This window comes from Drosophila ananassae (assembly GCF_017639315.1).
Source record: "Drosophila ananassae strain 14024-0371.13 chromosome Y unlocalized genomic scaffold, ASM1763931v2 tig00000119, whole genome shotgun sequence".
NCBI classification, from domain to species: domain Eukaryota; kingdom Metazoa; phylum Arthropoda; class Insecta; order Diptera; family Drosophilidae; genus Drosophila; species Drosophila ananassae.
Window position 1 is genome coordinate 1 of NW_025319073.1, and position 72,089 is coordinate 72,089.

General features: G+C 42.6%; 2 protein-coding genes across 2 annotated transcripts; both read left to right on the forward strand.

Moving 5' to 3' along the window:
- The first annotated feature begins 13,471 nt into the window (after positions 1 to 13,471).
- Positions 13,472 to 16,980, forward strand: LOC123258226. Its single transcript, XM_044718102.1, has 2 exons — positions 13,472 to 13,680; positions 16,560 to 16,980. The coding sequence occupies exons 1-2, from the start codon at positions 13,472 to 13,474 to the stop codon at positions 16,978 to 16,980; spliced, it is 630 nt and encodes a 209-aa protein (XP_044574037.1).
- A 40-nt stretch (positions 16,981 to 17,020) lies between these two features.
- Positions 17,021 to 18,053, forward strand: LOC123258227. The gene is made up of 2 exons (XM_044718103.1): positions 17,021 to 17,786; positions 17,881 to 18,053. Exons 1-2 carry the CDS (start codon positions 17,021 to 17,023, stop codon positions 18,051 to 18,053), a joined length of 939 nt encoding a protein of 312 aa, XP_044574038.1.
- The last annotated feature ends 54,036 nt before the right edge of the window (positions 18,054 to 72,089 follow it).

The following is a 72,089-nucleotide window of genomic DNA, read 5'->3' on the forward strand; positions in this document are numbered from 1 at the left end:
ATACGAAAATAGCTTAAGGACCCCCTGTGGGTAAGTCCGGCGGCGGTACGCGCATCGAATCGAGCAAGGAGTCAGGGGAAAAGGATCAAGGATCCGCGGCAAAGCTGAGGCCCAAGGGTAAAAGAGTCGGGTGGAGTTATTCCCGGACACGACAGGTATCCTGGTGTAGTGGCGGCAACGACAGATCAGCCTGGCGTACGCCTTGTCTGCTCCTGACCGTTCGATCCAGGTGTGATCCTGTAACGCGAGGGATAGCCAACCCGGGAACTCAAGCCCACTAGTGAAACCAGGCAGGGACACCCCGGGAAGTCAAGAGAATCCTGAGCCAGGCGCTGGAGCGTATGCACAGCGATCCACCTGGAGTCAAAGGAGACGCGACGCCCACACCTCTGGCCTACCATAGATCCTGCGGGGCGTAGGCACGCAGGTGTTTGGAGGCGAGTGGCGAACGCGACCGGGGGCGTGTCCTGTAGGGTAGGAAGGCCCTTCGGGCCCTGATCCGGCCGCTAAGCAGCGAGGAGCATATCCTGCCCGGCGTATGCCTGGGAGGTGAGCCACTCGGTCTGTTAACACGGATTGGGTGCCGGCCACGGCGAAAGGGCAAATCCAGGCAAGCCAAAGGTTCCGAGTCCACGGCACCCCAAGCGGAGGTACAGCAACGGCAGAGGCGACGACGAGGGAGCAGCGGCAACAGGAGAGCAGCGACGACGAGGGAGCAGCGGCAGCAGCATAGCCGCGACGACGAGGGAGCAGCGGCAACCATAGAGCAGCGACGACGAGGGAGCAGCAGCGACGGACAGGCAGCGGCGGCGGAAGACGACAAGCAGCAACACAGGCCCCGCAACCAGAGTCCGTGAGTCCAAACGAAGGGAACCGAGAGCCGTTTCGGCGCCAGGCACCAAGACCGCACGACCTGCCGGGCGCAAGCTTTGGGAGGGCGTGCGTATTGGCACCAACCCGGAGCGGGGATCGGGGATCGACGGGAGGACGAGCGGTCGGTCGGAGCCAGACAGCCGGTGAGATTCTCTTTATTGCTTTGTAAATTAATTACAATAAAGGGGATTTATTTGAAAAGAAGCAATACCGTGTTATTTCTGGGCTCGGGCAATCACGTCGAATCAATAAATTCGGTGGAACGTACCCTCAACCTCTGTGAGCTAGCCGCGGCGTTTGAGCGAGCAAAACATAGCAAAACAGTTCGTTACACCTGGCGCCCAAACTACGTGATTGCTTTAGAGTCTAGGAGTAACACTGCTTCAAGCTGGGGAGGAAAAACTGGATCTACGCGCTTCGCAAAGAAGAGTTGTGCGAAGTGTGCAGAGAGCTCGGTCTCGCAGCGGATGGAACCGTGGAGAGCATGAGGGCACTGGTGGCAAGGTGGGCCGAAGAAAGAAAGGAGGATGAAGTGATGGTGGTCGCGCGGGGATTCGAGGAGAAGTTCGCGCAGAGGACCACGCCGAGGCAGAGAGCGGTGAGCGAATCGGAAAAGCTCATCCAAAGTCTGGCAGTGCCGGAAATGAAGAGCATGAGGAGCATGGAGCCACAAGCGCGGAAGCCAGTCCCGGTACAGGTGGACTATGCGAAGGTGGCGAGACAAGTCCGAGAGTGGTCGTTCCGATTCGACGGAACAGGGGATCCTCTCGAGTTCGTGGACCGAGTAGCATGGTCTGCCAAAACATACGGGATGGATATAAACACAATCCCGCGAGCGATGCCCGAACTACTCCAGGGCAGAGCGCAAAAATGGTTCCTAATGAACGACGAGAAGTGGCTCACATGGAAGGAGTTCAGAAGGAGCTTCGAGGCCTTTTTCCTGCCAAAAGGATACTTCGAGAAATTGGCAGACCAGGTAAAGCAGAGGAAGCAACAGCGAGGAGAGCCTTTCAAAGAGTACATGGTGGACCTTCAGGCGCTGATGAAGCCGTTAGGAAAGTCCACAAAGGAGGTCATCGATAGGCTCGTGGAGAACTGCATGCCACGCATGAAGATGTTCATGAGACCCTACGCATGTGCATCACTTGAGGAGGTCATGGGTCTAGCCGAAGAATTCGAAGAGCTGGCTTTGGAGGAGGAGGTCTTCAATAGACAGTCCCCAGCGGTAGACAGAAGATGGCCAAAGGAGGAGTTGCACCATAAACCACCGGAGCAACAGAGCCATCCAGGACAGGGATGGGGGCAGAGATGGCAGCCGGAGGAGCATCGCCAAATGCCACAGCAACAGCAGCCGAGCCAGCAATGGGCAGGCCCAAGGCAACAACAGCCGAACCAACAATGGGCAGCAAACCAAATCCAAAGGCAGCCGAATATGCAGCGGGCAGCGACGCCTAGACAGGGACACGTAGAAAACCCAGCACTGGCGTGCAACAGATGCGGAGGCATGGGCCATTGGGCCAGCGGGTGCAGAAACCGCAGAATTTTGTTCTGCAGGATGTGCGGCGCAGTGGGGTTGAGAAGCACGGAATGCTGCCAGAGAGCGGGAAACGTGCAGCGATCCCAGCCATAGAGAGGAAGGCGGAGATCGCGAGGTGCTGCCTCTCAGAGATAGTTGGAGGATTAACCGGAGACGATCAGCAATTGGCGGCGGTCATCAAGGACGGAGAAGCAGAAGTGAGGGCCATGGTGGGCACCGGGGCAACGGCTAGCTTCATTTCAGAAAAGCTAGCAGAGGACCCGGGAATCGCCGGAAAACGGAAAGCGACATGGAGACTAGTAAAGTTGGCCAACGGGAGCCACATAGAAACTCAAAGGGTACTCCTAACAACTGTAAGCTTTGGCAACAAGAAAAAGGATATGAATATGATAGTGTTGCCAGGCATGGGAGACAGCGCGGTGCTTGGATGGGATTTCCTCGCAGAATTCGGCACAACAATCAACTGCGCAGGCCACCAAGTCACGATCCCGAAGAGAGAGAGGTGGAGCGGATGCCTGGAGGATAGGCTGTCCATAGCGATAGCGGGACCCTCGGAGGAATGGGATCGCGAGCGGGACAAAAGGTTCATCGAAGAAGAGCTGGCGGCGTTCAGGAATCAGAAGGGTTGTTCAAACATAACCCAGCATAAAATCACGATGAAGGACGACATCCCAATTAAACAAAGATACTACCCAAAGAACCCCAAAATACAGGGGGAAATCAATGAAAAGGTGGAAGAACTGCTGGAGAAGGGATGCATCGAACCGTCAAACAGCGCCTACAGCTCACCCATTGTCATGGTGAAGAAGAAGACAGGCCAGTGGAGGATGTGCGTAGACTTTCGGCAGATAAACGCAAAGTCAGTGAAGGATGCGTACCCCATGCCCAGAATAAACTTCATTTTGGAGCAATTGAGGGAGGCAAAATTTTTCAGCAGCCTCGACCTGAAGGACGGCTATTGGCAAATCCCACTGGAGGAAGAGAGCCGGAAATACACGGCCTTTACGGTACCAGGAAAAGGTCTGTACCAGTGGAAGGGTATGCCGTTCTGGCTACAATCGGCTTCGGCAACTTTTCAAAGGGCTCTAGACCAGGTCATAGGCCCGGACATGGCTCCCCACGCATTCGCGTACCAGGACGATATAATAGTGATCGGGCGCACGAGGGAGGAGCACATGGCAAATTTGAGGGAAGTTTTCCGAAGACTGAAGGCGGCGAACCTAAGGATAAACACAGAGAAGTGCCATTTCTTCAGGGAAGAGCTTTTGTAACTAGGCCACCGGATAACGAGTCACTGAATTGGTATGGATCCGGGAAAAGTCGCAGCGATCACGGAATTGGAACCACCAACGAACGTGAAAGGGGTACGGCAGTTCATAGGAATGGCGTCGTGGTATCGACGGTTCGTTCCCGATTTCGCGGGGGTCGCAAAACCATTGAACGATCTCCTGCGAAAGGGAACAAAGTGGGAGTGGACGTCGAGACAGCAAGAAGCGTTCGAAAAGTTAAAGTCGCGGTTAGCAGAGGACCTGGTGCTGGCATGCCCCGACTTCACGAAGAAGTTTGTACTGCAAACGGACGCCAGCGATTACGGCGTAGGCGCAGTGCTGACGCAGGACACGGATGAGGGCGAGCGAGTGGTCGCTTACGCCAGCCGAACGCTAATAGGTGCGGAGAAGAACTACTCGGCAACAGAGAAAGAGTGTCTTGCAATAATCTGGGCAATTCGGCAAATTCGGCCAATTTGGTTTGGCTCGCTGAAGAAGAAACTAAAAGAAAACCCACAGAAGTATCCGGAATACGTCGAGGAGGCAGGCCTGATTTACCGACATGTTCCACACAGAGCCGGAAGCGAGGAAGTGGCATCGTGGAAATTATGTGTGCCAATGTACATGAGGCAACAGGTGCTGAAGGAGAACCACGACGCACCAACAGCAGGACATTTAGGCGGAAGGAAAACAATTGCGAAGGTAGCAGCAAGGTACTTCTGGCCAGGGATGCAGAGGGTTGTGAGGAAATACGTCAGGAAATGCGAGACATGCCTGCGCTATAAACCGAGCCAGATGCAGGCCGCGGGGAAGATGTTAACACAGGTCCCAGAGGAGCCGTGGGCGACGGTATGTGCAGACTTCGTGGGACCGTTGCCGAGGTCCAAGCATGGGAACACCATGCTACTAGTGATGATCGATCGGTTCTCAAAATGGACAGAAATGGTCCCAATGCGGAAAGCCACAACAGAGACGCTGCAGAAGGCAGTTCGTGAAAGGATCATCGCCAGGTACGGGGTGCCAAAGGTAATGGTGACGGACAATGGTGTTCAATTCACCAGCCGGAGCTTCAAAAAATTCCTCGAGGAGCTCGGAGTTCGCCACCAGTTCACTGCGCCATACACGCCTCAGGAAAACCCGACGGAAAGGGCAAACCGGACGGTGAAGACGATGATCGCCCAGTTTGCAGGAAAAGACCAAAGGTCGTGGGACGAGCACTGGCCAGAATTGATGCTGGCGGTGAACTCGAGCGTGTCGGACTCCACGGGATACTCTCCGTGTTTCATCACCCAAGGCAGAGAGCCAAGAATGCCGAAAGCAATTTTCGACCAGGGGGCATTGGGGACAGGAGAAGCCCAAGCCACTCCCTCAGAAAATGCGGAAAAATTAAAAGAAGTGTTCGAGCTGGTGCGGAGAAACATGGAGCGCGCGGCGCAGGAGCAAGCTCGGCACTACAATCTGAGGAGGCGGGAGTGGAGCCCGAAGATCGGCGACATAGTGTGGGCGAAAGAACACCATCTATCTAAAGCGGCCGAAGGTTTTGCGGCGATGCTAGCGCCGAGATACGACGGGCCATATGCAGTAACAAATTTCATTTCGCCGGTGATCGCCGTGCTACGTCACGGGATCACAAAGAAAGAGAGGAGAGCCCACATAAGCGAGCTAAAAGCCCAGGCGGAGGAATCGGCACCGAAGGCGTAGGATAGAAGTAAAAGGAGAGGGTACGATCACCAATAGGGAAAAAAACCGCAAAACACATATACAACCACGGATCTTTGGCGGTCCATAAATGCACCGGTAAATCATAGTTGATGAGTGTCACCAACCTAGTTAGCTACGGGATTGTTAATAACTGTCAGACGAATGCGTCCCGAAAGAGCAGTCCATAAATGATGCACCAAAAGAACCGCAAGAACGGATCTGTACCAGGCGGCGGGCCTATAAAAGGCAGCAGCGGACACGGGCCGGCCTTTTTCTACTAGTATAACATGGAAGCTAAGCAGTCATCCCAGCCGTCACCCCACGCCTCGCCAGTCGTCTCGTCGGATGAGAGCGACCTGGAGATCCTGGACTTGCCAGGTTGGGACGTCCGGCGGCTCCAGTCAACGAGGAGGGTCCTCCGGGTGATGGCCCGGGGGTCCAATGGAGTCACGGCGATCCCGGTGGGAAAGGCCAGGACGGAGGAGGAGGACCACCGGCCGAGCCAGAACCTACAGGCGATGAGAAGGAGACGGAGGAGGAGCCAGGACCGGCGGAAGGCGGGCGCTACCCTGGCGCTGGCAAGGGCCAGGACTAGGCTGGCGGAGGAGATGGCCCGTGAGGCGACCCACCGGTGGAGAACGGAAGCAGCGGCAGGGCGTGCCGCAATGCTCCAAGGAGCGGCGCGCCGGAGGTGCCGGCAGAACAGGGCCACCCGGCGGGGCCATTGGGCCAGGAAGGAGGCGCAGGACGCGCGGATAAGGAGGATGACGGGGCCACGGGAGTGGCCAAGCCGGAAGTGGCAGCCGGCGAGGCCACCCACCCCGCACCCGCAGGAGCGGAAGGAGGAGAAGACAGAGGAGGAGCCGTGGACGAGAGGTCCATGGGTGTGGCCAGCCCCGAAGGTGAGGCCGGGGCTGGAGAGGCAAGTCTCCTGCCCGGAGAAGAGGCCGCCGAGGCCGGTGCTCCAAAGGGCCGAGTCGACAGGAGATGGAGGAGTAGTGCCCGAGCAGAACTGGCCGCCGGAGCTAAAGAGGAAGGTGGAGGAAGAGGCCCAAAGGAGGAAGGAAAAGCCGGGCAGGTGGAGCACAGTCTGGCAGATCGGGCCAGAAAGTTTCCGGGTGCGCGGCGGCCAGAACTGGATACGCGTCACCCGGAAGCTATAGAATAATAGAAAAAAAAACAGAAAAATAAGGAATAATTAAATATAGATCGCAAAACGAAACACTCAAGGAAAAAATGGGGGGAAGGGGAAGTCTAAAGGACAAAAAAAAAAAAAAAAAAATACATACATATTTAAAAAAAAAATGAAAAGAAAAAAAATTCAAAAAAAAAAAACAAAAAAAAATATATATATTTAAAAAAAATATAAAATAAGAAAAATATTTAAAAAAAAAAAAAAGGAAAATGAAAAGAAAAAATATTAGAAAAAATGAAAATGAAATGAAAAAACATTAGAAATGAAAAAAAAAGAAACAAGGGAAAATAGATATATATATTAAAGATATATAAAAGATGAAAAAAATATTTAAAAAAAAAAATATATAAAATATATAAGAGTACATATATATAACTATATATACAAAAAAAAGGAAAAAAAGCGGTACTCGCAACAAAATAGGGAAATGGAAGGGGAACGACCCTAAAGTCACCCGAAGAAGGGGGAAGTGGATAAGGGTATCCACACACAAAAATATCCACACGCAAAAGGAGAAAAAAAAAAAATCAAAAAACAAAAAATTTTGCAAAACAACAACAAACATGAAGCTGGAACCACAAACATGCAAGTCAGCACTGCAGCGTCGGACGGGCCAGCGCTGCGGTGTTTAGAGATACGGAAGAAGAGAAAGGTATCAAGGGAGAAATGCGTCGAGCACAGACGGCATGCGGGGGCAGCAGACACAGACGGCATGCGGGGGCAGCAGCGGGGGCAGAAGGAACCAGCACGGCGTCGCGCACGGAAGAGGGCGAAAGAGGAGTCACCGTGGAACGTAACGGTGCCGGCCGGGCCTCCGCGGCCGCGCTCGAAGGTCATAGGAAACAGCGGGGACGGCGGGGGACGAAGCGGCCGGCGACCGCGCAGCTTTGTTTACAAAATGCACAAAAACACAGAAATGCATTTGAATGTCCAGGGGGGGATCGCGGGGTATCGGGACGAAGTCCGATGACCGGCACAAAATAATGCGGATCGGAGGCCCGAACGGGGCAATCGGGGGGGAACAATAAAGAAAGCCCGCCGATAGAAAGACGGCGGGCTTGGAGAAAGCTACCGGAGAAAGTGAAGGAGCGGAGGATTAACGGCAGGAAGTGGATTCGCAAGGATTAACGGGCGCCTCTGGCACTATATAAGGAGGGCCCCTGAAGCGAATCGAGTCCGAGTCTTCTAGGGAAGCTGGGAGAGTGAGTGAAAGACCCCCCGTGGGTAAGTCTGCCATTCAAGTTGGAAAGCATCCTTGAAGGACCCCCCGTGGGTAAGTCCGACAGTCTTCAGTGCGGGCTATTAAAGCGAGTGAGCAAGGATATACGAAAATAGCTTAAGGACCCCCTGTGGGTAAGTCCGGCGGCGGTACGCGCATCGAATCGAGCAAGGAGTCAGGGGAAAAGGATCAAGGATCCGCGGCAAAGCTGAGGCCCAAGGGTAAAAGAGTCGGGTGGAGTTATTCCCGGACACGACAGGTATCCTGGTGTAGTGGCGGCAACGACGGATCAGCCTAGCGTACGCCTTGTCTGCTCCTGACCGTTCGATCCAGGTGTGCAGGGACACCCCGGGAAGTCAAGAGAATCCTGATCCAGGCGCTGGAGCGTATGCACAGCGATCCACCTGGAGTCAAAGGAGACGCGACGCCCACACCTCTGGCCTACCATAGATCCTGCGGGGCGTAGGCACGCAGGTGTTTGGAGGCGAGTGGCGAACGCGACCGGGGGCGTGTCCTGTAGGGTAGGAAGGCCCTTCGTGCCCTGATCCGGCCGCTAAGCAGCGAGGACCATATCCTGCCCGGCGTATGCCTGGGAGGTGAGCCACTCGGTCTGTTAACACGGATTGGGTGCCGGCCACGGCGAAAGGGCAAATCCAGGCAAGCCAAAGGTTCCGAGTCCACGGCACCCCAAGCGGAGGTACAGCAACGGTAGAGGCGACGACGAGGGAGCAGCGGCAACAGGAGAGCAGCAACGACGAGGGAGCAGCGGCAGCAGCATAGCCGCGACGACGAGGGAGCAGCGGCAACCGTAGAGCAGCGACGACGAGGGAGCAGCAGCGACGGACAGGCAGCGGCGGCGGAAGACGACAAGCAGCAACACAGGCCCCGCAACCAGAGTCCGTGAGTCCAAACGAAGGGAACCGAGAGCCGTTTCGGCGCCAGGCACCAAGACCGCACGACCTGCCGGGCGCAAGCTTTGGGAGGGCGTGCGTATTGGCACCAACCCGGAGCGGGGATCGGGGATCGACGGGAGGACGAGCGGTCGGTCGGAGCCAGACAGCCGGTGAGATTCTCTTTATTGCTTTGTAAATTAATTACAATAAAGGGGATTTATTTGAAAAGAAGCAATACCGTGTTATTTCTGGGCTCGGGCAATCACGTCGAATCAATAAATTCGGTGGAACGTACCCTCAACCTCTGTGAGCTAGCCGCGGCGTTTGAGCGAGCAAAACATAGCAAAACAGTTCGTTACACCTGGCGCCCAAACTACGTGATTGCTTTAGAGTCTAGGAGTAACACTGCTTCAAGCTGGGGAGGAAAAACTGGATCTACGCGCTTCGCAAAGAAGAGTTGTGCGAAGTGTGCAGAGAGCTCGGTCTCGCAGCGGATGGAACCGTGGAGAGCATGAGGGCACTGGTGGCAAGGTGGGCCGAAGAAAGAAAGGAGGATGAAGTGATGGTGGTCGCGCGGGGATTCGAGGAGAAGTTCGCGCAGAGGACCACGCCGAGGCAGAGAGCGGTGAGCGAATCGGAAAAGCTCATCCAAAGTCTGGCAGTGCCGGAAATGAAGAGCATGAGGAGCATGGAGCCACAAGCGCGGAAGCCAGTCCCGGTACAGGTGGACTATGCGAAGGTGGCGAGACAAGTCCGAGAGTGGTCGTTCCGATTCGACGGAACAGGGGATCCTCTCGAGTTCGTGGACCGAGTAGCATGGTCTGCCAAAACATACGGGATGGATATAAACACAATCCCGCGAGCGATGCCCGAACTACTCCAGGGCAGAGCGCAAAAATGGTTCCTAATGAACGACGAGAAGTGGCTCACATGGAAGGAGTTCAGAAGGAGCTTCGAGGCCTTTTTCCTGCCAAAAGGATACTTCGAGAAATTGGCAGACCAGGTAAAGCAGAGGAAGCAACAGCGAGGAGAGCCTTTCAAAGAGTACATGGTGGACCTTCAGGCGCTGATGAAGCCGTTAGGAAAGTCCACAAAGGAGGTCATCGATAGGCTCGTGGAGAACTGCATGCCACGCATGAAGATGTTCATGAGACCCTACGCATGTGCATCACTTGAGGAGGTCATGGGTCTAGCCGAAGAATTCGAAGAGCTGGCTTTGGAGGAGGAGGTCTTCAATAGACAGTCCCCAGCGGTAGACAGAAGATGGCCAAAGGAGGAGTTGCACCATAAACCACCGGAGCAACAGAGCCATCCAGGACAGGGATGGGGGCAGAGATGGCAGCCGGAGGAGCATCGCCAAATGCCACAGCAACAGCAGCCGAGCCAGCAATGGGCAGGCCCAAGGCAACAACAGCCGAACCAACAATGGGCAGCAAACCAAATCCAAAGGCAGCCGAATATGTAGCGGGCAGCGACGCCTAGACAGGGACACGTAGAAAACCCAGCACAGGCGTGCAACAGATGCGGAGGCATGGGCCATTGGGCCAGCGGGTGCAGAAACCCCAGAATTTTGTTCTGCAGGATGTGCGGCGCAGTGGGGGTGAGAAGCACGGAATGCTGCCAGAGAGCGGGAAACGTGCAGCGATCCCAGCCATAGAGAGGAAGGCGGAGATCGCGAGGTGCTGCCTCTCAGAGATAGTTGGAGGATTAACCGGAGACGATCAGCAATTGGCGGCGGTCATCAAGGTCGGAGGAGCAGAAGTGAGGGCCATGGTGGACACCGGGGCAACGGCTAGCTTCATTTCAGAAAAGCTAGCAGAGGACCCGGGAATCGCCGGAGAACGGAAAGCGACAAGGAGACTAGTTAAGTTGGCCAACGGGAGCCACATAGAAACTCAAAGGTTACTCCTAACAACTGTAAGCTTTGGCAACAAGAAAAAGGATATGAATATGATAGTGTTGCCAGGCATGGGAGACAGCGCGGTGCTTGGATGGGATTTCCTCGCAGAATTCGGCACAACAATCAACTGCGCAGGCCACCAAGTCACGATCCCGAAGAGAGAGAGGTGGAGCGGATGCCTGGAGGATAGGCTGTCCATAGCGATAGCGGGACCCTCGGAGGAATGGGATCGCGAGCGGGACAAAAGGTTCATCGAAGAAGAGCTGGCGGCGTTCAGGAATCAGAAGGGTTGTTCAAACATAACCCAGCATAAAATCACGATGAAGGACGACATCCCAATTAAACAAAGATACTACCCAAAGAACCCCAAAATACAGGGGGAAATCAATGAAAAGGTGGAAGAACTGCTGGAGAAGGGATGCATCGAACCGTCAAACAGCGCCTACAGCTCACCCATTGTCATGGTGAAGAAGAAGACGGGCCAGTGGAGGATGTGCGTAGACTTTCGGCAGATAAACGCAAAGTCAGTGAAGGATGCGTACCCCATGCCCAGAATAAACTTCATTTTGGAGCAATTGAGGGAGGCAAAATTTTTCAGCGGCCTCGACCTGAAGGACGGCTATTGGCAAATCCCACTGGAGGAAGAGAGCCGGAAATACACGGCCTTTACGGTACCAGGGAAAGGTCTGTACCAGTGGAAGGTGATGCTGTTCGGGCTACACTCGGCTTCGGCAACTTTTCAAAGGGCTCTAGACCAGGTCATAGGCCCGGACATGGCTCCCCACGCATTCGCGTACCAGGACGATATAATAGTGATCGGGCGCACGAGGGCACATGGCAAATTTAAGGGAAGTTTTCCGAAGACTGAAGGCGGCGAACCTAAGGATAAACACAGAGAAGTGCCATTTCTTCAGGGAAGAGCTTTTGTACCTAGGCCACCGGATAACGAGTCACGGAATTGGTATGGATCCGGGAAAAGTCGCAGCGATCACGGAATTGGAACCACCAACGAACGTGAAAGGGGTACGGCAGTTCATAGGAACGGCGTCGTGGTATCGACGGTTCGTTCCCGATTTCGCGGGGGTCGCAAAACCCTTGAACGATCTCCTGCGAAAGGGAACAAAGTGGGAGTGGACGTCGAGACAGCAAGAAGCGTTCGAAAAGTTAAAGTCGCGGTTAATGGCGCTGAAGTGGTTAAACAACATAGAGAGCCTACTTGGAAGGATCGCGAGATGGGTTTTCGAGCTGCAGCAATACGATTACGTAATCAGCTATAGGAAAGGCAAGTTGAACGTAGTCGCGGATGCACTTTCCCGCCAGCCGATCGTGGAGAAGCTGAGGAGTGCCACAGCAACGGAAGACGCGGAATGCGTTTGGGTTGGCTCGCTGAAGAAGAAACTAAAAGAAAACCCACAGAAGTATCCGGAATACGTCGAGGAGGCAGGCCTGATTTACCGACATGTTCCACACAGAGCCGGAAGCGAGGAAGTGGCATCGTGGAAATTATGTGTGCCAATGTACATGAGGCAACAGGTGCTGAAGGAGAACCACGACGCACCAACAGCAGGACATTTAGGCGGAAGGAAAACAATTGCGAAGGTAGCAGCAAGGTACTTCTGGCCAGGGATGCAGAGGGACGTGAGGAAATACGTCAGGAAATGCGAGACATGCCTGCGCTATAAACCGAGCCAGATGCAGGCCGCGGGGAAGATGTTAACACAGGTCCCAGAGGAGCCGTGGGCGACGGTATGTGCAGACTTCGTGGGACCGTTGCCGAGGTCCAAGCATGGGAACACCATGCTACTAGTGATGATCGATCGGTTCTCAAAATGGACAGAAATGGTCCCAATGCGGAAAGCCACAACAGAGACGCTGCAGAAGGCAGTTCGGGAAAGGATCATCGCCAGGTACGGGGTGCCAAAGGTAATGGTGACGGACAATGGTGTTCAATTCACCAGCCGGAGCTTCAAAAAATTCCTCGAGGAGCTCGGAGTTCGCCACCAGTTCACTGCACCATACACGCCTCAGGAAAACCCGACGGAAAGGGCAAACCGGACGGTGAAGACGATGATCGCCCAGTTTGCAGGAAAAGACCAAAGGACGTGGGACGAGCACTGGCCAGAATTGATGCTGGCGGTGAACTCGAGCGTGTCGGACTCCACGGGATACTCTCCGTGTTTCATCACCCAAGGCAGAGAGCCAAGAATGCCGAAAGCAATTTTCGACCAGGGGGCATTGGGGACAGGAGAAGCCCAAGCCACTCCCTCAGAAAATGCGGAAAAATTAAAAGAAGTGTTCGAGCTGGTGCGGAGAAACATGGAGCGCGCGGCGCAGGAGCAAGCTCGGCACTACAATCTGAGGAGGCGGGAGTGGAGCCCGAAGATCGGCGACATAGTGTGGGCGAAAGAACACCATCTATCTAAAGCGGCCGAAGGTTTTGCGGCGAAGCTAGCGCCGAGATACGACGGGCCATATGCAGTAACAAATTTCATTTCGCCGGTGATCGCCGTGCTACGTCACGGGATCACAAAGAAAGAGAGGAGAGCCCACATAAGCGAGCTAAAAGCCCAGGCGGAGGAATCGGCACCGAAGGCGTAGGATAGAAGTAAAAGGAGAGGGTACGATCACCAATAGGGAAAAAAACCGCAAAACACATATACAACCACGGATCTTTGGCGGTCCATAAATGCACCGGTAAATCATAGTTGATGAGTGTCACCAACCTAGTTAGCTACGGGATTGTTAATAACTGTCAGACGAATGCGTCCCGAAAGAGCAGTCCATAAATGATGCACCAAAAGAACCGCAAGAACGGATCTGTACCAGGCGGCGGGCATATAAAAGGCAGCAGCGGACACGGGCCGGCCTTTTTCTACTAGTATAACATGGAAGCTAAGCAGTCATCCCAGCCGTCACCCCACGCCTCGCCAGTCGTCTCGTCGGATGAGAGCGACCTGGAGATCCTGGACTTGCCAGGTTGGGACGTCCGGCGGCTCCAGTCAACGAGGAGGGTCCTCCGGGTGATGGCCCGGGGGGCCAATGGAGTCACGGCGATCCCGGTGGGAAAGGCCAGGACGGAGGAAAAGCCGGGCAGGTGGAGCACAGTCTGGCAGATCGGGCCAGAAAGTTTCCGGGTGCGCGGCGGCCAGAACGGGATACGCGTCACCCGGAAGCTATAGAATAATAGAAAAAAAAACAGAAAAATAAGGAATAATAAAATATAGATCGCAAAACGAAACACTCAAGGAAAAAATGGGGGGAAGGGAAAGTCTAAAGAACAAAAAAAAAAAAAAAAAATACATACATATTTAAAAAAAAAATGAAAAGAAAAAAAATTCAAAAAAAAAAAAAAAATATATATATATATTTAAAAAAAATATAAAATAAGAAAAATATTTAAAAAAAAAAAAGGAAAATGAAATGAAAAAATATTAGAAAAAATGAAAATGAAATGAAAAAACATTAGAAATGAAAAAAAAAAGAAACAAGGGAAAATAGATATATATATTAACAATATATATAAGATGAAAAAAATATTAAAAAAAAAAAAATATATAAAATATATAAGAGTACATATATATAACTATATATACAAAAAAAAGGAAAAAAAGCGGTACTCGCAACAAAAAATAGGGAAATGGAAGGGGAACGACCCTAAAGTCACCCGAAGAAGGGGGGAAGTGGATAAGGGTATCCACACACAAAAATATCCACACGCAAAAGGAGACAAAAAAAAATCAAAAAACAAAAAATTTTGCAAAAGAACAACAAACATGAAGCTGGAACCACAAAGCTTCTGTCGTTTCCGAAGAAGGGGGGAAGTGTGAGGAGATTAGATCTCCCACACACCAAGACAGGTGGCAAGAGGGGCAACAGCGGGGGGTGGACATGCAAGTCGGCACTGCAGCGTCGGACGGGCCAGCGCTGCGGTGTTTAGAGATACGGAAGAAGAGAAAGGTATCAAGGGAGAAATGCGTCGAGCACAGACGGCATGCGGGGGCAGCAGACACAGACGGCATGCGGGGGCAGCAGCGGGGGCAAGAGGAACCAGCACGGCGTCGCGCACGGAAGAGGGCGAAAGAGGAGTCACCGTGGAACGTAACGGTGCCGGCCGGGCCTCCGCGGCCGCGCTCGAAGGTCATAGGAAACAGCGGGGACGGCGGGGGACGAAGCGGCCGGCGACCGCGCAGCTGTGTTTACAAAATGCACAAAAACACAGAAATGCATTTGAATGTCCAGGGGGGGATCGCGGGGTATCGGGACGAAGTCCGATGACCGGCACAAAATAATGCGGATCGGAAGCCCGAACGGGGCAATCGGGGGGGAACAATAAAGAAAGCCCGCCGATAGAAAGACGGCGGGCTTGGAGAAAGCTAACGGAGAAAGTGAAGGAGCGGAGGATTAACGGCAGGAAGTGGATTCGCAAGGATTAACGGGCGCCTCTGGCACTATATAAGGAGGGCCCCTGGAGCGAATCGAGTCCGAGTCTTCTAGGGAAGCTGGGAGAGTGAGTGAAAGACCCCCAGTGGGTAAGTCTGCCATTCAAGTTGGGAAGATCCTTGAAGAGTTAGGAGTACAGGCTGAAGGACCCCCCGTGGGTAAGTCCGACAGTCTTCAGTGCGGGCTATTAAAGCGAGTGAGCAAGGATATACGAAAATAGCTTAAGGACCCCCTGTGGGTAAGTCCGGCGGCGGTACGCGCATCGAATCGAGCAAGGAGTCAGGGGAAAAGGATCAAGGATCCGCGGCAAAGCTGAGGCCCAAGGGTAAAAGAGTCGGGTGGAGTTATTCCCGGACACGACAGGTATCCTGGTGTAGTGGCGGCAACGACAGATCAGCCTGGCGTACGCCTTGTCTGCTCCTGACCGTTCGATCCAGGTGTGATCCTGTAACGCGAGGGATAGCCAACCCGGGAACTCAAGCCCACTAGTGAAACCAGGCAGGGACACCCCGGGAAGTCAAGAGAATCCTGAGCCAGGCGCTGGAGCGTATGCACAGCGATCCACCTGGAGTCAAAGGAGACGCGACGCCCACACCTCTGGCCTACCATAGATCCTGCGGGGCGTAGGCACGCAGGTGTTTGGAGGCGAGTGGCGAACGCGACCGGGGGCGTGTCCTGTAGGGTAGGAAGGCCCTTCGGGCCCTGATCCGGCCGCTAAGCAGCGAGGAGCATATCCTGCCCGGCGTATGCCTGGGAGGTGAGCCACTCGGTCTGTTAACACGGATTGGGTGCCGGCCACGGCGAAAGGGCAAATCCAGGCAAGCCAAAGGTTCCGAGTCCACGGCACCCCAAGCGGAGGTACAGCAACGGCAGAGGCGACGACGAGGGAGCAGCGGCAACAGGAGAGCAGCGACGACGAGGGAGCAGCGGCAGCAGCATAGCCGCGACGACGAGGGAGCAGCGGCAACCATAGAGCAGCGACGACGAGGGAGCAGCAGCGACGGACAGGCAGCGGCGGCGGAAGACGACAAGCAGCAACACAGGCCCCGCAACCAGAGTCCGTGAGTCCAAACGAAGGGAATCGAGAGCCGTTTCGGCCCCAGGCACCAAGACCGCACGACCTGCCGGGCGCAAGCTTTGGGAGGGCGTGCGTATTGGCACCAACCCGGAGCGGGGATCGGGAATCGACGGGAGGACGAGCGGTCGGTCGGCTGAGCCAGACAGCCGGTGAGATTCTCTTTATTGCTTTGTAAATTAATTACAATAAAGGGGATTTATTTGAAAAGAAGCAATACCGTGTTATTTCTGGGCTCGGGCAATCACGTCGAATCAATAAATTCGGTGGAACGTACCCTCAACCTCTGTGAGCTAGCCGCGGCGTTTGTTGCGAGCAAAACATAGCAAAACAGTTCGTTACAACTTACTGAAACGAACACTATATACCGCTACACTAACTCATGAAGAACTTGAAACCATAGTCATCGATATTGAAGCTATTTTAAATTCTCGTCCGTTGACATCCGTCTCTTCCAGCCCGAGGGATCTTACGGCATTAACGCCAGGGCACTTCCTGATTGGAGAACCTCTAACGGCATCACCTGATATTCACCAATCAAGGCGACGCACAGGGTTACTCACTCGGTTGAAGCGGATCGAACAACTACGAAAGGAATTCTGGACACGTTGGAGCCACGAGTACTTACATGAGCTACAGAATCGATCGAAGTGGCCAAGAAGTTGCAAAACAGTAAAGATTGGTGATCTGGTTATAATAAAGGAAGACAACATCGCTCCGTTGAACTGGCCCCTGGGACGCATCGTAGCAGTCCATCCTGGTAAAGACGGCGAGATCCGAGTGGCAGAAATACGGACAACATTCGGCAATATAACTCGTGCCATACATCGACTGGCGGTGCTACCAATCAACGATAAGAAGGAAGAACCCGACCTCTAAAATAAAAAAAAAAAAAAAAAAAAAAATGCTTGACTTAACAATGGTACTCATCTGGGTGATACCCGGACTGACTCTGCCCACACCCCCTCCACCTGAAAGGAAGGCTAATAACCCGGTTGTCATCACACCAATCAACAACGTAACCAGGACCATCATAGAAGCCACTGATAGGATATCAATCAAATCTGCCGAATGGACACTCATCACATTTTTTGATCTCAGTCAGCTGGCCCGAGAGATCAAGACGGTCAAACGAGGCATCCAATCTATAAAACAATGGTGCCCAACGGCTTACGAGGTCTGTCCCACGATCATACAAACATTGCAACAGGAAGTGGCAGAAATCCAAGATGCTGATCAGTTAATGCATCATCAACGGCAAAAACGCGGAGCACTGAACATCGTTGGAAATATCGCGAATGGGCTGTTCGGAGTACTCGATGATCAGTACGCCAAACGGATGGAAGAAATTATTGGTAAACTAAGAACCCAAGAAAGCATCACGCATAAAATAGTAGAGAACCAGACGTCAGTTCTGGATACCACCATCAACATTATGCGGAGTACGACGATCGAAACGCAGAAGAGGATGCAGGACCTAGAAGCCATCCTGGCCAGAATCAAGGTGAGAAGCCATGCGGCTGATCGGTATCTGCCACATGCAGTTTCAGAGTTCGTCGTCGTGGCAAGTCACATTCGTCGAGTTCAGGATGCTGTCCCTGCATTGGTGTCGGTAGAACAAGTGAAACAGGTGATCACAAAAATACAAACACACCTTCCACCGGGAAGACGATTACCCATCACAAGTGAGACAGCACGAGACTTACATATATCGACTGGCGACCACAAGGGTACAAGAAACCGAGGACTTACTAATGTTCCATACGAGTGTTCCATTAGTCGAAGAAGACGAATTCACAGTATATCGGATGGAGTCAATTCCACAAATAACGAGAGAAGGCCTGGTGATAACCAAGACGGAAACAAAATATCTAGCAGTCGATGATCATCGGAAACTTTGCGATCAATCAAGAACACCTCAGTCAGTGTATCAGCGGGACGAACGGAAATAAGGTATGCGAGTTTAAGCAAACACTATTGGGCCCGGACGCCCATCAACTCCCTTGTACGATGGCGGCACTATCAAGACATCGGGCAAGGGAATGTAAGCCAGAACCAATCAAGGGGACCAGTTATTGGGTTCAATTAACAGAGCAGAATGCATGGATCTTTGGGACAACGAAGACAATAACAATGACCTATGTATGCTCGGACGAAAAAGATCAAATCATCATCGACGGCGTAGGCAAGCTGACAATCAGGCAAGATTGTGTGATCCAAAGCCCGACCATTACATTGTTGGGGCGGGCGCAGTTTAACTCATCAGGAACAATAAGGATGTCAGGAAGTTACGTTCACGAGTGGCCATCACATGAAAAAATAAGGACAACAGAAGGACAGTTGGAAGCAACATTAGATCAGCTAGACCAACTACATGCAGAGGTGCAGGGGTTAAAAAAAGGGACAAAGCAAGCACAGGAAGAGGTGGACAACGAGGCAGACTAGAATCTGGTTCATCAATATTCCGGAGTAATAATGTCAGGAGTAGCAATCCTCATAGCCGCATGGGCAGGGTACACGCGGTGTGCCCGGAAGGACACCTCAGCAACCCATCACCGGAGGACGACAATAACCCAAGGAGAAGAATTCCAGCTGGTCGAACAACGACCCGGGCTGGCCATGTTGGCAAGAGATGGACACCACAAGAGATTTGAAGTGTACGATCCAGAGACTCCACAGTAAAAGGCAAGCAAGACATACATAGTTATAGGAAGGGTTTATTAAATTAAGGTAATCTTAAGAAGCTTCTCCATCACTGGTACCCATCGAGGAAGCACCACTATCAGTAGAAAGGTTGTCATCACTGCTCCAAGCGGAACGACGAGAGAGGCGCCGTCGGGAAATACGGCCAAACGGTCGAAACTGGACAATAATGAGATCGCGATCCTCCATTCCCAGAGAGGCGGGGGTACCGCGGCGAGGAAGAATGCGGCCATAGTACCAGAAGTGAAGATCAGAGCAGCGTAAGCGGAGGCTGCGACAATATTCATCCATGAACTCCTGGATGTTGGAGTCCCGCTCATGACAGGTCCATTTCATACGGCCATAATAAGGACCAATAACTCGAAAGAAGAGCAACGACATGATCAACGAAGATACGAAGAGTGGTGCAAAAAACGAACCAGCTGCCCCTATTATTGAATACTTCAATGGGGGGGGAGAATGTTCAATCAAGATGCATCAGCAGGTCACAATGCATCAGCAGGTCAGAATGTATGTTGGCACCTAGTGTCATCAAGATGCATCAGCAGATCAGCATATACAAGCATCAGACCTACTAGCCTATTAATATTGTAACTCTAAGCATAAGCCAATACCCAACTCGGCACTAGTCGATGGCTTCGGAAGCAGAGTCAGCGTGATCAGCGGGAAGAATGACCGACTGACCGAGACAAGCCGAAACTAGCCAGTGAAGCCGAAATGCGTGTGGAAAACAGTACGTGAACAAACAACCCCTGAGTCAGCAGACTCAGAGGTGGGTGACCCTGGCATTAACCTTAGTATTAGCACGGATTAACCTTAGTATTAGCCAGAACCTTGACCTTTCTTAGATTTAATGATGTATAATTTAGCATCTTATATAAGAGGTATTCTTCTGAAATAAAGACAGTTCCGAAATCAGAGTCAATCGTCTCGTTACTCAGTGTTGAAACTCCGGCACTTAAACTCAGCCTACATCACGTGATCCTGTGTAAAACGATTCACAAGTAGGACCCGCGGCATACCAGTCTACTCCGAGTGTTGCTCCCGTGAAACGGACCGCCAGTAGACCCCGCGTTCTCTAACTACTCCGAGTGTTGCTCCCGTGAAACGGACCACGAGGAGATCTCGCGGCATACCAGTCTAGCTCGAGAGTTGCTACCGTAAAACCGGACCACCAGCCGACCCCGCACTATCTAACCTACTTCGAGAGTTGCTCCCGTGAAACGGACCGCCAGTAGGATCGGCCGATAAGGGATCAGCCGAATCACCATCCCAACGGTGCTTGAGGAAAACCCTACCGAGGACTTCAAGCACGCAACCGCAATTCCAGCCTGATCACAGCAAGCGTCTGGCCAACCCGAGCAGTCCCTTGCAGAAACCAGGTAAATTTAGTCAGACTATTTACGTTCCTTGACTACGACTCCGGGACCTACCGCTACTCCCGCGAGTTCAAGTTTGACGTAGTTGCCGCATAACGCTCTACGGACGAACAGCTGTTTTGCCCAAATATGTATGATACATTTTTTCTGCGAAGTTGGTTTAAGGGTGCTGCCAACTGCGAATAATTTGGAATAAAATTGCAATAATAGTTTACTTTACCCATACACGCTTCCAATTGTTGCAAATTCTCAGGAGGCTTTAGTTGTTTTACAGCTTCTAGTCCTGAAGTATCTGGAAGAACACCGTTTGCGGATATTCTTCTTCCCAAATGTTCAATTTCAACCTTGAGGAAAAAGCATTTCTTCATTTTGCCTAATACCGTTGTCCTGAAGAATACTAAGAACTTGATCGAGTCTTTTCAAATTTTCTGCCCTAGTCGGTGTTGAGATGATGATGTCATCAAGATAGTTCCCGCAACCTTCTATTCCTTTTAGGAGTTGTTCTAGGTATCTTTGAAAGATTGCCGGAGCGCTGGCTATTCCATATGGAAAACGTTGATATTGAAAAAGGCCCAGCGGTGTGTTCACGACCATAATCTGTTTGGACGCTTCATCCAATTCCATTAGTAGATAGGCCTCTTTAAGGACTATTTTGATGAACTGCTTGCCATAACGGATGATGTGAAATAGAGCCTCTTTTGTGGGCAACGGGTACTGCTCGACGTCAATTTGTGCGTTGACTGCTTGTTTAAAGTCACCACAAATTCGAATCGCTCTACCTGGCTTAGGTACGAGAACAATTGGGGATGCCCAGTTGCTAAACTTCACCGGTTTCCAAATTCCTGCTTGGACTAATCTGTCTGCCTCTGCCTTAAATTTTTCTATTTGTGCAAAAGGAATTCGGCGGCTTTTATAAAACTTCGGTGTTGCTGTCGATTTTAAAACTACACTGGCTTTGAAGTCTTTTATCTCTCCCATTGCGGGCTAAAAAACGTTTTTATATTTGTTGTGTATGTCAGTCACATTGACACTGTGCACCTCGTTAATGTTCGATACTGGCATTATATCAAAACCGAATGTTTTGAATAAATCCAAACCAAAAAGATTGTTCGAATTTTCCACGTTTGCCACTATTAATATAATTTCTCTTTCTATTTCACCACATTTCGCAACCGTATGCAGCTCCCCAAGCAATGGTATTGGTGTGCGCCCAAATGAGTGCAACACTCGTGAGCGTATGTGTTTGAGTTTATTACTGATGCGGGTGCTCCTGAGTCCATTTAAAATGAAACCCCTTTGTTTAAGATTTCCAGATCAATGACTTTTTTGTTTCTTTCATGTTTGATTAAGCCTGTTACACTGTACACTGCTTCAATCATTTCTATATCATTTGCTTCGTTTTTATCTTGCTTTTTAACTTGGTCTTGATTTCGCCAATTACTTTTGTCTTGATTTGACATACATACGACGGTAATATGTCCCTTTCTACCACACTTGTAGCATACGGCATCGCGAAACTTGCACATTTCTCTTGGATGAGAATGACCACAGCCAGAGCACGATTTTAATGCGTTTTTGTTTGATTTCCTTACTGGCGTTTCTTTTTGATAACTATTAATTGCATTAAGGGGTACCTTTTTTTCTATATTGCCTTTTAGCGTTGCTACGGTTTTTGTTGTTGTCTCGTAAGTTTCTGCTATTATGAGCACATCTTCAAGTCTTTTGAAAAGCAGATGCGCGAACTGCATTATATGGCGTATGTACTATGATTTGATCGCGAATCATTTCATCTACATAGTTTGACAAACAACCTTCTGCGTTGCGCACAAATTCACGAGCATTCACGAGCGAGCCCGCGCATGTCGGCTACCCACTCTCTATGTGTTTGTGAATGTTTACTCTCTCTTTTGAAGAACTCGTAATGAGAGCAACAATATGACGTTTGGTTGTGAAATGCTCCGTGAGCTTGTCTGTGAGTTGCTTGTATGTAAATGTGTTCAAATTGCTACTTCCCAAAAGATTTTTTAGAAGTTCAAATATTGATACACCACACCACGAAAGGAAGTAAGCTTTTTGTTTCAGATCTGCACTGACCGAATATATATTGAAATGTTGTGATAATTGTTCCAGATATGACTCCCAGCTTTGTAAATCTTTGTCAAATATGTGAAACGGAGGGAATATAGATTCACCCGCGCGTACCGAATCACTCACGCTTGCTGCGGCATTTTTGCTTAGTATATCTTGCATCCAGTTCCGTTGCTGCTCCAATATAGCTGTCGTAAATTCCTGCTGTTGAGCCAGGATTGCTTGTAATAAGTTAGTATCTGTCGGCATCTTGATGAAAATCAACAATTGCGTGATACGCTTTTCTTTTATCGTCGTCGTTAAGATGTTATGTCCATAAGGTAGAGGTCTGTGCTTTCATTCTGAAGTGTGGCTGCGAACTGCCTTTATTAAAGTGTGTATATCTATTTTCGAATTTACAGAGATGCCCATAATGTTGGTGATTACAATGTCTGGTAACGTTAGTATAAGAGGAGAGAGTGTAGGTTTTATTGTAGGTATACATATATGACAGATCGAATGTATCGTGAATGGCGATTCTACTTTGCGGACACATTTCAACCCCTCGTATGGACGGATGAAATTTTTTGCCGCGCCCGCATCTATTAAAAGTCTCATATCTACCCCCGCTACTCTTCATCTGATGACAGATAGCAGGGATTTTCCCCTAAAAAATTAATTGCGTATTCATGGATAGCATCGTCACTGACTTCTTGTGTCGCGCTTAAAGCTGCGGCGGTGTAATCTTCGGTTTCGTTTGGGCCCTAAGTAATGTGATTTACCCTCTGCCTTTTGGGCGGGCCGGATCGATCGGATCTTGCGCCTTTGGAACTTGCTTCCTGTTTCTATCTTCCAGGCTCTTCGCGAACGATGCTGCGAAGGTGTACCTCTCGTGGTTTGATTCCACTTCTTGAGCCAATGCCAGCGCAGTTGGCATGTCCTTCGGCTTTGCCGAGAAAAGGACATCGGAGAGGCTGCGCTTGAGGCCCGAAATAAAAATGCGGAGCGCATCATCCCGGAACTTTTCGCATAAAATTCTTGCCGCTTATGCTTCGTACGACATAGTTGCCTTATTAGTAAGCAAGGTGAGTTTTTTATCGACCTCGTCATAGTATTGCAGAAGCGTGAGGCTTCCCTGTCTTAGGGTACCCATTTCCTGCTCGTCGACGTGAATCTGTCGTTTGTCACTATATGTGAAATCGAGGCGGTCTATAATCGCATCAAAATTCAATATTGTGCCGAACGAGGATAGCACTGCATCGGCAGGGCCCCTAATCTTACTCCTAATTATGACTACCGCCTGATAATGGCGTGAGCTATTAACATAATTCCTAAAAATGTAATATGCGGCTACCGCCGCTTGCCGCCAAGAGACGTATGTTTCTTGTGCCCCCGTAAATTCGGGCAGGCATGTAACGGCATCTAAAGGATCATTGCATTGAACATTGTCTTTGATATCAATGGGCTCATAAACCTTGATTTTTGGAGCCTTTGCTTGTGAGGGTGCGATTTGCACCTCTGCCACCTGGGTGGCCAACTGCTCTATGGCTTGGCGCAATTCCTGCTCTTTGTTGACCCTTTCCGCTAAGGCATGGTTAACCGTGGCCTGAATTACAACTTTAAGCTGCTCTGGGTCCATAATTCCTACTGTGGGGTTAGTACGCGGGGGCCCTTCGCTATCAGATTCTGAGTCACTGGCGTATGGTTTATTCTCCCTGTACCTCTGGAATGGAGAGCTCATATGTGGCCAAGTTAAATCGCACTGGTAGAGGAATGCTTGCTCAAGCTATTCTGCCTATGAAGGCAGTTGGCATGGCAAGGGGTGTGCGGGGCCGGAGCCGCCGCTCTAGCAACAAAGTAAATGAGCTCGTCAAATCGAGCCGGTGCCCTGCCAAGCAGCGACAGGGTCAAGGGTATGCGGGGACTGAGCCTCCGCTATGAGAAACAAAGAAATGAATAGCAAGAATTTGCCACACAAATTCATATGCAGCCGGATCGGGTTTCCAGCAGTGGCCGAGTGGGGGTAATAAAAAAAAAAGGTATTGCGAGGCAAATACTAAAAATTAGGGTCTAAGCAAAGAGAATTATATAAATAAATTCACAATTTATGAATTTCCAAACGGCAGAATTAATCGCCGATATTAGGTGAAAAATAATTTTAAATATATTCACGACTAATTCGTTAGCGGCGGCCTAGTGCTTTAGAGGTATTTAATATCCGTTCTTATTTTTGACAGTAAAATGCAAACAATACACAGACAGCATAAAACAAATACTATTATCGCACATATGATTCACCATTAAATTGTCAATCAAATAATGAGTTAATTAATTTTTATTTAATATAAAGTTAACACAAAAATATTAAAGTGGAGCTGCATAAATTATTCCGGCAGCGATTTATTTCATTTAGTTTGAAGCTAAACTAATGCAGATATAGGAAAGCATATAGTTGGAGGTGCTCACTTACCTGTTTCCCCAATTTGTTACAGTGGGTACTTTTAGATGTTGGGCGCCAATTAATATGATGTGGTCAAGTGATAAACCGCCGTCGACAATTTCCTTTATTTCTCTTTATTTCATAAATGCAAAAACAGAACTGAACTTAAGAACTAACAAAAGTGAGACTCATAGCGGCCACTCCAATGGGCAGTGCTTGCCGGCTATGCACGAGCTTCCGGCCAGACGCTGGGACAGCAATTTGGCCGGAGCGAGCTTTCGGACGATCGGTCATTGCAGTCGCCCGGTTGACTTAGTTAACTACTGCCCCCTTCAGATTAAGGCCGCCCTCGGCCGACCCTATTTGGACAATCACTTCCTTTAGTTGGGCCGCGGATCTCTTGGCCTGGGTGACTCGCCAATAAGTGAGGCCGATACAAATCAATGCGCAGCAAACTGCTCCCGCGACTAGCGCTATCTGGTGCGAGCGGTAGTTGTTGACATCTTCCCCAAATCTCTTGATATGCTCCAGGTTACGTTCACTCAAGCGGTGAAGGTATGGGAGGCTGAGAATATTGTGCTCCAGAGAAATGTTCCGGGAAGGCGAGCTGGCTACTCCTGGTGCCCTCTTCTGGGAAATATCATGATTGATATATCGGGTTTCATTAACTGTGGCACTCTCGATGAAGGTGATAAGGTGTGTTCCTTGCAAGTAGATGTAAGTGCCATTGTCCACACTCACGCGAGCCGGGCGATCGTTTATGATGAGGATTCCCTCGTCCACATATGTGATGGGATGCAGATCGCTATGCTGGATGTCGTAGTGCGCAATCCCACCCGCGTGAAGTTCCTGGGCGCAAGATCTTCTCAGCGCCAGTTGGCAAAATGTGACTCCCGATGACATGGAGCAGTTTTTTACCGTGTGGATCTCTCCATCGCAGTCCGCTATGACCTTGTCCTCCAGTTTGAGCATTGTGTCGTGATGTGACACGGGAAAAATTGTAATTTTGACTTAATAATGAAATGAATAATGTTAGCGGATTGTAAAACTTTAACGGACGCAACGGACAATATATCTTTGATGGGGGTATCTGTGGGCTCCTCTATCCACATAGTTTCCAGGTCTGCATGATCTAGTATGCGAGGGCTAACTATATTGATTTTGGCGAGCGCTATTGCAAGCAATAAATTTTGCAGCTCCATTGTAATCATCCTATTCCGAGATAATAACATCTCGTATAGGTGTCCCGAATCAATTTGGGATTCTTTAGTCGACCTCAGAATTTGATTGACTGTGCTAGTAATGTTATTTATCAGTTCCTGTACTTTACTGTTAATATTGACCTGTCTATTGTTTGCATTAATGAGCTGGAATTCGGTAAGTCGGATTTTTTCAAAATCCTCCCCGTCTGGCGTTCCCTCCACTACATTTAACGCCGCTCCCAAAAAGTCTAAACTCCTAGCTACTCTATGGTGGAATCTCAGTGACTCGAGTAGGTTACGCAGGTGAGCAACATCTACGCTCAAAAGCTTCTGCATGTGTGACTGGGGAAACATGTGAATCATGTTATTAGTCTCTTCCACCACGCGCCTGTATCCTGAGAGATTGCCGTGTGTCCTACGAATTCTTCCCATACTAATATTCGACCATCAATGTATTTGGCCTGCGAGTAGTCCGTGACGTGTGCCGATGTTAGGGTCAAAAGGAATAACAGAGGTATAGGAGTGAACCTGGAATTTTTGAATTCATTATAGTGTTTTGCAAAATTTAAGAAGCCCACCACCAAGCATATAAATCAAAGCGAAGAATAGCCTAAGTAAACACAATGATAACGACAAATAAAAAATAAGAAAACTTATGCCAAGTGGCTAGGAATAAAAATGTGAAAAAGGTGGTAAAAAATTATCAGACGAATCAAGTCAACATGACCATGCCTCGTCTACCTAAGGTTGTCCTTGTGGACCACCCTCCCCTTAATGCGGACTGTGGTCCCCATGGCCGCTTCTACAACTTTCTCTTCACACAATGGAGAGAGTTTGTTGCCTAGTCGCCTGTTGGATTTTACTAGGACTTTTTCGCCAACTTCGAACACCCTGTTTTGTCGGGAAGCATTTTCCCTGTTCCTGAGCTTACCTTGAGCGATCCTAATCTTATCCTGAATCTCATACAGTGGTTCTTCCGATTGTGTTTGTATCACGTCGGCCGGCCTCTTGTCGATGACCGAATGGATAGATTTATTGTACCTGGCTGTGGCCAGTAAGATTAGCTCGACGGTGTCACTGATGCCTTTATCAATTTTAAGGCATCTGGCGAGCTGTGGTACTGGTACTGTGGAGGGGCGGTGCGTTTGAAACGTTAACGCCGAAATGGTTTTCCAGCATGGTCAAAATGGTGTGCGATTTTAACGATGGTTCGTTGTCGCAATATATGTCCTTGGTTTTAGGGAAAACATTCATCAGCAGCAGTAATGCCGGTTTAAGGTCCTCTATGGTTCTAGAGGGAATTGATTGGACCATGGCAAATTTCGAGAATTTGTCAATGCACGTAAGGAAATGTTTTTTGACCGCGGAGAAAATGTCTATGTGTAGCATTTCTCCTACATGAGAAGGGAATGGTGTCTCTGTTTTTGGGGTGTCTGTCATACTTTGCCTTAGCGCATGTCCTACAATTAGCGACTATTTCGCTTGCTAGTTTAGCCATTTTCGGGAAGTAGTACTCGGAGAGCACCTGCTTCACGTTTTCTTGTGCAGACCTGTGAGCTCTGTTATGCTCGACAGTGAGAATCTCCCGCCTCTCGTCAATCGCAAAAATATCCGTTAGTCGGTTTTTGCAGTGCCAAAATTTGGTGGCAGGAAATTGCCGAACCAATTTGTCCTGTACCATTGCTATCGTGTGCAAATCGCAATGGATGGCGTTTACGCCTTTAGGAACTATTACGTCCGCGAGCTTCTCCAGCAATGACTCCTCGCGAGAGAAGTCAATGTTATGCCGTCTCTTGTTTCCAAAGAGAACGAAGCTGCGTTTCGACGAACAGCGGGCTTCCTCCAGAGTTATCTGATTTTGGAAGCAATTTAGAGGCTTTTCCGTTAATGGGATAGTGTGGGTTAGCGACAGCTCACTGTGAATTGTGTCCGCGCTTGAAAATGCCTCTTCCTCTTCTACAACCTTTCAGCGGTTGGTGGTCAGTGTAGACATTTATGTCTTTGACCCCATACAGGTAGTGACGCAGCTTTCCTAGTCCCCAAACTATGGCTAACAGCTCCCTTTTGTTGGTAGCGTAGTTAACCTCTCTGTCATTTAAGGTTCTGGAGATCATAGTGATGGGTCGTCCCTTTTGGGAAAGCACTGCGCCAATGCCATATGCCGAGGCATCTGTCGTTAGATCAAATGTCATTTTATAATCGGGATAGCTGAGGATGACATCCTCTGAAGCCAGAATGTTACGCAACTTATGGAAAGCATGTCGTTGCTGCAAGCTAAATTGCACCAGGATATTCTTGGATCTGTGCCTGTCAGATATGGGCCTAGCTAATGATGCGAAATCTTTGATGAAGCATCGGTAATAACTGGCCAGGCCAAGGAACGATCTCACCTCGAATACATTTTTGGGTTCGGGGAATTCCTGTATGGCCTTGGTTTTTTCTGGGTCTGTTGTGGTACCTTTATTAGTGACAATAAAGCCCAAGAAACTAACGTTCATTTTAAAGAATCGCGATTTTTCTGCTGACACCCTCATGTTGGCGTCGAGCAGGCTCTTAAGAACCCAATCCACATGCCGTATGTGGGCGTTTTCGTTCTCTGAAAAAACGATGACATCATCAACATAGACATAGCAAAATTTGCCAATCTGCTCTAGCAGTATGTCGTCGATGGTTCGTTGGAAGATGCTGGCAGCATTCTTCAAACCAAACGGAAGCCGGCGAAACTCGTATTTTCCTCCGTTAACGGAAAAGGAAGTCTTTTCGCGGTCACGCTCTGTTAGAGTGATCTGGTGGTAGCCTGACTTCAGATCAAGTGTCGGGAAGTATTTGGCTTTGCCTAAATTCCCTAGTATCATAGAGATATTTGGCATGGGATAGCGATTGGGTATCATCCTCTCTTTCAATTTGCGAAAGTCCAACACGAGTCGCATTTTGCGGTTGCCCGCTTCGTCAGTGCCCTTTTTGTCTACTACCCATATTGGGTTATTGTAGGAGGACTTTGACTTTTGTATTATGCCATTTTTTTAGCAACTCTTGGATTTCGCTGTTGACAAAATCTGCAGCCCCCATTGGGTATGGGTAAAGCTTGGCATAAATGGGCTCCTCGCTTACCGTCCTGATGCTACCACCGACGTGTTGTAAGGCAGGGCCTCGTTGGGGTTTGCGAAGGCTTTCTTTCGTTTGCCTAGCATTTTAATAAAGGCCTATTTAACTAGAGGCGGCGCGTCCGAGCAATCAATGTTGGTAAAATTGACGTCGGGGCACGATTGGAACTCTAACTTTTCTTCTTTGGAGCCCCATTTGAGGTGGCCGGAAGCTAGACAAAGCGATGCCCCGGCCTGTTTTAACAGGTCAAGACCAATTATGGCATCAAAGGAGGACAAATCTGCAAATATGAAGAACGTGGCCTTCAAGTTAAATAGGGAAACATAACACTTTTTAGGGATAGTGGTGATTTGGCCGGAGCGAGCTTTCGGACGATCGGTCATTGCAGTCGCCCGGTTGACTTAGTTAACTACTGCCCCCTTCAGATTAAGGCCGCCCTCGGCCGACCCTATTTGGACAATCACTTCCTTTAGTTGGGCCGCGGATCTCTTGGCCTGGGTGACTCGCCAATAAGTGAGGCCGATACAAATCAATGCGCAGCAAACTGCTCCCGCGACTAGCGCTATCTGGTGCGAGCGGTAGTTGTTGACATCTTCCCCAAATCTCTTGATATGCTCCAGGTTACGTTCACTCAAGCGGTGAAGGTATGGGAGGCTGAGAATATTGTGCTCCAGAGAAATGTTCCGGGAAGGCGAGCTGGCTACTCCTGGTGCCCTCTTCTGGGAAATATCATGATTGATATATCGGGTTTCATTAACTGTGGCACTCTCGATGAAGGTGATAAGGTGTGTTCCTTGCAAGTAGATGTAAGTGCCATTGTCCACACTCACGCGAGCCGGGCGATCGTTTATGATGAGGATTCCCTCGTCCACATATGTGATGGGATGCAGATCGCTATGCTGGATGTCGTAGTGCGCAATCCCACCCGCGTGAAGTTCCTGGGCGCAAGATCTTCTCAGCGCCAGTTGGCAAAATGTGACTCCCGATGACATGGAGCAGTTTTTTACCGTGTGGATCTCTCCATCGCAGTCCGCTATGACCTTGTCCTCCAGTTTGAGCATTGTGTCGTGATGTGACACGGGAAAAATTGTAATTTTGACTTAATAATGAAATGAATAATGTTAGCGGATTGTAAAACTTTAACGGACGCAACGGACAATATATCTTTGATGGGGGTATCTGTGGGCTCCTCTATCCACATAGTTTCCAGGTCTGCATGATCTAGTATGCGAGGGCTAACTATATTGATTTTGGCGAGCGCTATTGCAAGCAATAAATTTTGCAGCTCCATTGTAATCATCCTATTCCGAGATAATAACATCTCGTATAGGTGTCCCGAATCAATTTGGGATTCTTTAGTCGACCTCAGAATTTGATTGACTGTGCTAGTAATGTTATTTATCAGTTCCTGTACTTTACTGTTAATATTGACCTGTCCATTGTTTGCATTAATGAGCTGGCAAAATCCTCCGCGTCTGGCGTTCCCTCCACTACCTTTAACGCCGCTCCCAAAAAGTCTAAACTCCTAGCTACTCTATGGTGGAATCTCAGTGACTCGAGTAGGTTACGCAGGTGAGCAACATCTACGCTCAAAAGTTTCTGCATGTGGGACTGGGGAAACATGTGAATCATGTTATTAGTCTCTTCCACCACGCGCCTGTATCCTGAGAGATTGCCGTGTGTCCTACGAATTCTTCCCATACTAATATTCGACCATCAATGTATTTGGCCTGCGAGTAGTCCGTGACGTGTGCCGATGTTAGGGTCAAAAGGAATAACAGAGGTATAGGAGTGAACCTGGAATTTTCGAATTCATTGTAGTGTTTTGCAAAATTTAAGAAGCCCACCACCAAGCATATAAATCAAAGCGAAGAATAGCCTAAGTAAACACAATGATAACGACAAATAAAAAATAAGAAAACTTATGCCAAGTGGCTAGGAATAAAAATGTGAAAAAGGTGGTAAAAAATTATCAGACGAATCAAGTCAACATGACCATGCCTCGTCTACCTAAGGTTGTCCTTGTGGACCACCCTCCCCTTAATGCGGACTGTGGTCCCCATGGCCGCTTCTACAACTTTCTCTTCACACAATGGAGAGAGTTTGTTGCCTAGTCGCCTGTTGGATTTTACTAGGACTTTTTCGCCAACTTCCAACACCCTGTTTTGTCGGGAAGCATTTTCCCTGTTCCTGAGCTTACCTTGAGCGATCCTAATCTTATCCTGAATCTCATACAGTGGTTCTTCCGATTGTGTTTGTATCACGTCGGCCGGCCTCTTGTCGATGACCGAATGGATAGATTTATTGCACCTGGCTGTGGCCAGTAAGATTAGCTCGACGGTGTCACTGATGCCTTTATCAATTTTAAGGCATCTGGCGAGCTCCACCAGAGAGCTGTGGAAGCGCTCCACTTGTCCGTTTGAGGTACTGTGGAGGGGCGGTGCGTTTGAAACGTTAACGCCGAAATGGTTTTCCAGCATGGTCAAAATGGTGTGCGATTTTAACGATGGTTCGTTGTCGCAATATATGACCTTGGTTTTAGGGAAAACATTCATCAGCAGCAGTAATGCCGGTTTAAGGTCCTCTATGGTTCTAGAGGGAATTGATTGGACCATGGAAAATTTCGAGAATTTGTCAATGCACGTAAGGAAATGTTTTTTGACCGCGGAGAAAATGTCTATGTGTAGCATTTCTCCTACATGAGATGGGAGTGGTGTCTCTGTTTTTGGGGTGTCTGTCATACTTTGCCTTAGCGCATGTCCTACAATTAGCGACTATTTCGCTTGCTAGTTTAGCCATTTTCGGGAAGTAGTACTCGGAGAGTACCTGCTTTACGGTTTCTTGGGCAGACCTGTGAGCTCTGTTATGCTCGACAGTGAGAATCTCCCGCCTCTCGCCAATCGCAAAAATATCCGTTAGTCGGTTTTTGCAGTGCCAAAATTTGGTGGCAGGAAATTGCCGAACCAATTTGTCCTGTACCATTGCTAACGTGTGCAAATCGCAATGGATGGCGTTTACGCCTTTAGGAACTATTACGTCCGCGAGCTTCTCCAGCAATGACTCCTCGCAAGAGAAGTCAATGTTATGCCGTCTCTTGTTTCCAAAGAGAACGAAGCTGCGTTTCGACGAACAGCGGGCTTCCTCCAGAGTTATCTGGTTTTGGAAGCAATTTAGAGGCTTTTCCGTTAATGGGATAGTGTGGGTTAGCGACAGCTCACTGTGAATTGTGTCCACGCTTGAAAATGCCTCTTCCTCTTCTACAACCTTTCAATTTTCGTATTCGGATTAGAATCCGACACCGCGTAGGTCAGCGGTTGGTGGTCAGTGTAGACATTTATGTCTTTGACCCCATAAAGGTAGTGACGCAGCTTTCCTAGTCCCCAAACTATGGCTAACAGCACCCTTTCGTTGGTAGCGTAGTTAACCTCTCTGTCCTTTAAGGTTCTGGAGATCATAGTGATGGGTCGTCCCTTTTGGGAAAGCACTGCGCCAATGCCATATGCCGAGGCATCTGTCGTTAGATCAAATGTCATTTTATAATCGGGATAGCTGAGGATGACATCCTCTGAAGCCAGAATGTTACGCAACTTATGGAAAGCATGTCGTTGCTGCAAGCTAAATTGCACCAGGATATTCTTGGATCTGTGCCTGTCAGATATGGGCCTAGCTAATGATGCGAAATCTTTTATGAAGCATCGGTAATAACTGGCCAGGCCAAGGAACGATCTCACCTCGAATACATTTTTGGGTTCGGGGAATTCCTGTATGGCCTTGGTTTTTTCTGGGTCTGTTGTGGTACCTTTATTAGTGACAATAAAGCCCAAGAAACTAACGTTCATTTTAAAGAATCGCGATTTTTCTGCTGACACCCTCATGTTGGCGTCGAGCAGGCTCTTAAGAACCCAATCCACATGCCGTATGTGGGCGTTTTCGTCCTCTGAAAAAACGATGACATCATCAACATAGACATAGCAAAATTTGCCAATCTGCTCTAGCAGTATGTCGTCGATGGTTCTTTGGAAGATTCTGGCAGCATTCTTCAAGCCAAACGGAAGCCGGCGAAACTCGTATTTTCCTCCGTTAACGGAAAAGGAAGTCTTTTCGCGGTCACGCTCTGTCAGAGTGATCTGGTGGTAGCCTGACTTCAGATCAAGTGTCGGGAAGTATTTGGCTTTGCCTAAATTCCCTAGTATCATAGAGATATTTGGCATGGGATAGCGATCGGGTATCGTCCTCTCGTTCAATTTGCGAAAGTCCAACACGAGTCGCATTTTGCGGTTGCCCGCTTCGTCAGTGCCCTTTTTGTCTACTACCCATATTGGGTTATTGTAGGAGGACTTTGACTTTTGTATTATGCCATTTTTTAGCAACTCTTGGATTTCGCTGTTGACAAAATCTGCAGCCCCCATTGGGTATGGGTAAAGCTTGGCATAAATGGGCTCCTCGCTTACCGTCCTGATGCTACCACCGACGTGTTGTAAGGCAGGGCCTCGTTGGGGTTTGCGAAGGCTTTCTTTCGTTTGCCTAGCATTTTAATAAAGGCCTATTTAACTAGAGGCGGCGCGTCCGAGCAATCAATGTTGGTAAAATTGACGTCGGGGCACGATTGGAACTCTAACTTTTCTTCTTTGGAGCCCCATTTGAGGTGGCCGGAAGCTAGACAAAGCGATGCCCCTGCCTGTTTTAACAGGTCAAGACCAATTATGGCATCAAAGGAGAACAAATCTGGAAATATGAAGAACGTGGCCTTCAAGTTAAATAGGGAAACATAACACTTTTTAGGGATAGTGGTGACACCATGGATCGAATGTATCGTGAATGGCGATTATACTGGGCGGACACCTTTCAATCCCTCGTAAGGACGGATGCAATTTTTTGCCGCGCCCGTATCTATTAAAAGTCTCATATCTACCCCCGCTACTCTTCGTCTGATGACAGGTAGCAGGGATTTTCCCCTAAAAAATTAATTGCGTCCGAATCATATTCATGGATAGCATCGTCACTGACTTCTTGTACCGCGCTTGAAGCTGCGGCGGTGTAATCTTCGGTTTCGTTCGGGCCCTGAGTAATGTGGTTTACCTTCTGCCTTTTGGGCGGGCCGGATCGATCGGATCCCTTTGATGACTTCTAGCCGGCTGGCCGTAGAATATCAATTAGGAAGATTATGTTGGAGGGATGACTGTCCCTCTTTATCTGCTGGACTAGAGACTCAGTCAGATTTGTAATAAGTGTTTTACGACGGATCGTCGGAGTTTCAATGCAGGAGCGATGGCTCTTTATTTCATAAATGCAAAAACAGAACTGAACTTAAGAACTAACAAAAGTGATACTCATAGCAGCCACTCCAATGGGCAGTGCTTGCCGGCTATGCACGAGCTTCCGGGCAGACGCTGGGACAGCAATTTGGCCGGAGCGAGCTTTCGGACGATCGGTCATTGCAGTCGCCCGGTTGACTTAGTTAACTACTGCCCCCTTCAGATTAAGGCCGCCCTCGGCCGACCCTATTTGGACAATCACTTCCTTTAGTTGGGCCGCGGATCTCTTGGCCTGGGTGACTCGCCAATAAGTGAGGCCGATACAAATCAATGCGCAGCAAACTGCTCCCGCGACTAGCGCTATCTGGTGCGAGCGGTAGTTGTTGACATCTTCCCCAAATCTCTTGATATGCTCCAGGTTACGTTCACTCAAGCGGTGAAGGTATGGGAGGATGAGAATATTGTGCTCCAGAGAAATGTTCCGGGAAGGCGAGCTGGCTACTCCTGGTGCCCTCTTCTGGGAAATATCACGATTGATATATCGGGTTTCATTAACTGTGGCACTCTCGATGAAGGTGATAAGGTGTGTTCCTTGCAAGTAGATGTAAGTGCCATTGTCCACACTCACGCGAGCCGGGCGATCGTTTATGATGAAGATTCCCTCGTCCACATATGTGATGGGATACAGATCGCTATGCTGGATGTCGTAGTGCGCAATCCCACCCGCGTGAAGTTCCTGGGCGCAAGATCTTCTCAGCGCCAGTTGGCAAAATGTGACTCCCGATGACATGGAGCAGTTTTTTACCGTGTGGATCTCTCCATCGCAGTCCGCTATGACCTTGTCCTCCAGTCTGAGCATTGTGTCGTGATGTGACACGGGAAAAATTGTAATTTTGACGCAAGCTGACTTAATTTTAGGAAACTTAATAATGAAATGAATAATGTTAGCGGATTGTAAAACTTTAACGGACGCAACGGACAATATATCTTTGATGGGGGTATCTGTAGGCTCCTCTATCCACATAGTTTCCAGGTCTGCATGATCTAGTATGCGAGGGCTAACTATATTGATTTTGGCGAGCGCTATTGCAAGCAATAAATTTTGCAGCTCCATTGTAATCATCCTATTCCGAGATAATAACATCTCGTATAGGTGTCCCGAATCAATTTGGGATTCTTTAGTCGACCTCAGAATTTGATTGACTGTGCTAGTAATTTTATTTATCAGTTCCTGTACTTTACTGTTAATATTGACCTGTCTATTGTTTGCATTAATGAGCTGGAATTCGGTAAGTCGGATTTTTTCAAAATCCTCCCCGTCTGGCGTTCCCTCCACTACATTTAACGCCGCTCCCAAAAAGTCTAAACTCCTAGCTACTCTATGGTGGAATCTCAGTGACTCGAGTAGGTTACGCAGGTGAGCAACATCTACGCTCAAAAGCTTCTGCATGTGTGACTGGGGAAACATGTGAATCATGTTATTAGTCTCTTCCACCACGCGCCTGTATCCTGAGAGATTGCCGTGTGTCCTACGAATTCTTCCCATACTAATATTCGACCATCAATGTATTTGGCCTGCGAGTAGTCCGTGACGTGTGCCGATGGTCAAAAGGAATAACAGAGGTATAGGAGTGAACCTGGAATTTTTGAATTCATTGTAGTGTTTTGCAAAATTTAAGAAGCCCACCACCAAGCATATAAATCAAAGCGAAGAATAGCCTAAGTAAACACAATGATAACGACAAATAAAAAATAAGAAAACTTATGCCAAGTGGCTAGGAATAAAAATGTGAAAAAGGTGGTAAAAAATTATCAGACGAATCAAGTCAACATGACCATGCCTCGTCTACCTAAGGTTGTCCTTGTGGACCACCCTCCCCTTAATGCGGACTGTGGTCCCCATGGCCGCTTCTACAACTTTCTCTTCACACAATGGAGAGAGTTTGTTGCCTAGTCGCCTGTTGGATTTTACTAGGACTTTTTCGCCAACTTCGAACACCCTGTTTTGTCGGGAAGCATTTTCCCTGTTCCTGAGCGTACCTTGAGCGATCCTAATATTATCCTGAATCTCATACAGTGGTTCTTCCGATTGTGTTTGTATCACGTCGGCCGGCCTCTTGTCGATGACCGAATGGATAGATTTATTGTACCTGGCTGTGGCCAGTAAGATTAGCTCGACGGTGTCACTGATGCCTTTATCAATTTTAAGGCATCTGGCGAGCTCCACCAGAGTGCTGTGGAAGCGCTCCACTTGTCCGTTTGAGGTACTGTGGAGGGGCGGTGCGTTTGAAACGTTAACGCCGAAATGGTTTTCCAGCATGGTCAAAATGGTGTGCGATTTTAACGATGGTTCGTTGTCGCAATATATGTCCTTGGTTTTAGGGAAAACATTCATCAGCAGCAGTAATGCCGGTTTAAGGTCCTCTATGGTTCTAGAGGGAATTGATTGGACCATGGCAAATTTCGAGAATTTGTCAATGCACGTAAGGAAATGTTTTTTGACCGCGGAGAAAATGTCTATGTGTAGCATTTCTCCTACATGAGATGGGAGTGGTGTCTCTGTTTTTGGGGTGTCTGTCATACTTTGCCTTAGCGCATGTCCTACAATTAGCGACTATTTCGCTTGCTAGTTTAGCCATTTTCGGGAAGTAGTACTCGGAGAGTACCTGCTTCACGTTTTCTTGGGCAGACCTGTGAGCTCTGTTATGCTCGACAGTGAGAATCTCCCGCCTCTCGTCAATCGCAAAAATATCCGTTAGTCGGTTTTTGCAGTGCCAAAATTTGGTGGCAGGAAATTGCCGAACCAATTTGTCCTGTACCATTGCTAACGTGTGCAAATCGCAATGGATGGCGTTTACGCCTTTAGGAACTATTACGTCCGCGAGTTTCTCCAGCAATGACTCCTCGCAAGAGAAGTCAATGTTATGCCGTCTCTTGTTTCCAAAGAGAACGAAGCAGCGTTTCGACGAACAGCGGGCTTCCTCCAGAGTTATTTGGTTTTGAAAGCAATTTAGAGGCGTTTCCGTTAATGGGATAGCGTGGGTTAGCGACAGCTCACTGTGAATTGTGGCCGCGCTTGAAAATGCCTCTTCCTCTTCTACAACGTTGAGTTGTTGCCTCGAAAGGGCATCTGCAACGAGGTTGTCTTTGCCACGCATTTAATGAACCTTGGCACCATACTCGTCGATGCGTTCTTTCCACCTTTCAATTTTCGTATTCGGATTAGAATCCGACACCGCGTAGGTCAGCGGTTGGTAGTCAGTGTAGACATTTATGTCTTTGACCCCATACAGGTAGTGACGCAGCTTTCCTAGTCCCCAAACTATGGCTAACAGCTCCCTTTCGTTGGTAGCGTAGTTAACCTCTCTGTCCTTTAAGGTTCTGGAGATCATAGTGATGGGTCGTCCCTTTTGGGAAAGCACTGCGCCAATGCCATATGCCGAGGCATCTGTCGTTAGATCAAATGTCATTTTATAATCGGGATAGCTGAGGATGACATCCTCTGAAGCCAGAATGTTACGCAACTTATGGAAAGCATGTCGTTGCTGCTCGCTAAATTGCACCTGGATATTCTTGGATCTGTGCCTACTGACACTTCCATGCTCCCCTTTAAGTATTTCAGATATGGGCCTAGCTAATGATGCGAAATCTTTGATGAAGCATCGGTAATAACTGGCCAGGCCAAGGAACGATCTCACCTCGAATACATTTTTGGGTTCGGGGAATTCCTGTATGGCCTTGGTTTTTTCTGGGTCTGTTGTGGTACCTTTATTAGTGACAATAAAGCCCAAGAAACTAACGTTCATTTTAAAGAATCGCGATTTTTCTGCTGACACCCTCATGTTGGCGTCGAGCAGGCTCTTAAGAACCCAATCCACATGCCGTATGTGGGCGTTTTCGTCCTCTGAAAAAACGATGACATCATCAACATAGACATAGCAAAATTTGCCAATCTGCTCTAGCAGTATGTCGTCGATGGTTCTTTGGAAGATTCTGGCAGCATTCTTCAAGCCAAACGGAAGCCGGCGAAACTCGTATTTTCCTCCGTTAACGGAAAAGGAAGTCTTTTCGCGGTCACGCTCTGTCAGAGTGATCTGGTGGTAGCCTGACTTCAGATCAAGTGTCGGGAAGTATTTGGCTTTGCCTAAATTCCCTAGTATCATAGAGATATTTGGCATGGGATAGCGATCGGGTATCGTCCTCTCGTTCAATTTGCGAAAGTCCAACACGAGTCGCATTTTGCGGTTGCCCGCTTCGTCAGTGCCCTTTTTGTCTACTACCCATATTGGGTTATTGTAGGAGGACTTTGACTTTTGTATTATGCCATTTTATTAGCAACTCTTGGATTTCGCTGTTGACAAAATCTGCAGCCCCCATTGGGTATGGGTAAAGCTTGGCATAAATGGGCTCCTCGCTTACCGTCCTGATGCTACCACCGACGTGTTGTAAGGCAGGGCCTCGTTGGGGTTTGCAAAGGCTTTCTTTCGTTCGCCAAGCATTTTAATAAAGGACTATTTAACTAGAGGCGGCGCGTCCGAGCAATCAATGTTGGTAAAATTGACGTCGGGGCACGATTGGAACTCTAACTTTTCTTCTTCGGAGCCCCATTTGAGGTGGCCGGAAGCTAGACAAAGCGATGCCCCTGCCTGTTTTAACAGGTCAAGACCAATTATGGCATCAAAGGAGGACAAATCTGGAAATATGAAGAACGTGGCCTTCAAGTTAAATAGGGAAACATAGCACTTTTTAGTGATAGTGGTGACACCATGGATCGAATGTATCGTGAATGGCGATTCTACTGGGCGGACACCTTTCAATCCCTCGTATGGACGGATGCAATTTTTTGCCGCGCCCGTATCTATTAAAAGTCTCATATCTACCCCCGCTACTCTTCGTCTGATGACAGGTAGCAGGGATTTTCCCCTAAAAAATTAATTGCGTCCGAATCATATTCATGTATAGCATCGCATTGACTTCTTGTGCCGCGCTTGAAGCTGCGGCGGTGTAATCTTCGGTTTCGTTCGGGCCCTGAGTAATGTGGTTTACCTTCTGCCTTTTGGGCGGGCCGGATCGATCGGATCCGGCCGGCTTCCTATTTTGGTAGGCCGGCGCTTGAGATGGCTTGAGCAACCTAGACATTGAAGGGTCAACATGCATGGGCTCTGGCGTGTTTCCGCGACGCCTGTCACTGCTCGGAGCGGAGTGCACCTGAGCCTTGTGTCTTTTTGCGGGCTTTTACCCGCACTCACTTGGGAGTGCCCTTGATAGGACGTTTGTTGGCGATATTGCGCCTTTGGAACTTGCTTCTTGTCCCTATCTTCCAGGCTCTTCGCGAACGATGCTGCGAAGCTTAACCTCTCGTGGTTTGATTCCACTTCTTGAGCCAATGCCAGCGCAGTTGGCATGTCCTTCGGCTTTGCCGAGAAAAGGACATCGGAGAGGCTGCGCTTGTGGCCCAAAATAAAAATGCGGAGCGCATCATCCCGGAACTTTTCGCATAAAATTCTTGCCGCCGATGCTTCGTACGCCATAGTTGCCATATTAGTAAGCAAGGTGAGTTTTTTCTCGACCTCGTCATAGTATTGCAGAAGCGTGAGGCTTCCCTGTCTGAGGGTACCCATTTCCTGCTCGATGACGTGAATCTGTCGTTTGTCACTATATGTGAAATCGAGGCGGTCTATAATCGCATCAAAATTCAATATTGTGCCGAACGAGGATAGCACTGCATCGGCAGGGTTCCTAATCTTACTCCTAATTATGACTACCGCCTGATAATGACGTGAGCTATTAACATAATTCCTAAAAATGTAATATGCGGCTACCGCCGCTTGCCGCCATATGTTTCTTGTGCCCCCGTAAAGTCGGGTAGGCATTTAACGGCATCTAAAGGCTCATTGCATTGAACATTGTCTTTGATATCAATGGGCTCATAAACCTTGATTTTTGGAGCCTTTGCTTGTGAGGGTGCAATTTGCACCGCTGCCACCTGGGCGGCCAACTGCTCTATGGCTTGGCGCAATTCTTGCTTTTTTTGACCCTTTCCGCCAAGGCATGGTTAACCGCGGCCTGAATTACAACTTTAAGCTGCTCTGGGTCCATAATTCCTACTGTGGGGTTAGTACGCGGGGGCCCTTCGCTATCAGATTCTGAGTCACTGGCGTATGGTTTATTCTCCCTGTACCTCTGGAATGGAGAGCTCATATGTGGCCAAGTTAAATCGCACTGGTAGAGGAATGCTTGCTCAAGCTATTCTGCCTATGAAGGCAGTTGGCATGGCAAGGGGTGTGCGGGGTCGGAGCAGCCGCTCTAGCAACAAAGTAAATGAGCTCGTCAAATCGAGCCGGTGCCCTGCCAAGCAGCGACAGGGTCAAGGGTATGCGGGGACAGAGTCTCCGCTATGAGAAACAAAGAAATGAATAGCAAGAATTTGCCACATAAATGCATATGCAGCCGGATCGGGTTTCCAGCAGTGGCCGAGTGGGGGTAATAAAAAAAAAAGGTATTGCAAGGCAAATACTAAAAATTAGGGTCTAAGCAAAGAGACACAACGAATTATAGAAATAAATTCACAATTTATGAATTTGCAAACGACAGAATTAATCGCCGATATTAGGTGAAAAATAATTTTAAATAAATTCACGTCTAATTCGTTAGCGGCGGCCTAGTGCTTTAGAGGTATTTAATACTCGTACTTATTTTTGACAGTAAAATGCAAACAATACACATACAGCATAAAACAAATACTATTATCGCACATATGATTCACCATTAAATTGTCAATCAAATAATGAGTTAATTAATTTTTATTTAATATAAAGTTAACACAAAAATATTAAAGTGGAGCTGCAGAAATTATTCCGGCAGCGATTTATTTCATTTAGTTTGAAGCTAAACTAATGCCCTTTGATGACTTCTAGCCCGCTGGCCGTAGAATATCAATTAGGAAGATTAGGTTGGAGGGATGACTGACGGATGATTTATGTATTATTCATTATATCAAATATAAAATATATATAAAATTATATAAAATATCATAAAGCTGAAAATAAATTAAAAAGAAAAACAAATTATTTAAGATTTTTACAAATAAAGATATTGGGACGTCCAAATTTCTAGTACAGCCAGAACTGAAAATATTTGTTTAATGAAATAATGTTTATTCATCATTATTATCATAATAAAATGGGAATAATTGAATGAACACAGCAGTGGACTTACCATTTCACAATAATAAACCAATGCGACGGACTATGAACAACCTAATGTGACCGTTTCGATTTGGGTTAAATTATAATAAAAACGCTGCACAAAACGCACACTAATTTCGCGGGATATTTTTTTTGCTGCCAATGTAAAAGCACAAATTTCTTATATAAATAATATTTTTTATTAAATATTGAGCTGTGTTTAAACTTTGTTCTTCAATAAAATTGAAATAGAACATAAATTGGTAAACTTAAATAATACACGTTGAAATGTTCATGAAATAATTTTTTCCAAGTTATAAGTCCCACGCACAAAGTCCCAAGTGAGATGAAAATTTTCTAAGTCCAGTTTTTTGAGAGAAAAGTCTATGTTGAGAGAAAAAATTTTCTCCTCAACTCGTGGTGGGTGAGAACATGCTACGAAAGATGCCTGCCGGAATGTACCGAAACGCTGCTAGCACCGAAAAGTCCGACTAGATTTTGATTGTGCATGTCACCGAACTGTAATGAACAACGTTGAGCTGGTGGTCTTGCAACCTAATCCCGCACGCGTTGAACTACAGCTATATCTCATTGGCGAATGTCGTGTTATTTAGAGGATTCAGATTACGGGCGCTCATTTGTATCTCTAATAATTAAAATTTATCGCGTGCGAATAGGGAACGAGCCTAAATCGGCCGGAAAAGAGCATGAAAATCAGATAGCCCCATCTTGCAACGGGCCGGGCCCTTCGTCACTTGGTTCAGGTGGTGGGTTCAGGAAAGCTGGTGACCCCCTTTTCAAAGAAGCCTTACCCGGCAGCCGCTTCGCTTTCTTTGCCGACACGGCCTGGCATCGTATGCTGACGTCGTAACGCAGATTTGGTGAAAAGCGAACGCCCCTATTCGCCTCGAGAATTTAATTAGAATTTCACAAGAAAAAATTGATTGCGTTAAGCAGTGAAATAAAATGAAACTACTCGTACATTTGGATTAATCTAGCTTCAAGCTAGCTCCGCTGCCAGGAAGTGCGTTCAGGATTTTTGTCTTCCCACAGAACCTGCGGGTAACAATCACACATTACGGTTATAACCTATTTTGAATATATATTTTAATTTTTATTTAATAAGTGACGTTATATGGGGGGTATTTGGAGAAGGTCCCATTTGAAATGAATCAACAAAAGATTGGATTTAACATATTGAACTATTAAAAAAAAAATACATAATAAAAAACAATCTTACCACTCGTTACTCCTTTATGGGCTTTTAATTTTGTCTAGGCTCTGTTATATTGGATTAAAGTTGAAGTGGGAGTTGATCACGTGATGAGTCATTAAAAGGGGGCCCATAAAGTGTTGAAGTGATAACTTTACAGGCATTAGCAATTTAAAGTTTTTAAATATTAGTTAGTATTTTATTTATTTATAATAGTATTTTAAAGTAAGGAGGGTCCCAACCTTCATTCTTTTGGCGATCAGATAACCCTCTAGTGCCCAAATTTTCTTTTCCAAGAAAAAAATTATTTTTGGATTCAGTATGTATCAAAATTAAATGTTTGTTTTAAAAAAAAATTTATGATAGATAAATTTTTTGTTGGGATGATAGGCCAACAAAAAATTAGGTAATCAATTCTTTTGTTGCACACATTTGTTCGTCCACAGATAAGCGTTGGCGCAGCGGAACTTATTGATACTTGTCATTGAAATGAGTCGCGAGCGGTCGTATTTTGTATAAAGGATCGTGGTCGGCAGAATCCTTGGAGGGCAACTTACTGTTGTCATTAAAATGAAAATTTCTACATTTTTTGTGGAAAACGAAGTATTGGATCCTTTTGGACAGCATACAAATTTGTTTGCTAAGTGATATGTTCAATAATAGTATAATAAAAAAAAAGATAGGAAAGCTAACTTCGGGCCGAGCCGAACCCTTGATATACCCTTGCAGTTGTGCCATTTTCGATCGTTCAGTTATATGGCAGCTATAGGATATAGTCGCCCGATCCTGGCCGTTCCGACTTATGTACTTCCTGCAAGGAAAAGAAGGATGTGTGCAAAGTTTCAAGGATAGCTTTAAAACTGAGAGACTAGTTTCCGTAGAAAGCGACAGACAGACGGACATACTTATATCGAATCAGGGGGGGATCCTGATCAAGAATATATATAATTTATAGGGTCGGAGATGTCTCCTTTACTGCGTTGCACACTTTTGACCAAAATTATAATACCCTCTGCAAGGGGATAAAAATTGAAAACACTTGAATGGCGTATACAGATTTTGAAGTTCTCCGAGGTCAGGCTCATTAAAGTATAATGCAGATATTTCCATGAATAGGTTCATTTGGTACCACAACATCTTTTTGAAAAGCGGTGCTTTTGGATCCATAGTCCAAACAGATCCACATTCAGCTATTGTGCTATCTTTAACATGAGCAGTATTATGATCAGCAGGCGCTTTACGTTTGCGTTTCTATGCTTGAGGTGAATTGGACGCAATCGAACTTGAGGGTGACAACCATTTTGCAAAAGGAGTAGGACTTCCGCTTGAAGTTACACAAATCTCTTTACCCAACATAGACCAATGTCATGGTATCAATGCCAAAATCAATAGAATTTAATAATTTTTTAATCTCCACGTCGGAAAGAGCTGATAACTTATTAACATTATTCAATTAATTCATTATTCAAGCAGTTATTCGTACTTAAATATGTCATAAGTTACTTCCCTTTCTAAATCCCTTTATAAATTTTTTTTCCCGAATTGTCCCAAGACCGCCTCTAGACGGGATATTTTATAAATGCAATAAAAAGCTAACGAAAGCTTATTTTTAGTGTGGGTTTCGTATTTTGCGTCCTTGAGACTATCAACAACACGGTACAATTTTTTATTCCACCGGCAAACTATTTATAATATTTAAAAAAAATATTTACATTTTGCACTTTTTACAAAATAATTACTTCATTCGAGTTTCACAAATTTTCTGCTTCAAATGAATACAGCAGCTTGCGCAAGCTCTAGTATGTATTCCAAAGGCAACAAACTTAATTTTTGGACTTTCCCAAATTAGAAACAATGCAAATTATATGTTTTAATTCCCGATTTAAAATAAAAATTAGGATTTTTATTTTAAAAATTTTATTATTAAATTCAGGAATGAGTTATAAAGATATCCTATTGGATTGATCGTTGATTATAAACTGATTTTACAAATTCAATTTTCTTATAACTATAGCTTTTATCGGTGACAGCGACGCTGGCAGCATAGATGGACTTTGGTTGAATAGTTTTGATTGGTCAGAGCTTTATGCTGACATGTAGGTTCCCAGGATGGGCACTTGTTTATGAATTTGGAGCAAAAGGGGTTTGATGTTTACGTCTACTGTCGTCGATAAAGGCGTGTGAATGGTTTATGTCTATGTTTATGTCTGGATGCCAATGATAATGCTATGGGAAAGGGTTTGTGTCTAGCCTATTTGAATTATTCCCACAGTAGGCTCTGGAATGTTGTTTATATACGATTTGATAGGTATGGCAGGGTATACTGGTTTTATGGGGGATTCGTTATCTAGGGTATTTGCAGATACATTAAGTGTATCTGTGGATACACTACTCGCCCCTCCTTTAGAAATTTCAACATCCTTGTTGAATTCGACAACAATTTCCTTGTGGTTGGCTAAACGCTTATAAGTGAATATTACATAAATTGTTATGCTTACAACTATAAGTATTAGGCTTATAAATACAATCCATTTGTAGACAATATCTTGTTTTTGTTGATTGATTAATGATTCTTTAAGTTTTAAAATTGGTGTTGGTTCATGTAGAGTTACATTGGTACTTGACAATATTATTTTATATTCATTTATATTCTTTGAAGTAGTGAATTTGATATTTCTTATTTCAAGTGTACATTGGCTTAATTGTATAATATTATTTCCTTCAATTGTTTTATTAAATAATTCACAATTTTGGTTAATTTGCGTTTTACTTAAATTATATGTTATTATAATATTTGGTTCAATGTATTTTATAAATTCTTTTTCTGAAATAAAAGTGTGTTGACAAATTGCTAATTGATTTGTAAGGATCTTTGAAATACATTGGTCAGTTACTAAATATTTTTGATCCATTACATCCACTAAAGGATTTGCAGAATTTTCCAAATAATAAACACTTTTATTATTATTCATAAAATATTCAAATTTATCATTTATGTCAATTTGGCGGCCTAAATTATCTGGATATTTAATTATTCTGTATTTTTGAGTTTCATTAAAAGATGTTGGTATATGGGCTAAAATAAAAGTATTTTTGGTTTGACTGCATATCCAAGCTGAAGTCTTTATTGATAATAATTTTTCTTCATTAATGTCATCTAACTCTTCATGTTTTAATATTTTAGGATTAAATATTCCAATTCTTGTTAACTGAATCCCCATTTGTAAATCTTCAATGTATTCTAGAAAAATGTGTAAAGAGTATCTAAAAAGGTGCAAGGCTTCATTTTCCTCTTCTTCCCGTATTAATTTATTTATGTCTTCTGTATGTTTATTTATTATACCAATGATTTCATTGAATTCTGAATTTTCTATCATATTTTCTTTTATATTATTTAATTTTACTTCGAATTCTTTTTTATCTTCTTCTGTTAGTGTACCAAACAAATATTTGTGAGCTGATCCTACAATATTTACTAATCCCCGTTTTTGTCTATTTGATGGGATAATCCCTTTTATTTCATGTTTTAATTGTTTAAGTGCTAATGCTATATCTGGAATTGTTTTATATAAATTTTCATATTTTATAAATTCTTGGTATGTATTTAATATTTTTGTTTGATTTATTTCTATCATGTGGTGTTCGTAATTAAGAGGTATTTTTATAGTTCCTGTATTCAATAGTAAATAGCCATTTTTTGAAGTAATTGGGACAATACTAATTTGTTGAGCCGTTATTAATGGTAACGTTGTCCATGGTACTATTATTATCACTTTCAATATCAGAGTCAGAATTTTCAACATTTCTGGAATAACGAGAAAAATTGCGTTTTTTAAGTTTTTTAAATTTACTTTTGTGTTTTATTACTTTGTGACCCCTATTTATTTCCTGCCAGTGTTTTTCATCTTTTTGTATAATTTTTCCTGTTTTCTTAAATGGATTAACAAGTTTCGGCTTACGTTTCATATCTTTTTCAACTTTTGCATAATTTAAATCTACCTCATACTCTTCCCGTTTTTCATTAATTTTATCAATTTTTGATTCTTTTATTTTTTGGACATTTTTATTAGGTTTCATACCGAAAATAAATATTTCAGCAGGTGTTCTACCTGTAGTGTCATGTGTTATTTCATGATTATAAACATATGTAGCTTTTTCGATATTCATGAGCTTGTCTTCAGCATCATTAAGTGTATTTATGATTCGTAATTTTTCATTAATTGTTTTGTGAACTCTTTCTATATCAGCTATACCATTCTTGCTACTAGTAATTTCGATCTCAATATTTTCTTTTTCTAACCAATTTTGTAATGATTTGCATACTAATCCGGGATCTTGATCCATTTTTATTATTTTTGGTTTACCTAACATATTAAATATTTTAAGTAATGCTTTTTTACTTTCGATCCAATCTGTGGTATGAGTTTCTATAATTGAAACAAATTTTGAATAGATATCAATACAAGTTAAAAATTTTCTTTGATCAATAAAATAATAGTCAATTACATATTTTTCACGGATATTTTTACTTTCAGGGGTTTTTTCAAATGTTAATGCTACTTTTCTATGTTCTGCCTTGCATAAATTACAAATATCGCATTTATTAATTATATTTTGGATTAATTTTTGTGCATCTGGAAAATAGTATTTAGCTTTAAAATCTTCATATGTTTTTTTAATACCTTGATGAATAGTTTTCTCATGAATATTAATTACTTTCTCGTGAAAATCTGCGTAGGTAGATATATTAGGAAGTATTACTGATGTTTTCATTAATTTTGTTCCCAAATTTGGTTTAATTATTTCCATGAAAGCCCTTTGAAATATTGCGAAATCTTCGTCATTATTTATGTACATTACAAAATTGTGTCCACATACAAATTTAAGAATAATATCTTTTGCTGTACGTTCCGTCATGTTACTATATTTTATTGTATTAATTGTTTTATTAAAATACCGGACTAATTCATTACTATCTTCATTTCCCTTTTCATATATTAATTGGTGACTGAAAACATTAATTGGACGCTCTGTAATCTGAATACAATTGCCATTATCTTCTTGGGCGCTATGTATAGTAGCTCCTGTGCTTTGTAAATCATCTTCGTTTTGAAATGTTTCTTCTAGTTGTTCATTATTTGATTCTTTTTTAGGTAGCCTAGATAAGGCGTCTGCTACATAATTTTCCTTTCCTTTAATGTAATTCATACCACAATCATATTGACTAAGATATATTTTCCATTTTTGCAATTTCATATTAGGTTCTTTAATATTGTGTAACCAAACTAGTGGTTTATGATCGGATGTAATTTTAAATTTTCTTCCAAATAGATAGGGTCGGAAGTACTTAGTTGCCCAGACTACGGCTAATAACTCTTTTTCGATAGTTGAATAATTTATTTCATGATCATTTAATGTTCTACTTGCATAGCAAACTGGTCTACCTTCTTGAGCTAGGACAGCTCCTAAAGCATAATTACTAGCATCAGCAGTTAATTCAAATGTTTTTTCAAAATCTGGATATCTAAGGATTGGATCATTTGTAATTAGTGTTTTTAATTTTTCAAATGCTTCAACGTAATTATTATCTTTGACATTTATTTTTGAACCCTTCTTAAGGCACTGGGTCATTGGTTTAGCAATTTTTGCAAATTCTCTAACAAACTTTCGGTAAAATCCACAAAGACCAATAAATGATTTAATTTGTTTAGGAGTACTTGGAATTTTAAAATCGTGAATAGCTTGAATTTTATTTGGGTTTGTTTTAATTCCTTCAGTAGTAATTATATGGCCTAAAAATTCTGTTTCTCTTTTCATGAATTCGCATTTATCTAATTGAAGTTTAAGATTGGATTTTCTTAATCGGACGAAGACTTTTTGAAGGGACTGAATATGTTCTTGTAAGGAGGTCGAAAATATAATAATATCATCTAAATATACTAGGCAATGAGTTCCTATTATATCGTGAAGAATATTATTCATACATCGCTGGAATGTAGCAGGAGCATTTTTTAGACCGAAAGGCATTCTAGTATATTCATAGTGTCCTTTCTTGGTGGAAAAGGCTGTTTTTTGAATTGATCTTGGGTCCATTTCAATTTGATGGAATCCCTTTGCCAGATCTAACGTTGTAAAATATTGACATTTTCCTAACTTATCTAGTATTTCATCCATATTGGGAATGGGGAATTTATCGTCAATAGTTATCTCGTTAAGTCCTCTGTAATCAATAGCCATACGAAATTTTGGAATGCCCGATGCATCCATTTTCTTGGGTACTATTACTATAGGACTACAATAAGGAGATTTAGATTTGCGGACAATACCTTGTTTAATCATATCTGCTATTTGGTTTTCTACTTCATTGTCATAAATATAGGGATAAGTATATGGTCTTCTATAAATGGGATCTTCATGTTTAGTTTTTATTTTATGTTTGATTTCATTTGTGAAGGTCAAATTGTCACCCTCATGATACTGAATATCAAAGAATTTGGACATTAGAGAATGTAGTGCCGATTTTTCCTCACTGTTGAGATGATCATCTCGAATATAACTAGTTTTTAATTCTGTTTCCAATGCGTAAATGTGTTCTTCATCCTCTAACATGTTTGTATAATTTTTGTTATGTTCCTTTATTATATTGATCATTGGAAATTCGTAATTATTTAGTTTAACAGTATTCTTTCCAAAATCTATTTGGGCTGATGTAAGGTTTAAAATATTACGTCCTAAAAGAAAATCGTAATGATTGGAAAATTCTTTGACAAAAAATTTTTGTTTTGATTTAAATAATTTTGGAATTATAAATTCAATGGATTTATTCAAAGTGACTGAATTTCCTACTGTTTGAACTTTTATATTATTCTCTTTAATTGGATATTTTAAAAAATTTTCATTTATTAAACTTATACTGGAACCTGTGTCAATAAGGCAAATGCATGGTCTATTATCAATTTTTATTTTTATTGCTGTTGTGTTTCTTCCGAGGCTTGTGTCTGAAAATTTTCAACTATTTCCATTGGTTCTGGTCTATTCTGTTGGTCTGATTGTTTTTGAGGAACATTAACAGACCGATTATAATTTGGAGAGTTTTGACCTGAAGGATTTTGAGAGTATCTATAATTATTATTATAGTTTGAATTAAAATTTCTATTTGAATCAAAAGTATTTTGTCTTTGTTGAAAATTATATGTCCCACGATTATTATAATTTTGACTCCTATTGTTTCCTACATTCTGATTGAAATTTTGGTTTCTGTCCCTTTGATTATTATTAGAATTATTAGTATTAGAAGTATTAGATGTGGAGACCATTGGTATATTATATCGATTTTCAATACTTCGGGAAAAATTATATATATCATCATCAATAAACTTACGTAAACTATTTTGATATTTAATTTTATGTAAATCCATGATCATGAGATGTGGGGGTTTTGATGAGTTGAATTCACTGATGAGTAAGGTTCTTAATTCATTCCAGTCCTGGGTTGAATTCCTAAGAAGAATTGTACGTGCAGGTCCAACGATGAGGTTGAGGATAGCTCCTTGAATGATTTCATTCTGAGTAGACGATGTTGTTTTGTATTGGGTAATCAAGTTATCAACACTTTTTATAAATAGTGCTAAATACATTGTATCACCATCAAATTTGTCAATTTGTTTTAGTTGCATGAAGAAATGATTCATATTGCTGTCAGACAGGATGTGCCTTGCTGCAGCTGATGTGGATGCTTGTTCAGATTGCATTTTAAAGTTTATTTAATTTGGTATATATATGTTTTTTATTTTTTAAATTGTCTTGATTATGTTAATAATTTTATTTTATTTGTTTATTTCAAATAGACATTAGAAATCCTCATTCGTGATTTGACTAATGCTGAGTTCCCTGATATTAAAATTTTTTATGTAATGTTTGTTGCACTTCACACTAGAAATCCTCATTCGTGATTTCACTAATGTTTAGAAATGTTTATAGATTCGTTTTGCGGATACAATAAATTCGCGATGTATTTAGTTCGATACTTAAAACACGCGAGGATAATTGTATCCTACCGGCTGCGCCAATTATATGTTTTAATTCCCGATTTAAAATAAAAATTAGGATTTTTATTTTATAAATTTTATTATTAAATTCAAGAATGAGTTATAAAGATATCCTATTGGATTGATCGTTGATTATAAACTGATTTTACAAATTCAATTTTCTTATAACTATAGCTTTTATCGGTGACAGCGACGCTGGCAGCATAGATGGACTTTGGTTGAATAGTTTTGATTGGTCAGAGCTTTATGCTGACATGTAGGTTCCCAGGATGGGCACTTGTTTATGAATTTGGAGCAAAAGGGGTTTGATGTTTACGTCTACTGTCGTCGATAAAGGCGTGTGAATGGTTTATGTCTATGTTTATGTCTGGATGCCAATGATAATGCTATGGGAAAGGGTTTGTGTCTAGCCTATTTGAATTATTCCCACAGTAGGCTCTGGAATGTTGTTTATATACGATTTGATAGGTATGGCAGGGTATACTGGTTTTATGGGGGATTCGTTATCTAGGGTATTTGCAGATACATTAAGTGTATCTGTGGATACACTACTTGCAAAACCGAGTCAAAAGGATTGAAAAGAATAAAATAACGGTATTTTTAACATTACCCGTCTAGAGGCGGTCTTGGGCACTAGAGGGATAAGGACCAACTTGGAGAAAAAATAAAAATAAACAAAAAATAAGGAAACTAAATAAAATAAATGTTTTGATTGCTTTAGAAATATAAAAAAAAGAAACAGATCGGCCAGGTATCTTACTTCTAGGGCGATTGCTAGATAATATATATACCAGATAATCAAAATGTGATGACAGAATCGTATCTGCTGAAAACCGAAAGACATGGCACGTAGTTATTGTAAAATAAAAATATCTCTGAAGATCTCAAGGGGAATAATAGGATGTTCAGCGATTGAACATTAAAATAAGTAAAGGAAATAAATTTAAGAAAATAATATGATTTATTTTAGAAATACCAAAAATATATTCCCCGCCATTTTTTTGTTTTTTGCTAAGCGATTTCGAATCCTAGAGTGGATTAACGATTGGTTCGTAAAACTAAGCCTTAATACAAAAAATAAATAAAAAATAAAATGAGGTAAGAAGGATGTCAGAGTCGTAACTGCTCAGATTATGACAAGAGCGAGGAAACCTCGGAGCCCATTAGATTACCCAATTCAGAGCCAATAAAAATACAAAATATTTCGGAAGAACTGAACGGAATATCTGGATGTGATTGCTTATCTTGATGAATTAAATAAAGTAAAATAAATAATATAAAAAATTGAAAAAGAAAATAAAAATGTTTTTGTGTGAAATAAAAATATATGTTCACACGTTGTCGGCCAGAGGCAGACTGAGCTCTGGAAATATTTTCAAAGCGGTCCACAAACTTTCTAAAAGGTACGGCCTACTAAGACAGAAAAAATGTTAATAACATAAATCCTTAGGTTACTCTGATGCTTTTTTCGGTTGGCATGGAAACGGGCTACTGGTATAAAAAGGACTTATAAAAGTTTACATTTTTGGAGCAGACAATCCGTTTGGGTCAGCGATTGGGAAAAAGCTTTTTATCTTGCTCGGCAAAAATTATGTATAAGGTGCTCTAAAATTATTTACCTTCGAAATCAAATTTAATGAATTTTTAATTGATTTTCCTTTGGGACGAGCAGGCAAGTGGAAAAATGGAGAAATAGGAAGTTCAATAGCTTAGATAGAACTCAATTTAATAGGCAAGGAATAAGGTCTTCTCACCTTTGTGGCACCTGTACAAAAATAACCAGATTAAATCCAATCATCACGAAACAGATAATATTTAATTCAAATATCGACTAGACACCTGAATACATGGATCCCAAAAGCGCAATCAAACCAGAAACTGTAAAAATCCAAGTTTTCCCAGAGTTCAGGCTTAGAACCCCAAGTCCGAAAACATTGTTACATGCTCCATTCTTAAGCTTCGACTTGGACCTGTACCTCACAAACCTCGGAGAAAATAAAAAAATGTGTATAAATAGATTACACTGTGAAATATGTGATTTAGCTTTCCATAATATGCAGACTCTACTTGAGACCACCCACCACATAATATACAGGCAGGAAAATGAGAATTAGTGATCTTAAAGGACGATCTAATATTATTTGCAACTCCACGTCTTCTCATATGAGTACCCGGCGCGTAGGCGTCCGCCTCCCCAAACAATCCAACCGAGCCGAGTTTTTTTGATTGAATGCAAACAAGGAGGCAGATGAATTTGCCCCACACAAAGCAGCTCGTAAAATAATCCAGCTTCAATTAGCAAATCAACTGGCTAAGGATGGTGAAAATGAAGATCCGCTAGCTTTACATTGGCGGGAATTTTCCAAGAGCTGACGTCCAATGTCCAAATGTGGCTGAAAGTCAGTGATGTTGGAGGCTATGATCGCAGTTAATTGTGCGGAGGAGATAGAGCTTTGGGATTGCAAACTGACTTGCACAGAAAATCCAACTGTAGAGAACCCTGCGTAACCTATACCGGATACAGTCACCGGAGAACTTATCTTCCGCAGCTGCAACTGGTCCGTCAGCGTTCAAGTGACTAGATGCACCTGCGAGCCAGAATCGAGCAGCGCTCGTCAGGGAAGTAGAACTCCGGAGCGGTTCCTAACCAGAATATTGGCAGTGGCTAGCAACACCACATCACCAAAACTATCAGATGAAGAGAAGACAAGAGAATTGACGGCGGCGCGCGCTGAACGAAAAACAGCGTCGCTAGGCGCTAATTGACCTTAGGCGACAAGCTTAAAAACCTTGGGCAGGAGTTTATCACGTGAGAATGGCCATCACAGAGTTTGTGATCACAAATGAAGAGTTACCTGGATGAAAATGACTACGTCGTCCCACCGCAAAGTTTTGTGCATGTGATTTCGTCGCCAAATCCAATGTTATCCAACCCCTAGCTTAACTAATCTATGAGTCATATCCTGTTTGTCAATCTTCCCCTCATTAGAGTCTGACACCAAGCAATTATCCCAGACTAAACATCCAGCTCTAACTGTAATCATATTTCTGAAACTTTTCCACGGTCTGAGCCAGACTAATAAACAAGAGAACCGGCTCGCCGCCGACAGTCCGAATTTGATATATCTTCCGATCTTATCAGTTTTCACCAATGAGTCAAATATTGCATCAGCCAATTGTCCGTTCTCTTAATGTTTCTTTGGACAATGGTTTAGATTTACAAATAACCCTTTTTGAGGTTTCTCTCTTAAGCCGAGGTTTGATGGTAAACCGATAAGATCAGCAAAGTCAGTCTTGTCTTGATTGAGTCTTGAATCGGGATCGCACTAAGCTCAAATAAAATATAATCGTGGAGTGAAAAGTGGGTTTAACATTAAAAGTCGATTTAAGTGAAAGTTTGTTAAAATATAAGAAATAAAATAAAAATTATTTTTATAAAAATTAACTTTGGAACAAATTTAATTGGCGCCCATCGTGGGGCCATGCTAAAAAAAGGTGTTTCAAAATAAAAAAATTAATGAAATAAAAAATTAATTTAAACAGAAATACCGGCCGGTGAAATCGGTGAAAGTTAACCCACAAAAGACAACTCCCAAAAAGATTATATTAAAAAAAGGAATATAATAATTATAATAAATAACAAAAAACTTTTAAAAAAATACATTAAACAAAAAGCATAAAAATAGAAAGGAAAAACATCTATCTAAATAAAGTGAAAAACAAAAAAAACTAAGTGAAATAAAATTAAATATTCAAAATAATATTTCAGTAAAATAAACAATTAATATTGTTAACAAAGAAACCAAAAAAGATTTAAAAATAAAAAAAGACAGTGCACAAAAATCCGAATAATATCACAAAAAGACAATCAAAAAAAAATAAAAAAAAAACAGTGTAAAAAAATCATAATAAAATCACAAAAAGACAACAAGACAAAAAAAAAATATATAAAAATAAATAAAACACAATAAAATACAAATAATAAGAAAGTGTAAAAAACAATAAGTTGCAAAAATCGCAAGAAAGTATAAAAATATAATAAAAAAGTTAAAATCACAAAACAATATCCATCGTAAGAAGAATAAAGAAGGAGAGAAGACGCAGGGGAGAGACGACATCAAAAAGCTACGAAGCCGCAAGGAAACAAGAAGACGTCAAAGAACCAGAAAAGAGCTACCAACACCGTGAGGATAATTATAATTATTAGCTATTAATAATAGATATAATATCAAAATTCATATTATACAACACCAAAAAAGAAAGAAATTACTAAAAAATAAAACAATCTGGAAGACATAATTAAAAGTTTAGAAAATTTAAACATGGCAAACGGAGGTGGAGCTAACACACACATGATAGGTAGTGGACTAGGTAGTAGCAGTAGCATAACGATGGAATTAATAAACAGACTATTTAATGTCCAATTGAATGATTTAAATGCAAAGGTAGATGATCTAACCTCGAAGTTAGAAAACAAAAACAATTCAGTAGAAGATTACAAGGTTCAGATAATTGACCCGAACGTTAGTTGTGAAACAACTTTGGAGGTGGTAAAAGCACTTCCCAAATTTTACGGGGAGCAAACCCAATATGTAGGCTGGCGAGAGGCAGCAGAAACAGCAATGGGATTATATAAAATAAACAGTGAACAATATTTTATTGCACTAACAATATTGAGGAATAAAATCATGGGAACGGCTCATGATGCGCTTACAAACCATGGTACAGTACTAAATTTTAACGCCATATTATCTAGACTGGATTTTATCTACAACGATAGAAGACCAATCCACGTACTAGAAGCAGAGTTAAGTATCCTAAGACAGGGTAAATTATCAGTAACAGAATTTTATAATGAAGTTAATAAAAAAATGACCTAATTAATAATAAAAGAAACGAAATAACAAAAGAAACAAATAAGATAATTAGAAATAACGCCTTAAGAATTTTTATCTCAGGCTTGAACGGATCAATTTCAGAAACCTTGTTCTCACTAAATCCAACTGATCTTCCTAATGCCCTAGCAAAAGTTCAAGAGCGTGAGTCAAATAATTTTAGAGCTCAATTTGCTAACAGATATTATGGCTTTTAAACTGAGACAAATAAACAAGCCAATTTCTTGAGGTTCAATCCAGCCCAGCAAAAACCAAATTATAATAAACCACGGGCAGGGTATCAATGGGTGAACCATCAAATCCAAAATTGGCCACAACGTAATAATCATGATCATAATAATTTCCAAAGACAAAATTTCCAAGGTCATCAAAAAGAAGAACCAATGGAAATAGATCCATCAATCCAAATTCTTAATAGACCTAAATGGCAATCAAATAATTTCCGTCAAGGGAATTATGCAACCCAAACCCAAGATCGTCCGTATTTCAATCACACAAATGAACAAAATTTTGGTCGTCCGAATAATACTTTCCAACAAAATCAAAATGGTCCAAATTTTCCGATAAAAAGGTTACATGAGGGAACAGTAAATCACCCGCAAAATAAAACAATGAAAGTTAACAACATACAAGAAGATTGTTTTTTAGAAGAAGGTCACGAACAAACCTACCTTATTTAGTACGAATCAACAAAAAATATAACAAAGAATTTGTTACGGTAAGCTTGTTACGTTAATAGCAGAATATTTTCAAATAAAAACGAAATTCCAATATACAAAAGAGTATCAACGGTCAATGGATACTCGATAATAAAATATTACCAAATAATAACAATTTTTAATACAAAATACATCTGTTATGAAATCGAAGGGTTAGAAACTGACTTGTTAGTCGGCTATAACTTACTGAGAAAAATAGGAGCAATAATAGACACGAAAAGAGGTGTCATTTGCTATCATGGGAATGAGGAAAAGTTACTTTTTCATAATAAAGTGTGTAACGAAAAAACTTCGCACACCGAGGAAAAAAGTAATCATTCTCTAAATGAATTCATGATGAACAAATATTTCAACAAGATAAAAGGATCCAAATCAGATTCAGTCAAGGTTGAAAGCACAAAGTCCGAATTCGTGAATAAAGAAATTAAAAGAATGTTGGATGAAAATATAATTCGACCCAGGAGCCCATATAATTCTCCAGTATTTATAGTGCCAAAAAAGGGGTACAATGAAGACGGCACTCCAAAATTAAGACTTGTAATAGACTTTAAAAAATTAAATGAAAATACAATTCCTGATAGATACCCAATTCAGGACCCAAGCGTTATTTTAGCCAATCTAGGAAAAGCAAAATTTTTTTCCACAATTGATTTGGAATCGGGATTCCACCAATTACTTATGATAGAATCCGACATAGAAAAAAGTCTTTTTCTATAAATAACGGAAAATATGAATATCTGAGAATGCCTTTCGGGTTAACAAATGCCCCAAGAATTTTCCAACGAGCCATGGATGATATACTAAGAGATCAAGTAGGAAAAATCTGTCATATGGACGATATTATAATCTTTTCAAATTCATTAGAAGATCATTATACCGATCTGGCCAAAATAGTTAACATTTTATTAGAAGCAAACATGAAAATTTCCTTAGAAAAATCCAAATTTTTTTAAAAAGAGACAAGCTTCCTTGGTTACGTAGTTTCACACAATGTGATTAAAACGGACCCAGAAAAAATAGCAGGAATTCAAAAATACCCAATACCAAAAAATATTAGGGAACTCGGAAGTTTCCTTGGGTTAACAAGCTACTATAGAAAATTTGTCCGCAATTATGCTTTTATAGCAAAACCATTGACCACGTATCTAGGAGGCCAAAATGGAAAAATATCAAAAAATATATCCAAAAAAATGTTAATACAGTTAGATGATGCCGCCATAAAAGCGTTTAACGACCTTAAACAAAATTTATTAAATCAAATCGAATTAGTCCAACCAGATTATAGTAAAAAATTTATTCTAACTACAGACGCTTCAAACGTAGCACTGGGAGCGGTACTATCACAAGAGGGCAAACCGATAACGTTTATATCAAAGACCCTAAATAAAACTGAACAAGCGATTATTCCTTAGCGTACTTTTAGCAAGTGCCTTGACGCCGAGATCGCTAGCTCCGGTATAGGAATTGGAACATGGGAATTTGCTGACCAATGCACTTCCCAGGAGTGAGGCTTAAAGGCATATGTATATAACTGGCAATTTGGCCGGGGCATTATGTTTACATAACAACACTGTAGCACAATATTGTATTGCTACAGTGGATGCTTCCTATAATGACCCATGCATACTACAGTAGATCAATAATAACTCCGTGCCAGCATGGCTTCATGAAGCGCCGCTCCACCACTACTAACTTATTGGAGCTAACATCTTTTATCACGGAAGGCTTCCGGAATGGCTTATAAACAGATGTCATACACACTGACTTCAGTAAAGCATTTGACTCTGTTAACCATTCGCTTCTTATAATTAAACTCAGTCTTTTGGGATTCCCAACCGATCTTCTTATTTGGATTTCGAGCTACTTATCTGGGAGAACCCAACGTGTTTCTCGCTTTTAGTCCGCGCAACATCTGGGGTGCCCCATGGAAGCCATCTTGAACCCCTACTTTTTACACTGTTTATTAACGACTTGCCTCTCGCCTTAAGCAATTCACTTGTACTTATGTACGCTGATGACGTTAAGCTGGGCCTTCAGTATGAATTCACTAGTGCCCAGTCTAGACTTCAATCCGATTTGGATAAACTTCAAAATTGGTGTTTTGCAAATAACTTAAAGGATCGAAATGTAAACTCATGTCTTTTTACCGATCTAGTCCTCACCAGGCTATGTCCTTTCTCTATGGGAAGGCGTTAGAACGATTAACTCAAGTTAACCATCTATGTGTCCTATTAGATTTGAGACTTAAATTTACCGTCAAAGTTATGAGTGTGCTTGGTTTTATAAAAAAATTTTCAAAAAAATGTAATAACCCGTACATAACTAAAACGTTATATTCATCATTGGTCGGTATGATTCTTGAGTATGGATCGTGATTCTGGAGTCCTCAGTACGGAGTACACCAAGATCACATTGAATCTGTACAAAAAAAATTCCTTTCTTTTGCTCTTAGGGGACTTAATTGGGATGCAAATCTTTACCTCCCCTCTTATCATAGTAGACTTTTACTAATCAACTTACCAACATTAACAAATCGTAGAACGATGCTGGGTGTCATGTTTCTATATAATCTTATTTATGGAAATATAGACAGCCAGCATTTACTAACACGTTTAAACTTTAACATTCCTAGTAGAAGGACCAGAAACTTTCGTCCTCTACTCCTCAGCCATTGTAGTTCGACATATGCCCAACACGATCCGTTCAGGGTATTATGTTCGGACTACAATGGTCTCTACCACATCTTATCACTTTGCTCTACTAACAATCTTAAATCGCTTATATTAACCGCCTTATCTATGCAACACTCTTCCTCGTAATATCTTTCTCCTAATCCTCGCTTATCTATCTCGGATCTATTCCCGCGATTCGAGCCGTACGTTACGCGGCAGCGTCCCTCGGTCGGTTGGACGGGAGGTGGGCTGTACGTATGCAGTGGGAACCGCGCAAGAAAAAAAAAACCCAAACATAGCAATGAAAAGGTGGTATTCATTTATACAAAGCTTTACTCCAATTATTAAATACCAACCAGGGACAACAAATGTCGTGGCAGACGCATTGTCGAGAATACAAATCAATAATCTAACCGAAACAGATTTATCAGATAATGAATCAGAACATAATACAATTCATTCCGCAGAAAGCAGTTTTGAGAATGTAATTGAAGAAACAAAAAAGCCACTAAATCAATTCAAAGCTCAACTCTTAATCACAACTGGAAGATTCACTATTCACGAGTCAATAAACATATTCAATAACACAAGACATATTATTGAATATGACACTCCAGAAAATTTAGTATCAATTTTAAGAGAATACATTCAACCAAATGTAACTGTAGGCCTCTATTGCACACTAGAAGATTTATATATTATACAAAAACCTTTAAAAGATAACTATGTAAACAAATTTCTTTTTACAAAAATTTTTGTCCAAGACGTAGAGAACGATGAGGATAAAGCCATAATTATTGAAGAGACTCATTGCCGCGCTCACAGAGGTTTAGAAGAAAATTACAAAAAAAAATAAATAGATTGTATTTTTGGCCACAATTATTTATAAAACTAAAGGAATATATAAAAAACTACAATTTGCAACCAGAACAAATATAATAGACATCCCATAGAATTACCAATAGGCGAAGCACCCATACCAGTTAATGAAGGTGAAAATCTTCATATCGATATATTTTACGCAGATAAATGTTTCTTACTTGCATCGACGCGTACTCAACAGTAAAGGAAATCGAAAATAAATCTAATATTGAGAATAAAGTTTTGGAACTCTTACAACAATATCCTTTAGCAAAGATAATCATGACAGACAATGAACCAAGTTTTACATCAGCACAATTCCGATCATTCATAAGCAGAAGTGGTCTAATAATACATTTCGCTGATCCAAGGCACAGCACTTCGAATGGGCAAATTGATGATTTGATTCTCGCACTACACCTATTTCTGATCATAGTATCAACAACGTCCGAAATTATAAATTATTCAAATCATGACTTCTTCCTTTAGAAAGACAGTAAAGATGTCCTAACCTACGACTCTTATGCTGAGTTATTCCATGTTGCTAGTTCAGCGGTAGCGTATTTGCCAACCAAACAAGAGGTCGTGGGTTCGATCCCGACCCCCGATAAATACAAAAAAAAAAAAAAAAAAAAATAAGGATTATTATAATTTTGCATAATAATTCGCATAATAACGATTACTCCTCTATAATTATTATAATTTATAGAGGAGTAATCGTTAAGCTACCAAAAAAGGGAGACCTCAGTGACTGTAACAACTGGCGAGGGATCACCCTGTTGAACACCAGCTATAAAATACTAGCGACCCTGCTGAACGAACGACTTATGGAGAAACTAGAGCCAACAATTCGAGATGAACAAGGAGGTTTTAGACCACTTAGGAGCTGCGTAGACCAGGCAAACACGCTACGCACAATAACCGAACAAGCCGTGGAATGGCGTTCGCCACTATACCTTCTATTCATCGACTTCCAAAAAGCGTTTGACTCAATAGACAGGGCGGCGATATGGCGTGCACTTGCAAGGAAAGGAGTGCCAATCAACATCGTAAACATAGTAAGAGCTATGTATGATGATGCGGACCTGGCAGTACTGCACAACGGAAAAATCAGTGCACCTTTTCAGACGAACACTGGCGTCAAGCAAGGCTGCCCTCTATCACCCCTACTGTTCAACCTGGTGATTGATGAGATCATGAGAGAAGTATGCATGCATCGACGCGGGATATCTTGGAGCTTCACACAACACCTTGAAGACCTAGACTACGCCGACGATATATGCCTCCTATCACACAGACTCATCGATATACAAGCCAAGGCGTCCGACCTCGAGAAGAGAGCCAACGCAGTAGGCCTCTCCATCAACGCATCAAAGACCAAGGCGATGCGGTTTAATAACTCCAACCAAGTAGCATCACCATCAGCGGTAAAACAGTCGATTTCGTCGACCACTTTACCTACCTTGGCACCATAATATCATCCAGTGGTGGAGTGGAAAAAGATGTAGAGAGCAGACTGTGCAAGGCAAGATCTGCATTCGGAAGATTGCACCGCATTTGGAGAAATCAGCAAATAAGTAGAAGAACAAAGCTGCGGATCTTCAATGCGTGTGTAAAATCCATTGTTCTGTACGGAGCTGAGACGTGGCTAACCTCCAAAAGGATGATGACAAAGCTGCAGTCATTCATTAACAAGTGCCTCAGGATCATATGTGGGATATTCTGGCCCAACAGAATTTCCAACAGTGACCTGTGGCGCAACACGGGGGAGGCTCCCATCCATCACCAAATCAAGAAGAAAAAATGGAAATGGATAGGTCACGCACTCAGGAAGAAAACAGACAGCATAGTCAGGAAGGCACTGGATTGGAACCCACAGGGAAGCAGAAGAGTGGGCCGCCCCAAACTTACCTGGTGCCGTACTATAATGCAAGAATTATCCCGCAGCAACATCACGTGGGATTACGCTAAGCAAACTGCACCAAACAGAGTCAGGTTCAAAGTCCTTGTAAATGCCCTAAGCTCCCAAGCGGAGTAATAGGAGAAAAAAAAAAAAAAAAAAATTCCATGTCACCAACATTAGTTTTTATAAAGAAATTATTGAGACAGAGTACAACCATATAAAAAATACTAACAATGAGAAATTATATTGGAAAATTTCATACAATTTAAAAACTATTAAATTAATTTTATCACAATTACTCCCATCAAGAACTAAAAGGGGTATTAACGAATTAGGAACTGTGTTAAAATGGTTAGCTGGCACCCCGGACCATGATGATGTTGTGACAATAGAAAAAAAAATTAACGATCTTATTGAAAATAATAACAAACAGCAAATTATAAATTCCAAATTGTTTGAGGAAATAAAAACACTCTCATATAATTTAAAATCAGTTTTTACTAGTCAGGAATTACCTTTAAGAAAACATCGTTTACACTTGTTTACTTATCGTTTACTTATGATTTACAAAATTTAATAGACACAATAACTTTAGCAAAGATTGATGTATTTAATACCAAAATTCTAAACAATGATGACATTGAAGAAATATATAAACATGAATTAAGACCCGTAGTTATTATAGACTTAATGGACCTTTCGGAATTTAAAATCGCTTTGCATAAAGAGTTATTTATAGTCTATATAAAGTATCCAATTATTAAAAATAGATGCGACATATGTTACGCCAGAGCAATTTCCCATAATGATGGAAAATTAATTTTAAGTAATCAAGTTGCAAAATGCGAGGATACATATTACGAAGTAGATAATTTTAAAAATGAACTATTCAATAATTATTGTATATTAAGCAAAGAAAAATCATGTTTCACTCGTCTTCTAAACGGTGAAAAATCATTATGTAATAAAATAAGAGAAAAGAATAAAAAAATAGACATAATTCAAGAAGGTGCCACATTAATAAATGGAAATAATATTGTAAATGATTCTTACTTGCAAGGATCATATCTAATAACGTTCAATAGCACCACAATAATTAATAATATATCATATACGAATATAGAAAATAAGATATTAAATTACATTACCGCCCACAATTATAATAATTATAAAATATCCGAATATATTATTTCAAACAATTCGGAACTATCATTTGATAATATAAATACACTAAACCCATTTATCCAAATTAAAAAGACAAGAATACCATTAACACTGATTGTAATAACACTAACATCAACATATTTAATTTGGTTATCAATTTCAAAAATAAGAAAAATTTATGTCACCATAAAACCACGGCTTAAAAATATTTTTCAAAGAAATAATCTGCCAGACATAGAAAAACAAGAAGAAAACATCGTGGCAGAATTAACGGCTCATTTAAACTCCATCTCTGCCCCGTCTTTTGAATAGGGACGCTTCAAATTAGAAGGGGGAGTGTTATCCAACCCCTAGCTTAACTAATCTAATACAATATATAAACATAATTTTAAATCGAAGAAGCCTCTGCTGGATGAGTCATATCCTGTTTGTCAATCTTCCCCTCATTAGTGTCTGACACCAAGCAATTATCCCAGACTAAACATCCAGCTCTAACTGTAATCATATTTCTGAAACTTTTCCACGGTCTGAGCCAGACTAATAAACAAGTGAACCGGCTCGCCGCCGACAGTCCGAATTTGATATATCTTCCGATCTTATCAGTTTTCACCAATGAGTCAACTATTGCATCAGCCAATTGTCCGTTCTCTTAATGTCTCTTTGGACAATGGTTTAGATTTACAAATAGCCCTTTTTGAGGTTTCTCTCTTAAGCCGAGGTTTGATGGTAAACCGATAAGATCAGCAAAGTCAGTCTTGTCTTGATTGAGTCTTGAATCGGGATCGCACTAAGCTCAAATAAAATATAATCGTGGAGTGAAAAGTGGGTTTAACATTAAAAGTCGATTTAAGTGAAAGTTTGTTAAAATATAAGAAATAAATTTAAAATTATTTTTTTAAAAATAAACTTCGGAACAAATTTAATTTGCAGCTAGCAATCTGCTTCATTGTGCTTCGTTCTGCTGCCTAGCAACTCCAATGCGACGTCATAATTTTTGTCCGTGAGACGATCAAACAGTCTCCAAGGCAGACTGACGAGGCAGACTCACGAGGCAGGACCGCAACCGCTGAACCTTCTCGACCCGACCTATCAATGGGTTTGTGTCCACCGTGGTCGAGACAGTGAACCTCCACTAAAAGTGGGAAGTGGCAGAGACAGCAAAGCCTGGAAAGTTCTGCGGTTATCACTTTCGAACTCGCCGGAAACAACCTGGAGCGCCGCATAATCTCCTGGTCCAGAATAAATCGTGCCTCCCTGGCACTCCCTGGGTTCCCCCTCTGTGACCATGGATCAAAGTTCGCATCGTTGAAGTTGACACACAGATCGCTTCTGAGTTCTGAAACTTCCATCTCGAACAGCTCCTTGTGTGTGCTCTTAAAATCCACGACGATCCGCATGTCTCCACTGATTTCAAGGAGGACAGCACCTGCGGGTAACAATTTTTTATATATATTTTTGTTTTTTTTTTGCGGTTCTTATTGCATACGTACAGCCCACCTCCCGTCCAACCGACCGACGTTGCCGCGTAACGTACGGCTCGAATCGCGGGAATAGATCCGAGACAGATTAAGCGAGGAGTAGGAGAAAGTTATCACGAGGAAGAGTGTTGCACAGTAAGGCGATTAATATGAGCGATTTAAGATTGTTAGTGGAGCAAAGTGACAAGATGTGTTAGAGACCATTGTAGTCCGAACATAATGCCCTGAGTGGATCATGTTGGCCATATGTCGAACTACAATGGCTGAGGAGTAGAGGACGAAAGTTTCTTGGCCTTCTACTAGGAACGTTAAAATTAACGCGTGTTAGTAAGTGCTGGCTGTCTAAATTTCCATAAATAAGATTAAGGGTTAACGGTTTGTTAATGATGGTAAGTTGTTTAGTAAAAGACTAAAGTGTTTAGTAAAAGTACGATCAGAGGGAAGGTAAAGATTTTCAGCCCAATTAAGTCCACTAAGACTCTTGGTGTACTCCGTACTGAGGACTCCAGAATCACGATCCATACTCAAGAATCATACCGACCAATGATGAATATAACGTTTTAGTTATGTACGGGTTATTACATTTTTTTGAAAATTTTTTTTTAAAACCAAGCACACTCATAACTTTGTCGGTAAATTTAAGTCTCAAATCTAATAGGACACATAGATGGTTAACTTGAGTTAATCGTTCTAACGCCTTCCCATAGAGAAAGGACATAGCCTAGTGAGGACTAGATCGGTAAAAAGACATGAGTTTACATATCGATCCTTTAAGTTATTTGCAAAACACCAATTTTGAAGTTTATCCAAATCGGATTGAAGTCTAGACTGGGCACTAGTGAATTCATACTGAAGGCCCAGCTTAACGTCATCAGCGTACATAAGTACAAGTGAATTGCTTAAGGCGAGAGGCAAGTCGTTAATAAACAGTGTAAAAAGTAGGGGTTCAAGATGGCTTCCATGGGGCACCCCAGATGTTGCGCGGACTAAAAGCGAGAAACACGTTGGGTTCTCCCAGATAAGTAGCTCGAAATCCAAATAAGAAGATCGGTTGGGAATCCCAAAAGACTGAGCTTAATTATAAGAAGCGAATGGTTAACAGAGTCAAATGCTTTACTGAAGTCAGTGTGTATGACATCTGTTTATAAGCCATTCCGGAAGCCTTCCGTGATAAAAGATGTTAGCTCCAATAAGTTAGTAGTGGTGGAGCGGCGCTTCATGAAGCCATGCTGGCACGGTTCCCACTGCCAACGTACAGCCCACCTCCCGTCCAACCGACCGAGGACGCTGCCGCGTAACGTACGGCTCGAATCGCGGGAATAGATCCGAGATAGATAAGCGAGGATTAGGAGAAAGATATTACGAGGAAGAGTGTTGCATAGATAAGGCGGTTAATATAAGCGATTTAAGATTGTTAGTAGAGCAAAGTGATAAGATGTGGTAGAGACCATTGTAGTCCGAACATAATACCCTGAACGGATCGTGTTGGGCATATGTCGAACTACAATGGCTGAGGAGTAGAGGACGAAAGTTTCTGGTCCTTCTACTAGGAATGTTAAAGTTTAAACGTGTTATGTGGAGTGATAAGTTTTTCAAAAAGCTTTGGAATTGCTGACAATTTAGAGATGCCTCTATAATTAGCAGCGTCGGATTTTTTCCCTTTTTTATGCAGCGGAATAATGAAGGATTCCTTCCACATAAAGGGAAAGATCGAAGTTTCCAGCGATAGATTAAAGAGTTTAACAAGCGGTTTGCACAGTGCCTCGGCGCAGTACTTCAGAACACAGCCTGGTACTCCATCAGGGCCTGGCGAATACACGGGCATAACCTTAAGAAGATCCGATAACACACCACTTTGATCGAAAGATGGGCAAAATATAAGGTTGGCTGATTGGATATTATAAGTGTAAGGCTGAGCTAAACTGCTGCTAGGTGAATAGGTAGTTTGAAGAAACTGTGCAAAGAGATCGGCCATTGCCTGATCGGTGTTCGCATAAGAGTTCTCAAACGTAAGCAGTGGGGGAAAAGATACATGTTTACGCTTTGTGTTTACAAAGTTATAAAACTGCTTCGGATCCTGAGTAAACTGAATCCTGCAGAGGCGAATATAACTCCTATAACATTCTGCGTTATGCACGGTGAAATTGGACCGAGCTACTAAGTATCTTGAATAACTAACTGTACAGCCAGATAATCTATGTTTGTTTAAAAGTCTACTCATACTATTCTTTAAATTTATAAGGTGCCTTGTATACCAAGACGGATTCGTTGAAGCGGACGGATATTTCCACGGCACGCAAGCGTCGAAAAATATGTTCAAAGTGTAATAAAATTTTTGTAATGCGATGTTTATATCCTCGCATGCCAGTAAATCAGACCAATCAAATTCCAAAATTAACTTGTTTAATTTCATAAAGTCAGCCTTACGAAAGAAACGAACTTTCTGAGATTTAACTGTAGACTTAAGGTCAAAAAAGTAATTATTTTCGATTGAGACCTCAAGGGTGGGATGATATGGATCCTCAGGGTTAGAAAGGAGTAAAAATTCTGGAAAGAGTAATTCCATCAGGATCAGAAACGAAACATAAGTCCAACAGCCGACCTAAAGAATTTCTAACGTGGTTAATTTGCCCGAGTGACATGTCGAACATGCCCACAGGGAAGTCATGGTGGGAGTTAAGCTGTAAAGACGGTGAATTATCAACATTTGACCACATAAGTTCTGGGATATTAAAGTCACCCAGAGCTATCAGCTGGTCACCATCAGACAGACGATCGAAAACCAAACGAATAGCGGACAAATGTTGCCAGTATGTTGGCGGTTCGGACGAAGGTGGTATGTACGAACAGGTGACATACAAAGATTGATCGGACAAAGTGATTTTGATGCAAAGAAATTCAATGTCACCAAACTCTTGTGATTTTACCTCTTCAGAAGCGAATTTGGGGTCTACAGAAATTAGCACTCCTCCTCCCCTTCGCAAAGTTCTATCATATCTAAAAGTGGTGTACCTACTAGGAAAAACTTCGGAGCTTAAGATCTCCGGCTTTAACCAAGTTTCTGTAAATACAATAATGTGGGATGCAAAAGAAGAACTATTAGAATACAGTTTGGAAAGTTTACTACGTAACCCTCTTGTATTCTGATAGGTAAGTGTTAATGAAGACATTAGTTTTTTGAGATTGAGGAAGATGTGGTGGAAGGTTGATCAGTGGCCTTAACATGTGGGAGTTTTACACCCACAGGTTTGGTTATCTTTTTTTTCACCGTACTTGGCTGATGTTCTTGGACGAAAATGTTCTCTGGCCAAAAGCTGGCGGAACAGATCGTCTTGAACATCTGCAAAAGCACACGTATTTTAAAAGATGACGTGTGCCTGGTGTAAGAATATTTGAATTTTGTAATATCCACCACCTTTATGTCGGCTTTTGCTTTGGCTTTGATGTAAGCCGACATATCAATCTCCGAAGTATCAGGGGCAAGCCGGGAAACAAAAATGTGTTTTGATGGTGGGATCACCTGCAGGGGTTTTGGTGCCGCCGTAACTAATACTGCGGCATCAGTGCGTACCGGGGGTCCGGACGGTTTATTGCCCTGTTTGGTGACTGTTACAGGAGTTTGAATTATTGGGTCTGGGATCACTTGAAGCAATGCCACAGAGGACATATCGGACAATTGCTCATTGAGTCCGAGACATTCGGAAGCCGAATTTTTCTCAGGTCCGGCCCTTGGGGTGGCCAGAGATATAAGCGGCTGCATAGTTGTCGGCTGAGCAGGCTGAAGATTATTCGACCCGAGCACATCACTAAAAGCTGATTTCTTACGCTTTGGAGACTCATTTAGTAGTTGAAGACTACTAAACTGTGTATCAAGCGCACAGAGTTGGTCATTGATTTTTCGAAAACCACTAATCAACTCCTTGAAACCGCTTTTAGTCTGCCTCATGAACGACCTCATTTCGTCCTGAACAGCACGACAACCGTCACAGCAAAAGTGGAGTCCAGACCTACGCGAGATTGCATCCAACACTGAGGCCGTGAACCCGGCACCCTTAGCGTGTAAAACGTTTTCACAGAGCTAGCAATGGATGGTAGGCTGGGAAGACGAGATTGTCTTATTGCAAGACTTTAATGCACAGACCAATTTAAAATCCATAATTATTAAAAATTTGAATAATTAATTTATTAAAAATTATTTAAAAATAAATAATTAATTTATTAAAAATTATTAAAAATTTAAATAATTAATTTATTAAAAATTATAAAAAAAATTATAATTAATTTAAAAATATTATTTTATTTTATTAATGAGGAACCTTGAACCACTGTACCAAGGAAACGAGAAGGGGAGATTAAAGAGAGCAGTTAGTGCAAGTTAGTAAGATTTAAAGAAATAGAGATAAGAATCTCTATTGAGCGAGAGTAGAAGCAAAAGAATAGCAACAACGCCGTAGGAGATGTAGAAGCAGAGCAGGGCTATGTTTGGAAAGTAAGTTAAATTAATTATTATTTTACCTCCAAATATATCACTGCACACGCGAAGCGATACGGATCTAAAAAATTGCAATTTGTTTTTATATCAGTAAAGAAATAAACACCGATTGTTTATAGAATAGAGCTTATTGCAAATTTTACAAAAACGTAGAGCGCACAAAAAAAACCCGTCCGTCCGCTTTAAGATAAAGAGAGGAAGAGATTTTCATCCAACATTCTTTTAATTTCTTTATTCACGAATTCGGACTTTGTGCTGTTTATTTCAACCTTGACTGAATCTGATTTGGATCCTTTTATCTTGTTGAAATATTTGTTCATCATGAATACATTTAGAGAATGATTACTTTTTTCCTCGGTGTGCGAAGTTTTTTCGTTACACACTTTATTATGAAAAAGTAACTTTCCTCTTTCCCATGATAGCAAATGACACCTCTTTTCGTGTCTATTATTGCTCCTATTTTTCTCAGTAAGTTATAGCCGACTAACAAGTCAGTTTCTAACCCTTCGATTTCATAACAGATGTATTTTGTATTAAAAATTGTTATTATTTGGTAATATTTTATTATCGAGTATCCATTGACCGTTGATACTCTTTTGTGTATTGGAATTTCGTTTTTATTTGAAAATATTCTGCTATTAACGTAACAAGCTGTTGCGCCTGTATCGATTAACACTATAAATTCTTTGTTATATTTTTTGTTGATTCGTACTAAATAAGGTAGGTTTGTTCCTGACCTTCTTCTAAAAAACAATCTTCATGTATGTTGTTAACTTTCATTGTTTTATTTTGCGGGTGATTTACTGTTCCCTCAAGTAACCTTTTTATAGGAAAATTTGGACCATTTTGATTTTGTTGGAAAGTATTATTCGGACGACCAAAATTTTGTTCATTTGTGTGATTGAAATACGGACGATCTTGGGTTTGGGTTGCATAATTCCCTTGACGGAAATTATTTGATTGCCATTTAGGTCTATTAAGAATTTGGATTGATGGATCTATTTCCATTGGTTCTTCTTTTTGATGACCTTGGAAATTTTGTCTTTGGAAATTATTATGATCATGATTATTACGTTGTTATTATAATTTGGTTTTTGCTGGGCTGGATTGAACCTCAAGAAATTGGCTTGTTTATTTGTCTCAGTTTAAAAGCCATAATATCTGTTAGCAAATTGAGCTCTGAAATTATTTGACTCAAGCTCTTGAACTTTTGCTAGGGCATTAGGAAGATCAGTTGGATTTAGTGAGAACAAGGTTTCTGAAATTGATCCGTTCAAGCCTGAGATAAAAATTCTTAAGGCGTTATTTCTAATTATCTTATTTGTTTCTTTTGTTATTTCGTTTCTTTTATTATTAATTAGGTCATTTTTTTATTAACTTCATTATAAAATTCTGTTACTGATAATTTACCCTGTCTTAGGATACTTAACTCTGCTTCTAGTACGTGGATTGGTCTTCTATCGTTGTAGATAAAATCCAGTCTAGATAATATGGCGTTAAAATTTAGTACTGTACCATGGTTTGTAAGCGCATCATGAGCCGTTCCCATGATTTTATTCCTCAATATTGTTAGTGCAATAAAATATTGTTCACTGTTTATTTTATATAATCCCATTGCTGTTTCTGCTGCCTCTCGCCAGCCTACATATTGGGTTTGCTCCCCGTAAAATTTGGGAAGTGCTTTTACCACCTCCAAAGTTGTTTCACAACTAACGTTCGGGTCAATTATCTGAACCTTGTAATCTTCTAATGAATTGTTTTTGTTTTCTAACTTCGAGGTTAGATCATCTACCTTTGCATTTAAATCATTCAATTGGACATTAATTAGTCTGTTTATTAATTCCATCGTTATGCTACTGCTACTACCTAGTCCACTACCTATCATGTGTGTGTTAGCTCCACCTCCGTTTGCCATGTTTAAATTTTCTAAACTTTTAATTATGTCTTCCAGATTGTTTTATTTTTAGTAATTTCTTTCTTTTTTGGTGTTGTATAATATGAATTTAGATATTATATCTATTATTAATAGCTAATAATTATAATTATCCTCACGGTGTTGGTAGCTCTTTTCTGGTTCTTTGATGTCTTCTTGTTTCCTTTCCTTAAATTAATTTTTTCGTAGCTTTTTGATGTCGTCTCTCCCCTGCGTCTTCTCTCCTTCTTTATTCTTCTTACGATGGATATTGTTTTGTGATTTTAACTTTTTTACTATATTTTTACACTTTCTTGCGATTTTTGCAATTTATTGTTTTTTACACTTTCTTATTATTTGTATTTTATTGTGTTTTATTTATTTTTATATTTTTTTTTTTGTCTTATTGTCTTTTTGTGATTTTATTGTGATTTTTTTACACTGTTTTTTTTTTTTTGTTTTGATTGTCTTTTTGTGATATTATTGGGATTTTTGTGCACTGTCTTTTTTTTATTTTTAAATCTTTTTTGGTTTCTTTGTTAACAATATTTATTGTTTATTTTATTGAAATATTATTTTGAATATATAATTTTATTTCACTTAATTTTTTTTGTTTTTCATTTTATTTAGATAGATGTTTTTCCTTTCTATTTTTATGCTTTTTGTTTAATGTATTTTTTTAAAAGTTTTTTGTTATTTATTATAATTATTATATTGCTTTTTTTTAAAATAATCTTTTTGGGAGTTGTCTTTTGTGGGTTAACTTTCACCGATTTTCTATGGGAACTTATGAGTTTTCTTAGGACCACGCCGGTATTTCTGTTTAAATTAATTTTTTGTTTCAATAATTTTTTTATTTTGAAACACCTTTTTTTAGCATGGCCCCACGTTGGGCGCCAATTAAATTTGTTCCGAAGTTTATTTTAAAAAAAATAATTTTTATTTTATTTCTTATATTTTAACAAACTTTCACCTAAATCGACTTTTAATGTTAAACCCACTTTTCACTCCACGATTATATTTTATTTGAGCTTAGTGCGATCCGATTCAAGACTCAATCAAGACAAGACTGACTTTGCTGATCTTATCGGTTTACCATCAAACCTCGGCTTAAGAGAGAAACCTCAAAAAGGGCTATTTGTAAATCTAAACCATTGTCCAAAGAGACATTAAGAGAACGGACAATTGGCTGATGCAATAGTTGACTCATTGGTGAAAACTGATAAGATCGGAAGATATATCAAATTCGGACTGTCGGCGGCGAGCCGGTTCTCTTGTTTATTAGTCTGGCTC

Excerpts from the sequence above, each read along its gene's own strand:
- LOC123258226 (XM_044718102.1), top strand. The coding sequence starts at position 13,472 with ATGGAAGCTAAGCAGTCATCCCAGCCGTCACCCCACGCCTCGCCAGTC. Across the intron at positions 13,681-16,559 it reads ACGGAGGAAAAGCCGGGCAG|CCCGAGGGATCTTACGGCAT; the intron begins GTGGAGCACAGT and ends CGTCTCTTCCAG.
- LOC123258227 (XM_044718103.1), top strand. The coding sequence starts at position 17,021 with ATGGTACTCATCTGGGTGATACCCGGACTGACTCTGCCCACACCCCCT. Across the intron at positions 17,787-17,880 it reads AAGACGATTACCCATCACAA|TCGAAGAAGACGAATTCACA; the intron begins GTGAGACAGCAC and ends GTGTTCCATTAG.